The sequence below is a fragment of the Macrobrachium nipponense genome, chromosome 1 (assembly GCF_015104395.2).
Source record: "Macrobrachium nipponense isolate FS-2020 chromosome 1, ASM1510439v2, whole genome shotgun sequence".
Taxonomy (NCBI): domain Eukaryota; kingdom Metazoa; phylum Arthropoda; class Malacostraca; order Decapoda; family Palaemonidae; genus Macrobrachium; species Macrobrachium nipponense.
This window is the reverse complement of record NC_087200.1, coordinates 180,496,355-180,560,994: the sequence shown is the minus strand read 5'-3', so window position 1 is coordinate 180,560,994 and position 64,640 is coordinate 180,496,355. Positions and strand designations below refer to the sequence as shown.

The 64,640-nt window shown below is 35.0% G+C and overlaps 1 protein-coding gene across 1 annotated transcript; it reads right to left on the bottom strand.

Moving 5' to 3' along the window:
• Positions 1-5,900: 5,900 nt before the first annotated feature.
• LOC135219015 (polycystin-1-like protein 2) lies at positions 5,901-32,572 on the bottom strand. The gene is made up of 15 exons (XM_064255450.1): positions 32,399-32,572; positions 31,200-31,297; positions 30,494-30,578; positions 29,829-29,970; positions 28,009-28,111; positions 25,250-25,418; positions 24,659-24,829; positions 24,055-24,215; positions 23,049-23,201; positions 22,523-22,700; positions 21,750-21,885; positions 20,661-20,914; positions 18,984-19,116; positions 8,906-9,141; positions 5,901-6,209 (listed from the first exon to the last, which is right to left on the bottom strand). Exons 1-15 carry the CDS (start codon positions 32,570-32,572, stop codon positions 5,901-5,903), a joined length of 2,502 nt encoding a protein of 833 aa, XP_064111520.1.
• Positions 32,573-64,640: the final 32,068 nt, after the last annotated feature.

Sequence of the window (64,640 nt, the reverse complement as noted above, 5' to 3'; positions counted from 1 at the left end):
CATCTATCTATGTGTATATATTATATCTATCTATGTGTATATTTTATATATATATTATATATATATATATATATATATATATATATATATATATATATATATGTATATATACAGTGGTCCCCCATATTCGCGTTCTCAAGATTCGCGAACTCACGGATTCATAGATTTCTCTCTGCACCATATCTACCCATTATTTGCGGGAAATTCACCTATTCGCAGTATTTTTCTTTGAGAAATATCCAGAAATTCCTGTTTTTTTATCAATCTCATCATAAAATGCACTTTTTTTTATAAAACTATTATATATAAATGCAGGATGCAGCACCCTGGTTCGGGAAAGTGGTCAACTTGACCTGCGTTCTGCACCAGTCGTGACCTCAATCCCTGAACTAAACGAGAGAAAGGAATGGTGCAATACAAAATCGAATTTAGACGTATTTGTTTCTTATATATTTTTTCTAAAAGATTTCGATAAATCAAAGCTGTACTGCTTTGGCTTGAAAACCTAACAGAACGCTGTAGCTCTGTGAGTATACTTAGAAACAGTACAAGTGGCTACTTGATTTGATTTACATAGATTTATATAGATTTTTGGCATTATGCCAAGCACTGGGGCAACTAAGGCCATTCAACACTGAAACGGAAATTTGACAGTAAAAGGCCTGAAAGATGTAACAGGAGGAAAACCTCAAAGCAGTTACACTATGAAACAATTGTTAGGAGAGGGTGGACAGTAAGATGGAAGAAAGAGAATATGATCGGAGGCACAGTAAAAGGAATGAAAGTGGTTGCAGCGAGGGACCGAAGGGACGCCGCAAAGAACCTTAAGTAATGCCTGCATTGCACCAAATGAGGTGCACTGACAGCACTACCCCCCTACGGGGTTATAATGGGCTACAAGCATTGGCAAATGGTTAAGAGGAACAGCTGTTACTACTACTACTACTACTACTGCAACTACAACTACTACTACTAATAATAATAATGATAATAATATTAATAATAATATGAAGAGATTTGTGAAAATATCTATTTTTTTTCTATTTACCTTCTTTCTCAAGATGATCCATAATCCTCGTAATTCGAGTGAGTGGTCCAGACATATCGACGACAAACCCTCCTCCGTTGTAGGTCGTTAAGACCCCTACATGAGGCGTTCCCTTCAAATAAACGTGAAAATATATATATATATATATATATCATAATATATATATATATATATATAATATATATAATGAGAGACAGAAAGAGAGAGGCTTCATTTTCTAGCGATCAAATGTTTCGTCAAAATTCAAGAGTATGAGAAACGAGTAATTATTCCATCAAAAATCATGAATTGCTTCTGGAGAGAATAACCAAATTGTGAATAATCATGAAAGTAATTTAGAGTTGTCTATACGTATGTTGCTACAGCATCTTTCTAATTACTCATCTCTTCTCTCTGCGAGTCCTTTAACCTTCTGTTACTTCTTCCAATAATATGAACATAATATTCTTTGGAAGCATTATTTTAGAGTTAAATTACTGGCTTCTGTGGGGTTGTTCCATATGAACAGAGGTCAACTTATGAATAATAGTAATAAAAATAATAATCTAAAATTAAATTGACTGTTTCTTCTCACAGCTGAAATTTCTCAGATCATTACTTATATAAATAAGAGTTTGTGCGAACAAAGGGAGCCAGATTTTAACAAAGGATCGGACGCTGGACCCTGCACATTAGTCTTCCAACCAGAGAGAGAGAGAGAGAGAGAGAGAGAGAGAGAGAGAGAGAGAAGGCTCACAGCATTCATTAACCATAGAAAAGCCGACTGATAGAGCAGGTGGGGGAGAAATTGAAAATCGTTTCTCAGAACTCGGTAACTATCTTTTATAAGCCCCCCACCAATTAGCAGTGATATCGGGATTGGTAGAATGTATTTCAACATACATTCATACATACACACATACATACATACATATACGTAAAGTAAATACATACATATACTTATAAACCAACCTACACCTATCTAACTCTCCTTCCCTCTACATAAACTCATACATCTCATTATACTCATCTGATTCTCTCTCTCTCTCTCTCTCTCTCTCTCTCTCTCTCTCTCTTTCTCTCTCTCTCTCTCTCTTCGTCTCACCTTCAGAGTGCCCATCGATCGATAAACCCAGGGAGAATTGGGCGACTGGGTCTCGTTCCCTGCCGGAACCCACCCTGGAAAGTAGGACCCTTCGTCCTCCTTCGACATACTGTAAGGGACGTTGCAGTGGCCGTGGATTTCGGCCATCTTCTTCTGGATGCGGCACTCGTCTGCAAAGAAGGAATCGTAGAGGAGGGTTATCACGGAGGCGGAGGTGGAAGCTTGGATTTCGAGTCAGTGGGTTTGTTCCATATGAATAAGGTTCATCCTCCGAATAATAATAATAATAAAATAATAATAATAATAATAAAAAAAATTTTTTAATTTTTTTAATAATAATAATAATAATAATAATATATGCAGAGACTCAAGGCGATACTCAAGTCAAAACTCAACGCCGGAAATATGATAAAAGCCATAAACACATGGGCAGTGCCAGTAATCAGATACAGCGCAGGAATAGTGGAATGGACGAAGGCAGAACTCCGCAGCATAGATCAGAAAACCAGGAAACATATGACAATACACAAAGCACTACACCCAAGAGCAAATACGGACAGACTATACATAACACGAAAGGAAGGAGGGAGAGGACTACTAAGTATAGAGGACTGCGTCAACATCGAAACAGAGCACTGGGGCAATAATCTGTGAAAACCAGTGAAGACCGGAGTGGCTAAAGAGGTGCATGGGAAGAAGGACTAATAAAAGCAGACGAAGACCCAGAAATATACAGAGACAGGAGAAAGACAGAAAGAACAGAGGACTGGCACAACAAACCAATGCATGGACAATACATGAGACAGACTAAAGAACTAGCCAGCGATGACAATTGGCATGGCTACAGAGGGGAGAGCTAAAGAAGGAAACTGAAGGAATGATAACAGCGGCACAAGATCAGGCCCTAAGAACCAGATATGTTCAAAGTACGATAGACGGAAATAACATCTCTCCCATATGTAGGAAGTGCAATACGAAAAGTGAAACCATAAACCACATAGCAAGTGAATGCCCGGCACTTGCACAGAACCAGTACAAAAAGAGGCATGATTCAGTAGCAAAAGCCCTCCACTGGAGCCTGTGCAAGAAACATCAGCTACCTTGCAGTAATAAGTGGTACGAGCACCAACCTGAAGGAGTGATAGAAAACGATCAGGCAAAGATCCTCTGGGACTATGGTATCAGAACGGATAGGGTGATACGTGCAAACAGACCAGACGTGACGTTGATTGACAAGGTCAAGAAGAAAGTATCACTCATTGATGTCGCAATACCATGGGACACCAGAGTTGAAGAGAAAGAGATAGGAAAAAATTGGATAAGTATCAAGATCTGAAAATAGAAATAGAAGGATATGGGATATGCCAGTGGAAATCGTACCCATAATCATAGGAGCACTAGGCACGATCCAAAATCCCTGAAAAGGAATCTAGAAAAAACTAGAGGCTGAAGTAGCTCCAGGACTCATGCAGAAGGAGTGTGATCCTAGAAAAACGGCACATAGTAAGAAGAGTGATGGACTCCTAAGGAGGCAGGATGCAAACCCGGAACCCCACACTATAAATACCACCCGTCGAATTGGAGGACTGTGATAGAGCAAAAAAAAAAAATAAATAATAATAATAATAATAATAATAAAAGTGGATAAGTATCAAGATCTGAAAATAGTATAAGAAGGATATGGATTATGCCAGTAGAAATCGTACCCATAATCATAGGAAGCACTAGGCACGATTCCCAAGATCCTTGAAAAGGAATCTAGAAAAAACTAGAGGCTTGAAGTAGCTCCAGGACTCATTGCATTAAGAGTGTGATCCTATAAGAAAACGGCACACATAGTAAGAAAAGTGATGGACTCCTAAGAGGCAGGATGCAACCCGGAAAACACCACACTGTAAATATCACCCAGTCGAATTGGAGGACTGTGATAGAGCAAAAAAAAAAAAAAATTATAATAATAATTATCCCACACTTCTGAAAACACACAAATCACCTTTCGAGTCAGTGGCCCCTTTGGTGGGTTTGTTCCATATGAATAGGGTCCATCTTCCAGATAATAATATAATAATAATTAATAATAATAATAATAATAATAATAATAATAATAGTTATTAATAATAATAAAATAATAATAATAATAATAATAATAATCCCGCACTTCTGAAAATACACAAATCACTTTTCCTCGCTCCTTATTCGGGCAAACTACACAAGTGCACCATGAATTACGAGAGGAGATTCTCACCAACGAGTTTCATCTCTCTCTCTCTCTCTCTCTCTCTCTCTCTCTCTCTCTCTCTCCTCCCGAAGAGCCAGGTCAAAAAAGTGAGGGGGGAGAAATTAATCTTAATGATAAATTGTTTGAAGAGGCAGGCTGCCAATGCAGACGTTCCCTAGAGAGGGCTGCCTGTGCTGAAAGATATACTTATCTCTGCCACTTTCCTTTCCAGGCGTGCTGGAATGAATCACCTTTCTCCAGATTTCCAGGATTCTTTTTATGTCTTTCTTTTTCGTTTCCGTTTTGTGAAGACCGTCTTACGTGTAGAAAATATCCTGTGTTTTTATTTGATTATTCTTTAAATTAATTAGTAAGAGAAATATACTATTTGTTATCCTACATTGAGAAAAACAAGAGCTATGAAGGTCATGAGTCTTTAAAATCTCACTAGTTATTAAAATAAAGATAAAGTCCAGGTTCCTATTTTAGCGCAGAGAGAGAGAGAGAGAGAGAGAGAGAGAGAGAGAGAGAGAGAGAGATTTGATACAAAAATTCAAGAATAACTTTATTGGACAAAATTCTGTATTAGGCATTTCCTCAACCTTGTAAATGCCTATGTCCAATCCGTGTTCCTAAAGTAACATGATCTAATCTCATGGGATGTTTCCCTTGCAATTAGGATACTATTCCCTTAACAACTATAATCTAAAATCTACTTGGACTATCTGACGACTATTTTTGGTTACTACTTGACGTTCCATAATATAATTAGAGGAATATAATTACGACATTTTATGCGTCTTTAAATAATTACCTAAATCACATCAATTCAGTATACCCATTATTACAATATTCCTCTTTCACTATTCTCTACCTTTATTACACTATTCCTCTTTCACTATTCTCTACCTTTATCACACTATTCCTCTTTCACTATTCTCTACCGTTATTACAATATTCCTCTTTCACTATTCCCTGTCTTTGTCCCACTGTTACTCTCTCACTATTCTTTATCTTTATCCCACTGCTCCTCTTTCACTATTCTCTAACTTTATTCCACTGTTCCCCTTTCACTAACCTCCATCTCTATCCCACTGTTACTCTCTCACTATTCCCTACCTTTATTACACTGTTCCCCTTTCACTATTCTCTACCATTATCCCACTGTCCCTCTTTCACTTTCTTTACATTTATATATCCCACTGTTACTCTCTCACTATTCTTTATCTTTATCCCAATGACCCTCTTTTACTATTCTCTACCTTTATCCCACTGTCCCTCTCTCACTATTCTCCATCTTTATCCCACTGTTACTCTTTCACTATTCTCTACCATTATCCCACTTACTCTTTCACTATCCTCTATCTTTATCCCACTGTTCCCCTTTCACTATTCTTTATCTTTATCCCACTGACCCTCTTTTACTATTCTCTACCTTTATCCTACTGTCCCTCTCTCACTATTCTCTATCTTTATCCACACTATTCCCCTTTCACTATCCTCTATCTTTATCCACACCATTCCCCTTTCACTATTCTTTGCCACTACCATCATTCCAACCCTTCACAATATTCCAAACAGACCTCCTCACTCGACCCTTCCAACTTAATGCCGGCTCCATTTCCCATCCAAGCCCCCAAATCAGGCTGAAAACCTCTTTCATCATTTTGTTCCTGGAACCGACCTGGTTTAATCCGAACCTGCCGGAGGCGGACGGCGCCGATGCGGAAGGAGACCCCGTCCGCCATGAAGGGCTTGTCCCTCAGGTTGATCTCCTCGCCGTTGTACAGCTCGGTCCAGAACACCGACGGCAGGAAGGTGTCGCGCATGTAGCCGAAGACGTCGGCGGGCGTTTGGAACTGGGGAATATAAGATAGTATAGAAGTCGTTGAAACGGTTCCAACTTAAGTTATAAGATATAGAAAACATTGAAAGGGTTTCAACATAAGATAAGAGGTATAGAAAACGTTGTTATAAGGTGTAGAACTCGTTGAAAGGGTTTCAACATAAGTTATATTATAAGGCATTGAACTCGTTGAAAGGGTTTCAACATAAGATATAAGATATAGAAAACGTTGTTATAAGGTATAGAACTCGTTGAAAGCGTTTCAACATAAATTATAAGATATATAACTGATGTTGAAAGGGTTTCAACATCAGTTATAAGGTATAGAACGCGTTGAAAGGGTTTCAACGTAAGTATCAGGATTAGTTAATGAATTGACAAGTGGTAAACAACGGTGAAAGGGTTTCAACATATGTTATGAGATATATAACGCGTTGAAGGGGTTTCAACATAAGTGTCAGGATTAGTTAATGAATTGATGAGTGGTAAACAACGGTGAAAGGGTTTCAACATAAGTTATAAGATATATAAAGCGTTGAAAGGGTCTCAACATTAGTTAATGAACTGGCAAATGGTAAACAACGGTGAAAGGATTTCTAAAAAGGTGAAAGGATGTCTAAAAAAAGAATTTTACATTGTATTTCGTCAAGGATTTGAGAGTAACTATTATAATGCAAAATTGAATTTCGGAAAATGAACGCAATGAAAGATTGAGAGCTGCTATAAATACAGAATTCTAAAAGGGTTAATTAGGGCATATAAATTCTATTATAAATCAAAATTAACTCATAGAGAAACGAACTCAATAAAAGATTGAGAACTGATAAACAAATACAGAATTCAAAAAGGGTTGATTAGGTCATATAAATTCTATTAGTATAATGCAAAATTAAATCAAAGAAAATAAACGCAATGAAAGATTGAGAACTGATAAACATATACAGAATTCAAAAAGGGTTGATTAGGTCATGTAATTCCTATTAAAATTCATAATTAGGTGATATAAAATGACTCAACGAAAGACTGAGAAATGGTAATCAAATATATAGAACTCAAGGAATGAATGGTTACGTCATTTCTATTATAAAGCAAAAGTAGATGATAGAATTATCATCTACTACACTGTAAAATTATAGTAAAAAAAATTAGTAATGACATGAAAACTAACACTGAATATTAAATAAAACAACTGGAAGAAATCCTTTCAATTGTAATGATAACAAAAACGCTAAGATCCTTTGCTGTAAATTCGTTCCTAATAAATAATCTATTGTAAATATTGTAAGCACAGTAAGTTTACACAGAACTGACGTATTTTGCCCATATGTAAAAAAAAATCAGAGCAAGTGTGAAAGCCAGGAATAGAACTAAATGCGTAACCTTAATAAGCGAAAAATAGTTAAACAAATAAACGTTAAAGCATGTTTAAACAAAATGAAACAAAGCAGAGATGAGCAGTGGAAGGCAAGAAGACGCAAGGAAAGATTAAAAAGTAAATACACTTCAAATACGCCCTAGACCAGTGAACAAAGTAATGCAAATCAACAAATAAATTACTAATTAATAAGTAAATGAATGAATAAAAGTTCATACGAAAAGCAATAAAACCACGCACGAGCAAAGGTACCTAAGATGACACCATAAAATAACTAGCAATAATAATAATAATAAATAATTAATAATCTAAATAATAAATAATGTATAATAATAATAATTAATAATAATAATAATAATAGTAGTAGTAGTAATAATAATAATAATAATAATAATAATGTTTCTTTACATAGTAATATACTTTAACATAGAATTGTGGATCTTTTATAACAGATGGTTCTTCACGAGACTGTGAATTTCTTAGTAAGAAAAGTGATGGACTCCTAAGGAGGCAGGATGCAACCCGGAACCCCACACTATAAATACCACCCAGTCGAATTAGAGGACTATGATAGAGCAAAAAAAAATAAAAAATAAATAATAATAATAATAGATGGAAATAACATCTCTCACATATGTAGGAAGTGCAATACGAAAAATGAAACCATAAACCACATAGCAAGCGAATGTCCGGCACTTGCACAGAACCAGTACAAAAAGAGGCATGATTCAGAAGCAAAATCCCTCCACTGGAGCCTGTGCAAGAAACATCAGCTACCTTGCAGTAATAAGTGGTACGAACACCAACCTGAAGGAGTGATAGAAAACGATCAGGCAAAGATTCTCTGGGACTATGGTATCAGGACGGATAGGGTGATACGTGCAAACAGACCAGACGTGACGTTGATTGACAAAGTCAAGAAGAAAGTATCACTCATTGATGTCGCAATACCATGGGACACCAGAGTTGAAGAGAAAGAGAGGGAAAAAATGGATAAGTATCAAGATCTGAAAATAGAAAAAAGAAGGATATGGGATATGCCAGTGGAAATTTTACCCATAATCATAGGAGCACTAGGCACGATCCCAAGATCCTTGAAAAGGAATCTAGAAAAACTAGAGGCTGAAGTAGCTCCAGGACTCATGCAGAAGAGCGTGATCCTGGAAACGGCACACATAGTAAGAAAAGTGATGGACTCCTAAGGAGGCAGGATGCAACCCGGAACCCAACACTATAAATGCCACCCAGTCGAATTGGAGGACTGTGATAACAAAAAAAAAAAAAAAAAAATAATAATAATAATAATAATAATAATAATAACAACAACAAATCACCATCTCGTTGGACTCCACATCGTAGTCGATGAAGAGGTTCTTGAGGTTCTTGTTGACGAGGAAGGCGTTGGAGTTCCTGTTCTGCTGCGCCAGGAACAGCAGGAAGAACAGGTAGACGACGTAGATCAGCATCTCCTTGATGAGGGTCAGCATCTCCCGCTCGGCCAACCTCTTCCGCCGGATCCTCTCCAGCTTCTTCGGGTCGATGGGCTGGATGGCGATCTTCTCCCGGGACCCTGGAATCCCAAGTGTCGTCAGTAAAATAGTCAAGGTCTGTAGACGAATTCATAAGTGATTTGAATTTTATCGTTTCACTTATATTTCTTATCTATCTATGTAGGTCTATGGACAAATTCATAAATGATTTGTATTTTGTTGTTTTACTTATATTTCTTATCTATTTATGTAAGTTTTACTAATATTTTTTTATATCTATTTAGTAGGTCTGTAGACAAATTCGAAAATGATTTGTATTTTAATATTTTACTTATATTTCTTATCTATTTATAGAAGTTTATGGAAAAATTCATAAACGTTTCGTATTTTACTATTTTACTTATATTTTGTATCTATTTATGTAGGTCAGTAGACAAATTCATAAATAATTTGTATCTTATTGTTTTACTTATATTTTTATCTATTTATGTAGGTTTGTAGACAAGTTCATAAATGATTTGTATTTTAACATTTTACTTGTATTTTTTATCTATTTATGTAGGTCTGTAGCCAACTCATAAATATTTGTATTTTATTGTTTTACTTACATTTATCTATCTATGTAGGTCTGTAGACAAATTCATAAATAATTTGTATTTTAATGTTTTACTTTAATCTTTTTATCTATTTATGTAGGTCTATAGACAAATTCATAAATGATTTGTGTTTTAATATTTTACTTACATTTGTATCTATTTATGCAGGTCTATAGACAAGTTCATAAATGATTTGTGTTTTAATATTTTACTTACATTTTTACCTATTTATGTATTCATTTGTTAATTTATCTGCTTTTCTAAGAATTGATGTCGTCTTTCGGTATTTCCCTTCAAATTCTGCTACTTCCTTCGAAGGAGCACCATAAAATTCTTTGGAAGCTTGAATTTCAAGTCAGTGACCCCTTAGGTGGGCTTGTGCCGTATCAAAAGGGGTTCAACCTCTGAATAATGATAATTAATTTATCCCTTTGACATAATTTTAGCCACTTATTTATCGCTGCGCAATGTTCGATCATAAAATAATATAAATAAACCCCAAATAATAATGAATCATTGAGCGCAGTCAAAGTGGTGAGGGGTAACGTGACGTCATGCAATGCAGCAACAGATCCCCGCTCTATTTGCGCATGCGCCGACCCATTATTCTTAGACCCTGATGATACTGTTGTTTATAGTTGGTATCCGGATCCTGGCTCTTATATTTGTAGGGGCAGGTGGAATAGTAATGACGTTGTATACTGATGTCTTATGGAATTGCCATTTTTCTATTGTTTTATTATTTGTAGTAGCAGAAGTAATTATTACAGCATCAACGCTGTTATTGCTTATCAGGATCCTGACTGCTATATTAGTTGAGGCTGATGGAGCCGTGATGACGATGTTGTAGTTCTTTTAGTAGCTGATTTTAGCACTTATGGAATTACCATTAATCTCATCATTATCATTTTGCTCTTATTTGTTGCAGCAAAAGTAATAGTTACGTTATCATCATCACTGTTATTATTGCGAATAACCAATCAAAATATACAACTAGGAATACATTTTCCTTCAAGTATTTTATCACGTTTCACAAATGACAGGGTCGTCTATTTTAAGGCTTTAACCAATTCTGTTGATTACAGTGGTCAGGCATAATTAAGCTAAGCTCGAAAAACAATTAAATTAAAAGGTCCTACGTGTACAGCAATGCATTACAATAAGCCACACTATCACGAGAGAGAGAGAGAGAGAGAGAGAGAGAGAGAGAGAGAGAGAGAGAGAGAGAAATTCATTTCCATCACCAGAAAGCAAGATGGAAGGGAGAAAGAGAGAAAAAAGATAAATTAATTTTCATCTCTATAATGCCGGAAGAGAGAGAGGGAGAGAGAAGAGAGATTAATTTTCATCACCAGAAAGCCGAGAGGAAGGGAGAGAAAAAACATAAATGAAGACAATTTGACTTTATAAGTCTCTCTTCAGTCTCTCTAGCTCAAAAAACCAAAAAAAAAAGGTCTAAGGACTACAAAAAACCCTCGAGCACCGGAAGTGAGAGAGAAGAGAGGAGATAGAAGAGAGTAGAACCTTACCTTACAGACCTTACAATTCGTTCGGGTTGTTGCCCCAGGTCCCTCAGTGTAGGCGCCTCTAATGTCTACCAGAGAGTTGCTAGTTACATCTTCCCGGTATATTTTGCATCTTCCAATCTTGGATGGTCTGGATGCAGTTTAGATATTTGTCGAGCTTATTCTTAAACACATCTACGCTCACTCCTGATATATTCCTCAGATGAGCTGGCAACGCATTGAATAGACGCTGCATTATCGATGCTGGTGGCGTAGTGGATTAATGTTCTGTGTTGCTTTCCTTATTTTTCCTGGTATAGTTTTGGGCACTATTAATCTACCTCTGCTTGCTCTTTCTGATATTTTAGTTCCATGATATTTTCTGTTATTCCTTCTATCGTTTCCATGCCTGAATTATCATGTAGCGTTCTCTTCTCCTTTCTAGACTATATAATTTTAACGGATTGTAGTCTTTCCCAGTAGTCTAGGTCCTTAACTTCTTCTAATTCTAGCTGTAAAGGGACCTTTGTACACTCTCTATTTTGGGTGCAATATCCTTTTGATAGTGTGGGTACCAAATCATATTGCAATATTCAAGGGTGGACTACGAACATATGTTTTATAAGCATAATCATGTGTTCAAGCTTTTCTTGTTTTGAAGTGCCGTAATAACATTCCCATTTTTGCTTTACATTTTGCCAACAGAATGGCTATTTGATCATTGCATAACATGTTCCTATTCATCATCACACCAAGGTCTTTAACTGCTTCCTTATTTGTGATTGTCTCATTATTAGGTCCCTTATATGCATATAGCTTTCCTTCTCTGTCTCCATAATTTATTGATTCAAATTTATCAGAGTTAAATACCATCCTATTTACCTCTGCCCAATCATATACTTTGTTAAGGTCTCTTTGTAGAGCGTTCCTATCTTCATCACAAGTAATTTTCTCTACTTATTCTTGTGTCATCAGCGAAACTACTCACTACCGAATCCTTAACATTACTGTCTATGTCTTCAATCATAATAACAAACAATATTGCAGCTAGCACCGTACCTTGTGGCACACCGGATATTACCTTGGTTTCATCCGATTTCTCATTCGTTTGCAATAACTATCTGTTTTCTGTTGTGTAAAAATTCTTTTAACCATCTTCCTACTTTATCTACGATATTGTGTTTTCTAATTTTCTTTGCTAATATTATGGTCTACTTTGTCAAAAGCTTTTGCAAAGTCTAGATAAACCACATCTGTTTCATTTCCGCTTTTCATATTTTGAATATGTTCTCACGGTGGACTAACAGTTGGGTTTGTGTACTTTTTCCGGGTACGAAACCGTGTTGTCCTATATTCAAATTATTATTTTATTAAATGTTTCATAATATTTTTCTTCACATTACCCTTTCATACACTTTCATAATATGTGATGTTAGACTCACAGGCCTATAATTACTTGCCTCTAGTCTTGATCCACTTTTGAAAGTAGGGGTGATATATGCTAATTTGTGCTCATCATAAATCTTGCGTATCTACACTTTGTCTTAATAATATTGCAAGTGGCTTTGCGATAGAATGAACTACTTTCTTTAACAAAATAGCAGGGACTCCATCCGGCCCCTGCTTGCAGCAGCTCCATTTTTGTTAATTTCTTATTAATTGCCTGCACAATATCAGCTTCATTAATTTCTATGTCAGCTAAATATTCACTATTTTCGTCCCTTACTTCTATATCATTATCTTCATTATCTTTCTAGGGGTGAATTCTCTCTTATTATCGTTCTGCCAGTATGTTTGTCAAATTTCCTTTTTTTCATTCGTTAATCTCCCTTCAATTCTCAGAGGGCCTATTTCTATTCTTCTTTTATTCATCTTCTTCGCACAGAGTATAATAGTTTGGGGTTTTGCTTGATATTTAATAGGGTTTTTTTCTTCCAAGTCCCGTTTTTCATTTTCTTTTGATTGTATAATCTTTTGTTCTGCATTTTTCTATCTTACTTTTTAGTTCTATAACTTTCCATGCATTTTTTTCTTTTGCAGACCTTTTCCACTTTCTGATTTTCTGGAACAAGATCCTTCTGTCTCTTGGTATGCATGAATGATGTTTACTTTTCTTCTTCGGTATATATTTATCCACTATTTTCTCCAATATTTTATATAATATCTCCGTATTTACCCTTATGTCATCCACTTACGAAAATGTTATCCCAATCTTTGTTTAATTTCTTCATTAATTTCTGACCATTTTATATTTTTACTGTAGAAGTTGTATTTTCCATATCCTTCCCACTTTTTCATTTCTTGCTTATCTCTATTTCACTTGCTTTGGAATGAACTGTTAATTCTATGACATTATGATCTGAAATACTCGCATTATAAACTATTTATTTCTTACATAATTCATCTCGTTCACAAATACTTAGGTCTAAAGTATTTTCCTTTCTTGTTGGCAGGTGATTTATTTGTTGAATGTTGTATTCTAGTAGCATATCTAATAGCTTTTCAAATTGCCTCTTATCTTCTGCCACTACTATTACTTTCTTTTTTATATGGTATAAGTACAACAGTCTCCTATTCGTTCTTTCCATTCTACGAAAGGAAAGTTGAAGTCACCAGATAGGAGATAGTCCAGTCCTTTGTGATTTCTACATATATTCATCCAATTTTTCAATTATTAAGTCAAACTCTTTAGTATTAGGAGGTCTATATATTACTATGTTCATCAATTTTTCAGATTCAAATTCTACCGCTATTAGTTCACATTCTGAGTTACTATATTTCTCATATATTTTTCCTTGTTTTTTTTTGTCTTTCCCATATATTGCGGTTCCCCTTGATTCCTATTTTTTCTATCTGATCTATAAGTTTGGAACCCTTTTATTTGATCATCATTCCCAGTCTCTTGGAATACCAGGTTTCACTTATATTCATTATATCTATTTTCTTTTCATTTTGGGTTAGTTCTTCTAAGTACTCTATTTTTCTTTTTGAGTTACTCGTAACTAAACCCTGCGCATTCATCACTATGATGGTTTGCATGTTTTCTCCTTCATTTAATATTGGTGGTAATAAGGATTTCCCATGTCTCTTTCCTGTTCTGGTATGTTGTTCTTTTTTTCATTTCCAGAAATTCTGACATTAAAAAATCCAACTTTTCCATAAATATTTTGATCTTCCTTCATCATAATTATTCATTTTGTGTCTGAATCTGCAATTTTCTCCGTTTCTGCAATATCCTCTTGCATAATAAATACAGTTATTATCTCTTGAGTAGAATTTCGGAGCTGATGCTTTGAAATTTTTTGCTGACACTCTGAGAGAGAGAGAGAGAGAGAGAGAGAGAAATTAATTTTCATCACCAGAAAGCTGGAAGGAAAGGAGAGAGAGAGAAATAAAAGATAAAGGAATTTCCATCATTAGAATGCTGGAAGGGAGAGAGAGAGCCGGAAGGAAGGGAGAGAGAGAGAGAGAGAGAGAGAGAGAGAGAGAGAGAGAGAGAGAGAGAGAGAGAATGAAATAAATTTCATCGCCAGAAAGCCGGAAGGAAGAAAGAGATGGATTATCATCACCAACATAACAAGAGAGAGAGAGAGAGAGATTGATTTTCATCAACAGCATAACGAGAGAGAGAGAGAGACCTTACCTTACAGACCTACTTACATCTGTTCGGGTTGCCCCAGGTCCCTCAGTGTGAGCACCTCTAATGTCCTACCAGAGAGTTGCTAGTACATCTTCCGGTATATTTTGCATCTTCCAATCTTGGATGGTCTGGGATGCAGTTTAGATATTTGTCGAGCTTATTCTTAAACACATCTACGCTCACTCCTGATATATTCCTCAGATGAGCTGGCAACGCATTGAATAGACGCTGCATTATCGATGCTGGTGCGTAGTGGATTAATGTCCTGTGTGCTTTCCTTATTTTTCCTGGTATAGTTTTGGGCACTATTAATCTACCTCTGCTTGCTCTTTCTGATATTTTTAGTTCCATGATATTTTCTGCTATTCCTTCTATCTGTTTCCATGCCTGAATTATCATGTAGCGTTCTCTCTCCTTTCTAGACTATATAATTTTAAGAATTGTAGTCTTTCCCAGTAGTCTAGGTCCTTAACTTCTTCTATTCTAGCTGTAAAAGGACCCTTTGTACACTCTCTATTTGTGGCAATAATCCTTTTTGATAGTGTGGGTACCATATCATATTGCAATATTCAAGTGGACTACGAACATATGTTTTATAAAGCATAATCAGTGTTCAGCTTTTCTTGTTTTGAAGTGCCGTAACAACATTCCCATTTTTGCTTTACATTTTGCCAACAGAGTTGCTATTTGATCATTGCATAACATGTTCCTATTCATCATCACACCAAGGTCTTTAACTGCTTCCTTATTTGTGATGTCTCATTATTAGGTCCCTTATATGCATATAGCTTTCTTTCTCTGTCTCCATAATTTATTGATTCAAATTTATCAGAGTTAAATACCATCCTATTTACCTCTGCCCAATCATATACTTTGTTAAGGTCTCTTTGTAGAGCGTTCCTATCTTCATCACAAGTAATTTCTCTACTTATTCTTGTGTCATCAATGCGAAACTACTCACTACCGATCCTTAACATTATTGTATGTCTCAATCAGTCTTTCAATCACAATATGTCTAATGTCTCAATAATAATAACAAACAGTATTGCAGCTAACACCGTACCTTGCGGCACACCAGATATTACCTTGGCTTCATCCGATTTCTCGTCGTTTGCAATAACTATCTGTTTTCTGTTGTGTAAAAATTCTTTTAACCATCTTCCTACTTTATCCACGATATTGTGTTTTCTAATTTTCTTCGCTAATATATTATGGTCTACTTTATCAAAAGGCTTTTGCAAAGTCTAAATAAACCACATCTGTTTCATTTCCGCTTTTCATATTTTTGAATATGTTTTCACGGTGGACTAACAGTTGGGTTTGTGTACTTTTTCCGGGTACGAAACCATGTTGTCCTTTATTAAACAAATTATTTTTTATTAAATGTTTCATAATATTTTTCTTCATTACCCTTTCATACACTTTCATAATATGTGATGTTAGCCACTCACAGGCCTATAATTACTTGCCTCTGTCTTGATCCACTTTTGAAAGTAGGGGTAATATATGCTAATTTGTGCTCATCATATATCTTGCCTGTATCTACACTTTGTCTTAATAATATTGCAAGTGGCTTTGCGATAGAATGAACTACTTTCTTTAACAAATAGCAGGTATTCCATCAGGCCCTGCAGCAGCTCCATTTTTAATTTCATTAATAGCCTGCACAATATCAGCTTCATTAATACTATTGTCAGCTAAATATTCACTATTTTCATCCCTTACTTCTATATCATTATCTTTCATTATATCTTTCTAGGGGTGAATTCTCTCTTATATCGTTCTGCCAGTATGTTGCAAATTTCCTTTTTTTTCATTCGTTATCTCCCTTCAATTCTCAGAGGGCCTATTTCTATTCTTCTTTTATTCATCTTCGTTCGCATATGAGTAATAATAGTTGGGGTTTTGCTTGATATTTAATACCGGGTTTTTTCTTCCAAGTCCCGTTTTTCATTTTCTTTTGATTGTATAATCTTTTGTTCTGCATTTTCTATCTTACTTTTTAGTTCTATAACTTTCCATGCATTTTTTCTTTTGCAAGACCTTTTTTCCACTTTCTGATTTTCTGGAACAAGATCCTTCTGTCTCTTGGTATGCATGAATGATGTTTACTTTTCTTCTTCGGTATATATTTTTCCACTATTATCTCCATATTTTTATATAATATCTCCGTATTTACCCCTTATGTCATCACTTACGAATGTTATCCCAATCTTTGTTTAATTCTTCATAATTTCTGACCATTTTATATTTTTACTGTAGAAGTTGTATTTTCATATCCTTCCCACTTTTTCATTTCTTGCTTATCTCTATTTTCACTTGCTTTGGAATGAACTGTTAATTCTATGACATTATGGTCTGAAATACTCGCATTATAAACTATTATTTCTTTAACATAATTCATCTCATTCATACTAGGTCTAAGTCCTTTCTTTTTGTTGGCAGGTGATTTATTTGTTGAATGTTGTATTCTAGTAGGCATATCTAATAGCTTTTCAAACTGCCTCTTATCTTCTGCACTACTATTACTCTCTTTTTTATATGTATAAGTACAACCACAATCTCCTATTCGTTCGTTCCATTCTACGAAAGGAAAGTTGAAGTCACCAGATAGGAGAATCGTCCAGTCCTTGTGATTTCTACATATATCATCCAATTTTCGCAATTATTAAGTCAAACTCTTTAGTATTAGGAGGTCTATATATTACTATGTTCATCAATTTTTCAGATTCAAATTCTACCGCTATTAGTTCACATTCTGAGTTACTATATTTCTCATATATTTTTCCTTGTTTTTTGTCTTTCCCATATATTGCGGTTCCCCCTTGATTCCTATTTTTTCTATCTGATCTATAAGTTTGGAACCCTTTTATTTGATCATCATTCCCAGTCTCTTGGGAATACCAGGTTTCACTTATATTCATTATATCTATTTTCTTTTCATTTGGGTTAGTTCTTCTAAGTACTCTATTTTTCTTTTTGAGTTACTCGTAACTAAACCCTGCGCATTCATCACTATGATGGTTTGCGTGTTTTTCTCCTTCCATTTCAATTTAATCTGGATAGTAATAAGATTTTCCCATGTTCTTTCCTTTCCTGTTTCTGGTATGGTTGTTCTTTTTCATTTCCAAAAAAAAAAAAAGGAAATTCTGGACATTAAAAAATCCAACTTTTCCATAATATTTGATCTTCCTTCATCATAATTATTAATTTTGTGGTCTGAATCTGCAATTTTTCTCCTTTCCGTTCTGCAATATCCTCTTGCATAATAAATACAGTTATTATCTCTTGAGTAGAATTTCGGAGCTGATGCTTTGAAATTTTTTGCTGACACCTCTGCATATCTCATTGGTGGTTTGCTTTTCTCTTTTACCTGATATTCTTGATTTCTCTCTTTATTTGTTTCTTTCTTATTTTGTATTTTATTACTTGGTTGGTTATTTATTTGATTATGATTCATGGCTACAGGGTGCATATATTTGCATTTTTTGTCGAACTTACATCCTTTTCCTTCTTTTAGGTTTTTACATATTTTTGGATGCAGATCTCTGCAATCATCCCATATCCATCTAAGTATGCACATTTACCATATATTTCATAGTTTTGACATATCTTAGGATGTTTGTAGTAACATCTTTCTCCAAATCTGCAATTCCCTCTTTTCAAAATGGTTGCAGATTTTGTCTTCTTGTCTATTTTTTCCTCCTCTTTCCCGTTCATTGATAGATCTGGGGTAGAGGCCTCTTCGGGATTTGCTTTTCTGTTGTCATATCGTAATTTTTATTTCTTCGTAGTATGCTGCTTTATTGCCCTCATATGTAGTATCAATGAGTATCTCTGCATCCATACTTTTATCTTGTTCTTTGTTTTCCTTATTTTTTTCTGTCATTTCATTTTTGTTTACTTCTCTTCCGTTTTCCTTCTTCTTTCTTTTTCTTCTTCTTCCTCTTCCTCTTCTTCTTCATCCTCAACTATTTGTACATTCAATCTTGATTTAATAACATTGTCTATCCATGATAGACATGTTGAACAAAAAATTCGTTTTGTATCTTTTCTCAAATCTTGTATTACCTCAGGATGAATGTATTTTCATCGCCAGAAAGGCGGAGGGAAAGAAAAGAGAGAGAGAGAGAGAGAGAGAGAGAGAGAGAGAGGAGAGACGCTAAGTGAATTTCCATCACCTGACTGAGGCTTATCAACGTCCAGCTCTTCGTCGTTAGCGGAGCTTCCGTTGACCTTCCTCTCCTCGTCGTCCAGGTCTTCCACGTCGGGTTTCTTCAGCACGATAGCCAAGATGGCGGCTAGTACGAAGACCTGGAAGAGAATGAGAGGAGGAAATGATAAATAAGTTTTTATAAACGAATTAGTAAATAGTTGAGTGGAGTGAGTGAGCGAAGAGGAAAGACGAAGGTAATTGTGATAATAATGTTTTGAAAAATGCATTTATTCAGTACGAGAGCTTTCACTTGACGATTATGAAAGAACTTTTAGACAATTATAAATTATCATATATTGTTAGTGATGCAGTGACCGAGAGAAAATGGAAGGAAAATAGAAAATAACTAAACAGAAAATAACTATGTATTTATCCATTATGAGCACTTTTACTTAAAAACATATTAGAATAAATGAAAATACATTATTAGTCAGTAATTCAATTAGCAAGAGAAAATGGTGAAAAGAAAGAGATAACTTCAATTGAAAGAATAGCTATTGTATCTTGATATTCCTTTATGTAAAATATACCAAAAATTAACAAACAACGTGTGGTATTGCAAAGAGAGTTAAAATTAGCGTTAAATTATGCATTCTAACATGAAGCAACCTTTTACTTTAAATATTCCAACAGCTTCTTTGGCAGATATCAAAAAGTACCGAGTTAAAAATAAAATAAGACAACATAGAGTACCTTTCGCCTTGCAACTCATTCAAGACGAATACAGAAGACTATATTATATAGCAGATATGAGGTCAATTACAAAAATAATTATAGAAGGTTCATGGTTCTACTCACGGTCACATTTTATAGTTTGATTAAAGTGAAGTCATTCTGAGTCGAAAAATAAGTCAGAAGTCGTTGATTAATGACAAGAGCCTCCTTTAACGACGACAGAGAGAGAGAGAGAGAGAGAGAGAGAGAGAGAGAGAGAGAGAGAGCCAATCTGACTCACCGCCGAGCCACCGTGCACTGGCATTTATAAGCAATAAAGGGTATGTCACACGGATTAGAGCTCTATTCATAACTCCCGTGTTTGCATGAACTGCTCTGAACTAGCTCCGCTGGGTTTATTGATAAGGATATCAGCGAGTGAAGGTTACATCCGAAGGGCCTTCCCTTATCAAGGTTATATGATGGGTCGAATACATTATAAAGGGCAAGTGATAACGGGTTTTTCAAACGAGTACAAATTATTACCTAATTTCCAAATCGTACATTTTTGTCTGATTTGGATTTCTCTTGCGCCATTTATTCAAGCTTCTTCGCTACGAAACTTGAAGGATAACCCAACGAAAACAAGAGATAAATAGATATAATGAATCAAGCGATTACGTATTAATACATAATTTCACGAACATTTGCATTTTTGCCAAATTCGGGGAACAGTCCCTTTTTACCAAACTTTCTAATCCTTTTAAGCCATTTATTCGATCTTCTCCACAGGGAAACTTGAAGGACACGCCAGCGAAAATCTTACATGAAATGCTATTTCTCTAATCAAGCCTTGCACCCGACCCTCTTCGTTACAAAACTTGAAGGAAACCCCAAGCGAGAAAATCTACATTTCTCTTGAGCGTTGCATCCGATCATCACCAATGCAAAACTTGAAGGAAAGAAATTCCTTCATACAGTGATTCACCTTGGCAGGCTGAACGATCACGACGCTCTGGAAGATGGAGAGCAGCATGGCCGTCAGCCAGGAGTTAGCCTTCTCCTTGCCCCACTGTATGCTGTAGGAGAACACCATGAAAGCAGACACTCCGATCGCGCCAGCAACCAGCAACCAGGCGAAGAAGACGCACCACCACGGCAACGAGATCGGCTTCTTCTTCTTTTTCTTGTCAGCAGAATCCTGGTCACTTGGGTCACCCTCGTCCGAATCTAGCCTGTTGACTAGAATGAAGTTTCAAGTGACACTAAGTCCAGAGTAAAACTCGTTTGCTGATTTATTTATTTATTGTCAAACTAAGAAAGTTATAAGGTTTACTTTTTGTTTCGTATCAGAAGGAGATAAAAGTGAAAATAATACATCATTTCGCGTCCAGTATTGAGATTATATTTACTTTTGGTGTTATTAGTTTTGTTATGATACATACAATGGACAAGAGAGATTCTACTACAGACAACTCAGTCCCACCTACCTTTCTGTATTTATAATATATATAAATAAATAATTATATATAAATAATATTAAATTAAATATATATATATAAATATATAATTGATATATAATAATAGTTTATTTTATATATTATTATATAAAAATATAGTTATATATATAACCTATATATATATAGTATATATATTATATATAATATATATATATATATATTCATATTATTCTTATTATAATTTTTTTAAACTCAATAATCGTTCTCGTCAATGTGCCCAATGGCTAGCTTTCTATATAGCTTTTTTTTTTATTGGCATAAATCAATTCCTATTTTTCCCATATTCCAGTTACTAGCACTTTACTTATTCCCCCACATTTCCCAGTCACTCCTTAAGCCCCTTCCACACGAAGGGCAAATGCACGGCGGGCAGACACTGTTACCAATTTTGTGAGTGGATGGCGATCACGAGTGTGGTCCAAGTCAAAGGCTTGCCTGCCTGTAACTACTGCCTCCCTTGGATTGTTTGGTCTGGTAACACTGTTGAAAAGCGAGAGAATTACGGGCAAATCAGAGTGCCCGTCGTGTCTTGGCCCCTCGTGTGGAAGGGGCTTTACCTATCTTCCCATCCTCAGCCTGCGCCACCTTCTGGAGCAACGCGTCCGTCTTGCTGGGCCTGGGACGACACTTCCTAAATATCTGGTCCATGGCTACGCTCGGTGGAATGACAATCAAGGTACCCATGATGCTCACCTGTGACAAAAGGTAATAAAAAATAAAAAATAAAAAATAAAAATATTAACCAATTATTTTACTAAAGTAGATTCACATCAAACGTGCATCTGATTTCTAAGCCAGTCCCTTAAGACGCCCCTGATTGACTGTTGATAAGCCAGTCACAGGGCTGGAAACTCTCAGTCTCTCTCGAGAGAGAGCTCACATAGGCAGGATGTATGTTCCAACTAACCTGAGGGATTCGTCTTTCAAAAGCATCCCTCGTCGAGAGTGAACTTCTATCACTAGAAATACACATCTCTAACCCCTCAGTGGAATGCCCGAGAATCGAACTCGCGGCCACCGAGGTGGTACGCCAACACCATACCGACCAAGCCACTGAGGGGCTTTATATAAACATTTTATATAAACATTTTACAACTTCTTCCGTCAGTATATTATTGTGGACCTTAAAGAACATTATTATTATTATTATTATTATTAATTATTATTATTTATTATTGAATTCCCATTAATTTAATATTAATCTTTTCATTTTATTATATTATTTAATTATTCAATTATCATTAATTATTATTATTATCATTATTATTATTATTATTATTATTATATTATTATTATTATTATATTATTATTATTCTCCTTTTCAACCCACCCAAAGCTGAAAGGTCGTAACCGTCATGAATCCAAGCTCCAGCTTAGTAGTCCTGACGGGTTCCGACTTGTAGAACATGGCGTTCACCACCATCGTCAGGAAGGTCACGGACACGACCACGGATAGGCGCTGCACCCTCGTGTAGGTGCTCTTGTAGGGCCTGACGAAGATGGACACCCTGGGTGGGAGAGAAGGAATGGGGGAAACTATTGAACGACTTCCTTTCAAATTTTGCCGAGACGTATATTCTCAGTTCATTGATTGATTGATCCGTGAATGTTTGGGTCTGATGACCTGGCGCTATTCTATTCGGAGTTGAGGTCTAGTGTACCTCGTTTGAGAGACTTTTATTATTATTATTATTATTATTATTATTATTATTATTATTATTATTATTATTATTATTATTATTATTATTTTACCATAATAAATAATATCTAATCATATCACCAAAGAATTTTTTTTTTTTTTTTTTTTTTTTAATATCACAACAATTTTTGTAAATGATCTAGGATCCTCTCCTCACCACAGGTGCCCATCGGTGAGGTTCTTCTTGGAGGTGTTGACGAAGAGGTTCCTGAAGGCGGTGATGTCCTCCGGTGTGGCCACAGGAACCAAGCGGTCTATTTGGCCGTCATCTTCGTCCACTGCCAGCCACCGGTTCACTATGAATGCGAATCTGAAGCAGTAAATATGGTCTGCTGTTATTTTCAAAGCGATCGGTTGGTGGAGATGGGTTGGAGTTAAAAGATGCTTCAAATGATTGGCTGGTTAGTTCAAGACTGATTGGTCTAATCCTATAAACTGGCGTGAATGATTGGCCTAACAACGTGAACTGAATTTACAAACATTCCTTCAGAAGTACGTCAGAGACCTGGAGTTAAAAGATGCTTCAAATGATTGGCTGGTTATTTCAAGACTGATTGGTCTAATCCTATAAATTGGCGTGAATGATTGGCCTAACGTCGTGAACTGAAGTTACAAACATTCCTTCAGAAGTATGTCAGACCTAGAGTTAAAAGATGCTTCAAATGATTGGCTGGTTATTTCAAGACTGATCGGTCTAACCTTATAAACTGGCGTGAACTGAAGTTGTAAACATTCCTCCAAAAGTATGTCTCTTATTCTTGACCTACAGTTAAATGATGCTTCAAATGATTGGCTCATTAAGATTGATTGGCCTAATCCCTAAAACTGGCGTTAAAAGTTAAAAAAAATACCTGATGACTGGCCTAACACCATAAAGAACTGTTCAATTGAGATTGATTGTTCAAATCCCATAAACTGGCGTTAGATGTATTCTTAAAGAACAGACTGGATGATTGACCTAACACCATCTGTTCTTCAAGACTACGATGCATATTCTTAAATAAAATGTTTCAAACAATTGGCTGATCCACTGAGATTGACTGGTCTAATCCTATAAACTGGCGTTAAAGATATTTCTATATGACCTTCGTGAGTGATTGACCAAACACGATTAACTAACTTTGAAGAAGTTTCCTAAAAAAAAACGTCTCCCAGCCGCTTACGTCTTTCCTGTCTGGAGATCCGAGACTGTGAATCTGTCAAGATACCATCCAGCCTTGTCGTTCTTCCCAGAATTGTCGTGCCAGATCCTGAGGTACGTGGGATGCCCCAGTGGGCCTTCCGTACTCATTACGTACTGCACGGATGAGCCCCTCGTGTGCTCCTTGGGAAGAAAACGTTGTTGAGGGAGAGTATTATTATTATTATTATTATTATTATTATTATTATTATTATTATTATTATTATTCTCAAAATACAAATTGACAGTTGTCTAGAGGAAGACTTGAGTGGAAGGAAAATTAGATAATAACAATGAAACAGATACAATTACAAGGAAGCATATTTCTTTCACTTCCTTTCCACAACAGAGAAGACCCACCACTTCCTTCCCACAAGAGAAACGACCCACAACTTCCTTCCCACAAGAGAAACGACCCACCACTTCCTTCCCACAAGAGAAACGACCCACCATTTCCTTCCCACAAGAGAAAAGACCCACAACTTCCTTCCCACAAAAGAAACGACCCACCACTGCCTTCCCACAAGAGAAAAGACCAATCACTTCCTTCCCACAAGAGAAAGACTATCTCAGCAACCTTTTCCTACCTTCCGTTTGTCATCGGAGAGCTTCCTGACGCCGGTATCGTCGTCTGTGCCCGACAGGACGAAGGAGATGTTGCTGGCCGTCCCTGACTTGCCCTTCATCCCCGTCACCACCGTCAGGAGGTAGAGGTACTTCTCCCCAGCCAGGTTGTCCGCAAGGGCTGTCACGCCCCACTGTGTGAGTCAGACAGCAATTAAGGAGTGTTATTCCAAAGGAAAGACCTTTTGTTTACATTTAACCAATATCATTATGTTTTTAGATATTTTAGACAGAGAAAAAAAAAGGGTTTCTTATTCCTGCCTGTGATATATACGGGTACATATCAGTATTATTTACTGTTATATGCTCGCTTGCTCTTTTGAATATTATTAATTATAGTCACTAATTACGTTTATTTCTTCTGATAGCCGAATTATACTTTAAATACATAGTTCTCTGAACAGAGCATTTAAAAACACTGCATTAATGATTGATATAATCAAATCATTTCTTCTCCATATTTTGGCGAAAGTTTCGACGTTCAAGTCTGAAACACTGAAGGAGAGAGAGAGAGAGAGAGAGAGAGAGAGAGAGAGAGAGAGAGTACAAATTACCTTCTTGACGTCCTGCTTATCCTTGTACCTGGCCCAGATTCCTACCAGGATGTACAGGGCCAGAAGCACGCAGATAGTGACCAACACGGCGAAGTTGTCCTTCAGCTTCGCCCCCAGGTTGTCGTAGATGGAGCCGAAGTCAATCGTGTTCGGGGGCACGAAGAAGTCGCTGCCGAAGGAGGTCAGGTGGTTGCAGGCGCAGCTCACCACGCGGGTGTTGGTGGCTGGGGTCACCTGGGCAAAGCAAGGTCGTCATTTTTTTAAAGATTTTTTTTATTTTTTCCTGTTCTTTAAAGTTTCTTAGATCTATTATTTTATTAATATATTTTAGACTTATCTCCTATCAATTAATTTATTGAATATCGTGAATTTGCTGTTATATATAAAATATATAATATATATATAATATATACACGATATATATATATATATATATATATATATATATTATATATATCTACATATATATGTGTATATATATTTGTAATTTATACACTTTCTAGTTTAAAAACATTATTCTCTTTCCCCCTCTCTCTCTCTCAATATAAATATGTAACATAAAGAGGGGGATTTGCTATAAGATATTTTAAATAATATAATGTGATGTGCTATGGTGTTTCTTAGAATGTACAGACTCATCATTTTTAACTTCCCTGGAGACAGAGAGTCCGAGTGACAGCCTAGAGAAGGCTGATAACTCTTTTTTGGGACGGTGTGACATTAAGCTCTTACCTAGCAAATCAGTGCCTTCGTCCTGTCTTCATGAGAGCTTGTCCAAGGTGCCTTTGAAAACTGGTTACAAGCAGTTACCTGGGGAGTGTACATTCTGAACTTTGAGTGTGAGTTCGTGCGTTCGTACGAGCTATGTCCGTTCATAATAGCATGTAATTAGCCAGAACCATAGAGAGACTTACGAAGAGTCAGGCAGAGCCGGGGTGGCTCTGCCAACATATTTCTATTTGGTACTTGGAGATTCTAGGCTGAAATGGTAAGATTCACTGTGATTTAGCCAAAGGTGTGGCTTGATTGTTTTATAGCATTCTTGTAAAAGATGTCCATTTTATTTAATCTTTTGACTCTCTGTTTTTGCAATTGTGTGTGCTTACCAGAGTGTTCTCCTGTTCTTCCTAACAGGCGGATCTGGACAAGGGGGAATGTCCTGGACAAGGGGGAATGTCCTGACAAACGGGAATGGGTTTTGGAGAGGAACCATATGTGTATTTTGGAGTTGGTGTTGACTGACTCCTAATGTCATGACTAAACTAATGATTAGTTATTGGGGATCAATTAAGCTATTTTGAACTTTGAGAACCTAACTATTTGATCAATACTTTGCTTTTAAATAAATGTATTTTTGTAGCCCGTTTCTGATTTGGTGACCTTAGATAATGAAGGGGAAGATGAATGGAGAGAGAGAGAGAGGGGTACTATTGCCAGTGTGTGAGAGAGAGAGAGAGAGAGAGAGAGAGAGCTTTTGGCTTAACGCTTACCAATATGAAATACGAGATTCTTATCTCGTATACATACGTATAAAATATATATATATATTATATATATATATATATATATAAAAACAGTTTATATATATAAATATATATATATATGTATATATATAATATATATATATATAATATATATATATATACAATACGTGTATATTATATACATAGAGAGAGAGAGAGAGAGAGAGAGAGGGGGGGGGAGAGAGAGAGAGAGTCGTGTAAATGAAAAATATATATACAAATAATAGTATATTATTATAATATATATATATATTATATATATATAATATATATATACTATATAAACAAAAAAACTCTAAGCCACAATAACAAACTGTAATAAGTACATAAAATGTCATTTACGTACCATCACTTAAAAGGATCGAAACCCTGGTCCCCACCAACCCCAGAGGGGATGAAATTGACCCGTGTTGCCTAATATACTCACCCTCCGCCAGCCATCTGTGTCCCAGCTCTCAGTCTCTGTGTTCCAGAAGCGACAGATTGGTGTGATGGTTTTGTAAGGTGTAGTTGGCCAGGTCGATGTATTCGTAAGGGTTTGGTGGTTCCTCGTACCAAGGGTAAACATAACTGGAAGTAAATAATATGTAAGACATATATATATATATATATATATATATATATATATATATATATCACATGTATATATACATGTATATATATCATGTATATATACATGTATATATATATATATATATATATATATATATATATGAAATATAAAAACACCGTAGTATTGTGCTTCTCAGTTGTCTACAGTAGGATCGACCCACATTAATAATCTTGATGATATAGGATAGATAAATGCTTTAAGCTCTCTATACATAAAAAGCACTGAGGAGAGACTGAATTAAATCATCCATTTAATCATAAATTCCAATGGCTGGCATTGCTACTGATAATACTACTTAGCATCAATAATACCACTGGTATTATTGCATCGCTGTATGCCGACTTTTTTCAAGCTAAAATGAGAGGACCCCATGAACTCGCAAGTAGGAAAATCTTGTATAATTTTAATGAATACAAAATATGAAGAATTTCTTTATATTTAGATTAAGACAGACTGATGGGCAGACTGAGAATAAGTTATCTAGAAAAACGTAGTGAATTTCAGGCAACCATTTCAAAAAAGAGAGTTGGCATACTTTCCAAAACTAATTAGGGAAGATACGCTTTGAGAGAAACAGAAGCCCTGACCAAATTTAATGAGAAACGAGTACTGGGGTAACTCACTCGTCCATACTGAAGATGTCGACTTCTTCGTCAGCTATTGGTGAAAGGGTCGTCGGAACGGAAGGCTCCTCATAGTAGTCGTCGGTTTCCAAACTGAAGTTAACTGTCATAAATAAGGTAAGTTACGAAAAATGCTTGATAAGTTGTTGTCCATCACACATACTTCTAAAATTATGTTTTATTCATCCTTCATTGTCTATACTGTATATATCAGGGGTTCCCAAATTGGGCGTCGGGACCCAATTGTGGTCGGAATGCTCATTATGTGGGGTCATAAACAAGCCACTGGGTGGGTAGGGTCGCTGAAGTACCGCCAGGGAATGGGTGTCACCCATAAATTATCAATAATGCCGTACAATGTGAAGTATTAAAATAGTATCACCATTTTGTAATAATTGCCAAATCTGAGGATTCTATTTATGATTAGCTACCTTTTTTTGTAAGTAAAATTTAAATGTTTCTGTTTCCCTTTTACTTAATTAAATATCATCATATGACCAAAAACCTCATTAATGCAGTAAATATGGAAATAAACATAACTACTTGGGATAATATATATATTGAAATAATATATATATATATAGAGAGCAGTTGAAAGTGCTGAATGGGGTCGTGCTGCTAGGATAAACCTTTGATATATATCCTTGATACAAAGGTACTCAATATCCTCGATGAACTACAGTCGGGGTTACAGCCCATACTGAATCCTGCACGGAGGACTGTGAATGATAAGAAAGGTTCTACGTATCCTCACTAGGGTTCCAGACATCCTATCCTTTTCTTTGAATCCAGATTGTCCACCTCCTTTAACTATGGCCTTTTCCTGTATTCATCCCCAATTCAGGGACGTGTCTTTCAGGGCATCTTCAGTCGTCTGTGATTCTGATTCAGAGGTCTGGCAATTAACACAAATTTAAAGGAAGCAACAAAGCCTTATGATACAGATGGCTGTTTCTTTCTGAAGACGACAAGGAATCACCACAATAACGACTGTTGCTTTATTCTGTGAATCGAAGGAATTCGTCGTGCTTCGAACAGAATTGAATTGAATATAGAAAGAATTTAGGCCAAAGAACAAACACTGGGACCTATAAGGTCATTCAGCGCTGAAATGGAAATTGACAGTAAAAACAGTAAAAGGTTTGAAGGGTGTAACATGAGGTAAACCTCAAAGCAGTTGCACTGTATATCAATTGTTAGGAGAGGGTGGAAAGTAAGATGGAAGAAAGAGAATATGAACAGTAAAAGTACAGTACAGTAGAAGGAACGAAAGGGGTTGCAGTTAGGGGCCGAAGCCACGCTGCAAAGAACCTTAAGTAATGCCTACAGTGCACCGCATGAGGTACATTGACGGAACTAACCCCCTAAAATATCGTCGCTTTAACGAAATTAGTAACATTCAAATTGATCCTGATTTAAGCACAGCCGGATATTAAGCAAATATGCACAAATTAAAATGAACTGTTCTCGTAGTATTATATCAACTACTTTTACATATGACTGAGTGACCTTCGATATTTACGAAGAGTGGGGACATTTTTTTCTAGAATTCCATTTTATCTGCAGTGCTGGTAAATTCCAAAGAAGCTTCTATGTATCTGAAAGTTTAAACAATCATCGGTATTAACACTTGTTCATACATAAAAAAAATCACTTTTAGGAATAGATATTAGTCTAAAATACTGATTAGTATTTTTGTGTATATATCTATATTATATATATATATATATATATAGATATATATATATATATATATATATATATATATATATAATATTCCATTCCATCTCTCTCTTTACCAACTGCTTTATCGTTCTCACCTTGCTGTTTCACCCGGACATAGTAATCCCCAGTGCCGTGATACTCGATGAAGTCAGGGGAGACGAAGATGGAGTAGGTCATCTCGTCCTCGTTTTCCGGTGACAAGTCGTCCAGGTCTTCCTCGGACAAGTTTCGTGGTATCTGGAAAATGGGAGTTTGATTCTGGTAGCTTTCTTTTTTTATTCACTAATAGCTTTAGGAAAGGAGAGAGAGAGAGAGAGAGAGAGAGAGAGAGAGAGAGAGATCTGAATCAGTAGTTTTTAAATTTGGTTAAGACACTTGAGTGAAGGGTATCACTTTTCATTTTACATGACAGGAGAGAGAGAGAGAGAGAGAGAGAGAGAGAGAGAGAGAGATAGAGGAGCAGACGCCCCTAAGCAAGAGGAATCCAGAATGAGTCATCTAATATCTTTTGTGGTTTAGGGTTACGATCCAATTTTTACTACATTTTGTATAATATATTCAATCTGGCAAATACCACGAATTTTACATGAATCCCCCATTTGGCGTCTTAATAGCCAACTTGACTACAGAAGAAAAGTCGGTAATGAGAAGAATAGAGAAACTTCTATACAAAATAAACGTTGTTAAAATAGCCATTATTTGCAGAAAAACCAATAATAATAGTAAGAACAGCACTCATGAAGGTGGCACATATTCTTACCTGGAATGCGAGGTCATAGTTCACGTCATCGGCTCTGTCGCCGTAACGGATCAGAACTTCGAAAGTAGCGTTGTCTGAATCTGGTCTGTTCGGGTAAAATGATCGCAAAGCAACATAGTAAAAGTTATAAGGATATTAACTTAGTGCTGACGCAGCTATTATAGTTTTGGTTATATCTTGTTTATGCGGATCGTGCTGGTTTAATCCAGATATGTTTAACATGTAGATGTATTCATTCTCATACATTAAAGATAATGATGTTATTCTACCATTAAGTACATATTATGCTAATATATTTTTAACATGTTAACATGCTGATAGAATACTAAAGAATCAAGTGTTCAATATACATAAACTTCCGAGTTTGGTAATGATGTTATTCTACCATTAAGTACATATTATGCTAATCTATTTTTATCATGCTGATAAAATACTAATGAATCATGTCAAGTGTTCAATATACATAAAATTCAGAGTTTGGTAATGTTGTTATTCTATCATTAAGTACTTAATCTAATATATTTTTAACATGCTGTTAGAATGCTACAGAATCATGTCAGTGTTCAGGATGAAAATTCTGAGTTAATTAAGAGGATATCACAAATAATTCCTACTACAAGCAGACAAACAAAGGTAATTCCCGAGTTATGAATGAACAACCTTTGACATAAGGTAAACAAAATGAAGATAAATCTATTCTTAATACCTCAAGACAAGATAAATAGCAGAGTTGTTGTTGGCAACATTTATGACATGCGTGTTGTCCCACGTGGCGTCTCTTCTCACGAAGGGTGAAAACTCCACCTGAAATTAAGGGATTTTAGACCTTATTGATCGGCTGATTTAGTAGTGGGAATCATATCCAAAAAGGAAGATTTAAAACTGATTTTGAGTCGATGGACCCTGTAGGCTTTTTCCATGTGAACAGAGGTTAATTTCTTTATCAATAATAATAATAATAATAATCAAGTAACTTTAGAAAATTTTTCCAAATGAACACAATATTCTTTGGAAGCCAGAATTTCAAGTCAATAATAGCCCTTTTGATGGGGTTGTTCCTTATGAATAGATTTTCATCTTCTGAATAATAATAATAATAATAATAATAATAATAATAATAATAATAATAATAATAATAATAATAATAATAATAATAATAATAAAATAAAATACAGTTAAATAATTTATATAAAAAATCGACAGTATATAAATAAATTGTATTATTTCAATTTTGCATATTAACGCAATTTATTTATATAACTGGATTTTTTATCATAATAATAATAATAAGAATAATAATAATAATAATAATAATAATAATAATAATAATCGTGGATTTCTTATGATTAATAATAATACTTCCGATCTTTAATAATATAATAAAAAAAAATAAAATTTTTGATCCTTTATACATAATAATAATAATAATAATAATAATAATAAAAATAATTGTGGATTCCTATTCACAATTTATTTATACTGGAATTTTTTATTTTTATCATAATAATAATAATAATAATAATAATAATAATAATAACTAATAATAATAATAATAATAAAATCGTGGATTTCTTATGATTAATAATAATACTTGTCGATCTTTTAATAATATTAATTAATAAAAATAATGTGGATTCCTATTACATAATAATAATAAAATAATAATAATTGTGGATTTTAATACATAATAATAATAATAATAATAATAATAATAATAATAATAATAATAATAATAATATTATTATTATTATTATTATTATTATTATTATTATTATTATTATTAGTATTATTATTCAGAAGATGAAAATCTAATAATAATAATAATAATAATAATATTATTATTATTATTATTATTATTATTATTATTATTATTATTATTATTATATATATTATTATAATACGCACCGGCTCGGGCACGTTGGCCGGGTCAATGTCGACCTCGATGATGATGTCCTCTTCCGTGTCTTTGATCTCGAGGTCATTCCCTTTGCCGTCTCCCAAGGTCAAGGAGACCACGGCTGACCTGAGGTTGGAGGCGCCGCTGCCCCACACGGGAAGGGGGTTCTCGCTCATCGACATGGCCTGCGAAAGAGAGAGAGAGAGAGAGAGAGAGAGAGAGAGAGAGAATTTTATTTAGTTATTATTTCAAACACTTTAGTACTGATAACGATGACAGATATAAATGGTGACCAAAAATAATGAGAGAGAGAGAGAGAGAGAGAGTAATAATACTTTATTTTCCAATATATATACATTGGGTATTATCATTATATACGAAACAACATATAGTGATTATCTGATATTTCTATTTCCTTATGATTACATTAAAATTTAACATTTACATGAATAGTGCTTTTGTTATAGAAATTATTTGACTAGCAACTAAAATACATTTTGGCTACACTACTTGCATTAATATGACTTTAAAATAGAAAAAATAATTTAATAATAGTAAAACTCATTAAAATTCTATACTGGGTGCAAAATTATAGTAGACACCATAAAGCATTGAAAACAGATATACATATATACATAAAACCAATCCACAAGTTTCTAACTAAAATCTTGTAGAAAACATATATTTCCTAAGATTTGCTTTAAAAGTGTCGAGATTCGCCGTTGTTTTCAATGACTCAGTAGGGTATTCCCACATCGTTGGTCCTCGTACCGTAAAGCATCTACTTCCCAGTCTTGGTGGTTCTCGGTATATACAGGTCATTGTTTTGTCTCGTTCGTCTGTCCCTACCAGCTCCAACTGTTATAAACTTAAAAAGCCAAATTGATATTAAAACTTCGCATAACTTTAAAAACTCCTACACAAATGTCGATTTAATCCTTCGTTCAACATTTAGCCATTCTAATTTATCTAAAATTGGTGATGCATGGTCATATTTTTGGCCTTACCATCAACTACTTTTGCCGCAAAGTTTTGTAGTTTTTGAACCCCCCGTTGTAATTGTTGTTTAGTAGTAGTTCCCCAAATCTTTAAGCAATAATTATTATGCTCAGTGCAAGCGACTGAACTACCATCGCCCTCATGTCAATATCGAATCTGTCTTAATTCTCTTTAAATATATTAAGGTTCCATTTACTTTTCTACATATTTCAGATACGTGTACATCAAAAAGCATATATTGGTCAAAATAAATACCTAGATTTTTTACGTGTACACTTCTTTCAATTTGATGGCCATTAAAGTTTAGAACGGTATCTAATGGATCTGTGATACATATTGCCTTGTACCAATGAAATTATTTTAGTTTTTGATTCATTTACATTTAAACCATTTAGTTGAAAATATCGCAGTCCTGCTTCTAATATAGCTTCTGCCTTTGTGATGAGAGTGGGTATATCATTTATACTACCTCCAATTAAAAATTGACTGTCGTCTGCAATATTGTACGAGAAGATAGTCTTCTAAAAATTTGCCATATTTTTGAAGTAGTCCTGTTATAAAAACTGCCATATCATTGATATGAATAAGAAAGAGCACAGGGCCTAAAATAGAGCCCTGACTCCAAAATGTACTTGTTTACGAGAAGAGATGGTATTATCTAGTCTGGACTATTTGAAAAACGATTTTGTAAGTAGTTACTAAACCAAAAAGAATCTATTTTCATTTTCCTACACTTATTTAACAAAATTTCGTGGCTAACGCTATCAAATGCCTTTGAAAGATCTAACAATATGAGTAAGTTTATCTTTTGATTGTCAATATTTTTATAAATCCTTTCCGATAGCTTAAGTAATGCCATTTCGGTAGACAGGTGAGGCCTAAATCCATATTGTGTAGAGGACAATAATTTATTTTGTTTCAAGATATTCAAGTAATTGATTTGTTACTATTTTCTCTAATATTTTTGACAAAATGGGAAGAAGAGATATAGGTCGGTAGTTTTCAACGTTTTCTGGGTCGCCACTCTTGTAAAATGGTACAACATGAGGCAGCTTCCATCCATCTGGGTAAATACCAGTTACTATTGAGGTATTGACTATTATTGTTAAATAAAAGGCTATTACAGGTAACGCATCTCGAATGAAACGAAGGGCTATTCCATCTGATCCTACTGAATTTGTGTCATTTAAATTCTTAACTGTGAGAATAACTGTATTAACATCAACTGGCTGAGGTCTAAAAAAGCTAATCACATCTTCAGTTGATTCGTTATTTACGGGTATCTGGTCTCTATGATTATCATGAATATTCTCTTGTGATTTCTCATAAGCCGTCTTTCCAACGTTCGAAAAATATTCATTAAATTCCTCAGCCTTTTCTATTTTATTGTCACAATTTAATATATGGGTATTGACATTCGGGTTTGGAATCATTTCATGAACAATATTCCATTTATTACGTATATTTCCTTGACAATTACTGAATTTGTCTTTAAAGTGTTTCGTTTTATTTGTCTTAACTAGTACCTGGGTACGTTTCTTTTCGTCTTTATACTGACGTCGTAATGTTTCGTTCATTCTATCCAACTTGTACCTATTTTGAAGGGCATCTCTAACTCGCATCGCTTCTTTAACATCGCTACTTATCCAGGGAGCTGGGGTCGGGTAATTTCTCTAGTTTAAGATATGGGGAGGCACAATTCATTTAGACACATCAATGAATGTTCTGCTAAAAGTATCCACTTGTATTTACACAGTCTGTTTCCATTATGAGGTTAAAGACTGGATTCCTATTCAGGCAAGTTTGTTCCACGGAAAAATTATTTAGATCATAATTTACCAGATTACGGTATGTTTTTACTATTGGGAGTCTTTTTGGCTTGGAAATGTTTATTCTAAGTGTAGTCATCTCATGGTCGGCAATTGAACTAGAAATCACACCGGCATCTGAAACCATTTGTAGTTTGTTTGTAATTACAACGTCTAGTAATGTAGCAGAAGTTGTCTGTTATCCCCTTTGTCGGTTCTTTATTAATTGGTTAAGGTTTAACTGATACAAAATTTTATTTAATCTATTATGGGAATAAAAAGGTCGTCATTTAAATCCCCAAGAATAAAAACAGGCTTTCCTACGTAAACATATTTCTCTAAAGGTATCCTTAATATACTCAAATGAAGAGGCAAGTGCTTTCGGATACAATAAATGACGGTAGCTTTTTTTGTTGTACTGCAATCCATATATCTTCTACTCCTTCTACTTTATCATTACTATTTTTAATTTTGGTTACTTTTAAATCATTTCGTACATAAATGCAGGATCCCCCCCCCCACCTCTTCCAAGATCACAACGATAAATAGTAAAGTCAGATATGTGAACAAATTTGTCCTGTAAAGTAGGCTCCAACCAGGTTTCACTTACACATAAAATGTCAATATTTTATCTTTCTTGTATTAATAAGTTCCACTTCGTCGATGTGTGATAACAGAGACTGAGCGTTTATATGCTCGATAGTTAAGAGATTCCATGGAGCCATTTCTGGTGTTCGTAGTATCCACGGAGATTTTTGCGGCGCTGTCTTCTTGGCCGTTATCCTATAGAGCTGGGCGGCGACAAAGACGCTGCTTGTGACCAAATCCGTGGCAGAGGTTACATCGGATTCTGTGGTCGTAGCGACAAGACGATTGATGGTGATTAAATTCGCCACAATTATAGCATCCTGGGACGTATGTTGCCTTGATTTTGGTTAGGTCTGTCTCTTTCCATTATTATCATATCTTCGATTCTTCGGTAGTTATTATGGTACTGTTGTCTTCCAGATGGATTTTGTCTTCCAGATGGATTTTGTCTTCCAGATGGATTTTGTCTTCCATCAAAGTGATATGCATGTACTGACTTCCAAGCATTATCTAAAGGCTGATAAGTTTTTCTAGTTCTTTGATGATTTTCCGGATTTTTAAGCAGCCATTCACTTGATCTTTTAGTATTTTTCCAGTCGTTACATAAATGAATTGATTACACTGTCGATGTATAGTTTCGAGTAGTCGAATAGCGCCATATCTATTTAGGAAGACTCCCGAGTTCTCGTTTCCTTGGTGATAAACATAGCTCGTCCACTTCTCCTGTTCCCAATTTAAAAGAGAGATTCGCATTTTATGACTGATACGCCATTATTGGAACTCCACTCAAGAAGCTCATTATTATGATAGTTTAGGTGTCTTCTAATTCATTTGCTCGTAGGGTGGGCAAGATCTGACATATTTTTATCTCCATATTTTCATTGATACGTTTTAATTGTTATGAGAGTCCCTATATTATCCAATATATTGATGAAGTTTCACTTTCTAATATCATCATGCCACATACTAGGATGCATCTCGATGGTGTCCAGTCTAATTTTTTCTGTTACCCAGCTTGTAATGAGATCAATGTTAGCTCCATAGACTGTTCTTATGAAGGTATTTTCTCCTAAATCCGTCTTACGTATTTCTCGTAGATTCGTGTCACCCAGAAGAAGCGTTCCATTTTCTATGTTTCTAGGTTCTGACAAATTATTTTCCAGGGTAGTTTGTCTGTTTGTTCCAATATAATCTGGCCTTTTTTCCCCGCAAAAAAAGTAGGTTAGGCGGTCACTCAAATCTAAATTTATTGTTTACAATTTGCTTGCTTTAGCATCTCGTTCAGTTCCTCAATTTCGGAGGTCTTTTGATTCAGATTTTCTTTAACTTGGTGTAATTCTTCCCTTAATTTCCGTAAATCTTCGTTATCCGTCGTCAATGTTTGTGAAACTGATGTTTGTAGCTCCTCTGGTGTTCGATCATTCTCTTTATGGTAATTCAAAATTAGAGTAATTAACCTGTCTTTAGAAACCCAAATATTATTAATGCCCAGCTTTTTGCAATGTTTCTGCAGATCGGGCTTTGTAAAGTTATTGTTCAAGAAATCCCCGTAGGGTTTTCAAGGCTAGGAGTCTGAAGGGTAGGAGTTTCACTGGCCATCGTCTTTTTCTTCTTTTTTTCAAATCTGTTTTGTGCAGTGGTAGTGACGTCACAGACGCTTAGTGCGCATGCGCAACTTTGGAAAAATTTGAACGGGAGACCTGTAGGAAATTTTCCCAACTTTTAAAGCCTACAAAAACTAAGTTCGGGGTAAAAAGAGGTCGTAAATCACGTCACTATCACGTCACTACACTTTCATAAGCACAATCCATACACATATGCAGGTTGAGGGCATCTCCGTATCAGAAAAAACAGAGGACATTAAGGAGCGATGTCAAAACAACCGTCCCCGTGTGCGTGTGCGTGTGTGTGTGAGAGAGAGAGAGAGAGAGAGAGAGAGAGAGAGAGAGAGAGAATTTTATTTAGTTATTATTTTCAAACACTTTAGTACTGATAACGATGACAGATATAAATGGTGACCAAAATAATGAGAGAGAGAGAGAGAGAGAGAGGAGAGGAGAGAGAGAGAGAGAGAGAGAGAGACCTTACCTTACAGACCTTACAGTTCGTTCGGGTTGCCCCAGGTCCTCAGTGTGAGGCGCCTCTAATGTCTACCAGAGAGTTGCTAGTACATCTTCCGGTATATTTTGCATCTTCCAATCTTGGATGGTCTGGGATGCAGTTTAGATATTTGTCGAGCTTATTCTTAAACATCTACGCTCACTCCTGATATATTCCTCAGATGAGCTGGCAACGCATTGAAATAGACGCTGCATTATCGATGCTGGTGCGTAGTGGATTAATGTTCTGTGTGCTTTCCTTATTTTTCCTGGTATAGTTTTGGGCACTATTAATCTACCTCTGCTTGCTCTTTCTGATATTTTTAGTTCCATGATATTTTCTGTTATTCCGCCTTCTATCTGTTTCCATGCCTGAATTATCATGTCGCGTTCTCTTCTCCTTTCTAGACTATATAATTTTTAAGGATTGTAGTCTTTCCCAGTAGTCTAGGTCCTTAACTTCTTCTATTCTAGCTGTAAAGGACCTTTGTACACTCTCTATTTGTGCAATATCCTTTTGATAGTGTGGGTACCATATCATATTGCAATATTCAAGTGGACTACGAACATATGTTTTATAAAGCATAATCATGGTGGTTCAGCTTTTCTTGTTTTGAAGTGCCGTAACAACATTCCCATTTTTGCTTTACATTTTGCCAACAGAATGGCTATTTGATCATTGCATAACATGTTCCTATTCATCATCACACCAAGGTCTTTAACTGCTTCCTTATTTGTGATTGTCTTTCCCTTATTAGGTCCCCTATATGCATATAGCTTTCCTTCTCTGTCTCCATAAATTTATTGATTCAAATTTATCAGAGTTAAATACCAATCCTATTTGTACCTCTGCCCAATCATATACTTTGTTAAGGTCTCTTTGTAGAGCGTTCCTATCTTCATCACAAGTAATTTCTCTACTTATTCTTGTGTCATCAGCGAAACTACTCACTAAACCGAATCCTTAACATTACTGTCTATGTCTTCAATCATAATAACAAACAATATTGCAGCTAGCACCGTACCTTGTGGCACACCGGATATTACCTTGGTTTCATCCGATTTCTCATCGTTTGCAATAACTATCTGTTTTCTGTTGTGTAAAAATTCTTTTCAATCATCTTCCTACTTTATCTACGATATTGTGTTTTCTAATTTTCTTTGCTAATATATTATGGTCTACTTTGTCAAAAGCTTTTGCAAAGTCTAGATAAACCACATCTGTTTCATTTCCGCTTTTCATATTTTTGAATATGTTCTCACGGTGGTACTACACAAGTTGGGTTTGGGTTTTTGTACTTTTTCCGGGTACGAAACCGTGTTGTCCATATTAAAACAAATTATTTTTTATTAAATGTTTCATAATATTTTTCTTCATTACCCTTTCATACACTTTCATAATATGTGATGTTAGACTCACAGGCCTATAATTACTTGCCTCTAGTTTCTTGATCCACTTTTGAAAGTAGGGAGTGATATATGCTAATTTGTGCTCATCTACTCTTGCCTGTATCTACACTTTGTCTTAATAATATTGCAAGTGGCTTTGCGATAGATGAACTACTTTCTTTAACAAAATAGCAGGGACTCCCATCCGGCCCTGCAGCAGCTCCCATTTTTAATTTCATTAATTGCCTGCACATATCAGCTTCATAATTTCTATGTCAGCTAAATATTCACTATTTTCGTCCCTTACTTCTATATCATTATCTTCATTATCTATTCTAGGGGTGAATTCTCTCTATATCGTTCTGCCAGTATGTTGCAAATTTCCTTTTTTTCATTCGTTAATCTCCCTTCAATTCTCAGAGGGCCTATTTCTATTCTTTTCTTTTATTCATCTTCTTCGCATATGAGTATAATAGTTTGGGGTTTTGCTTGATATTTAATAGGGTTTTTTCTTCCAAGTCCCGTTTTTCATTTTCTTTTGATTGTATAATCTTTTGTTCTGCATTTTCTATCTTACTTTTCAGTTCTCTAACTTTCCATGCATTTTTTTCTTTTGCAAGACCTTTTTTCCACTTTCTGATTTTCTGGAACAAGATCCTTCTGTCTCTTGGGTATGCATGTATGATGTTTACTTTTCTTCTTCGGTATATATTTATCCACTATTTTCTCTAATATTTTATATAATATCTCCGTATTTACCCTTATGTCATCACTTACGAAAATGTTATCCCAGTCTTTGTTTAATTCTTCATTAATTTCTGATTCCATTTTATATTTTTACTGTAGAAGTTGTATTTTCCATATCCTTCCCACTTTTTCATTTCTTGCTTATCTCTATTTTCACTTGCCTTTGGAATGAACTGTTAATTCTATGACATTATGATCTGAAATACTCGCATTATAAACTATTATTTCTTTAACATAATTCATCTCGTTCACAAACTACTAGGTCTAAAGTAGTTTTCCTTTCTTGTTTGGCAGGTGATTTATTTGTTGAATGTTGTATTCTAGTAGCATATCTAATAGCTTTTCAAATTGCCTCTTATCTTCTGCACTACATTACTCTCTTTTTTATATGTATAAGTACAACCACAGTCTCCTATTCGTTCTTTCCATTCTACGAAAGGAAAGTTGAAGTCCACCAGATAGGAGAATCGTCCAGTCCTTGTGATTTCTACATATATCATCCAAATTTTTCAATTATTAAGTCAAACTCTTTAGTATTAGGAGGTCTATATATTACTATGTTCATCAATTTTTCAGATTCAAATTCTACCGCTATTAGTTCACATTCTGAGTTACTATATTTCTCTATATTTTTCCTTGTTTTTTGTCTTTCCCATATATTGCGGTTCCCCCTTGATTCCTATTTTTTCTATCTGATCTATAAGTTTGGAACCCTTTTATTTGATCATCATTCCCAGTCTCTTGGGGAATACCAGGTTTCACTTATATTCATTATATCTATTTTCTTTTCATTTTGGGTTAGTTCTTCCAAGTACTCTATTTTTCTTTTTGAGTTACTCGTAACTAAATCCTGCGCATTCATCACTATGATGGTTTGCGTGTTTTCTCCTTCATTTAAATATTGGTAGTAATAAGGATTTTCCCATGTCTCTTTCCTGTTCTGGTATGTTGTTCTTTTTTTCATTTCCAGAAATTCTGACATTAAAAAATCCAACTTTTCCATAATATTGATCTTCCTTCATCATAATTATTCATTTTGTGTCTGAATCTGCAATTTTCTCCGTTTCTGCAATATCCTCATTGGTGGTTTTGCTTTTCTCTTTTACCTGATATTCTTGATTTCTCTCTTTATTTGTTTCTTTCTTATTTTGGATTTTATTACTTGGTTGGTTATTTATTTGATTATGATTCATGGCTACAGGGTGCATATATTTGCATTTTTTGTCGAACTACATCCTTTTCCTTCTTTTAGGTTTTTACATATTTTTGGATGCAGATCTCTGCAATCATCCCCATAGCCATCTAAGTATGCACATTTACCATATATTTCATAGTTTTGTTGACATACCTTAGGATGTTTTGTAGTAACATCTTTCTCCAAATCTGCAATTCCCTCTTTTCAAAAGGTTGCAGATTTTGTCTTCTTGTCTATTTTTTCCTCTTTCCCGTCATTGTGTAGATCTGGGTAGAGCCTCTTCGGGATTTGCTTTTCTGTTGTCATATCGTAATTTATTTCTTCGTAGGTATGCTGCTTTATTGCCTCATATGTAGTAATCAATGAGTATCTCTGCATCCGCATACTTTTATCATTGTTCGTTTGTTTTTCCTTATTTTTTTTTGTTTCTTGTCACTTTTCATTTTGTTTCCTTTACTGTCTCTTCCGTTTTCCTCTTCTTGTCTTTTTCTTCTTCTTCCTTCCTTCTTCTTCTTCATCCTCAACTATTTTGTAACAAATTCAATCTTGATTTAATAACATTGTCTATCCATGATAGACATGTTGAACAAAAATTCTTGTATCTTTTCTCTAAATCTTGCATTACCTCAGCACACTGTGGATGGGTCGGAATGTTGCATCGCAGCACATTTTCTGATTAGGTTTTGGTGGATTGACTATGCTATACCAAACCTTACACAGTTTGCATGCTTTTGGCATTCTTTTTCCTAATGCATCAATTAGGATATTCACAAGATTCACCTTATTCATTTTCTTTGTCGGAATATGTTGGTTTATGTATATTTTCTTTATGAGTCTCTTGACCACTTGGATTTTATTTGGAACTTCTTCAATTATTTTCAAGATGTTTTCATTAGATTTGTTCCAGTTTGAAGGAGAGAGAGAGAATTTAAGTTATTGAGTTATTATTCCAACCACTCCAGTATCAAAACAGAGAACAGAAATCAATTTTGATTATATTAATGAGAGAGAGAGAGGAGAGAGAGAGAGAGAGAGAGAGAGAGAGAGAGAGAAATTAAGTTATTATTCCAACCGCTTGAGTACTGTTAACGTTAAATGTCATAAATGGTGATCATTATTATGATAATAATGGAGAGGATATATTATGATAATAAAAATATGAATAGTAATGATTATAGTAACGGTGATGATCACAGTAAGGACAAGGCAGTAATAGTAATGAAACAATAACGAATTTTCATGTTAATGATAATGACAGATAAAGCAATGATAAGAATAGAATGATGATGATGATAATGAATACAGTAATGTTAAATAAAAAATAAAAAGACTCCACTTATTATACTGATAGTGAACAGATTCATAAAAGGCTAATTCAGTTCCTGAATTAAAGTCTTCTACGAATTATTTAGCTGAAAAATTAATCAATATTTATTACCTCACACAGATACCTCAGTATATTTATGCAACATAAAATGTACGGATCAATAGAGGCAGAGAGGTACAAGGCCAGAAAGAGAGTATGTATGTATGTATGTATGTATGTGCTTATGTGTACATGGCTATGCATACACACACACGCACACACCTACACCAATTAACAACAGGCACTTTCTCCTACACAGCTCCTCTGAATCTACTTACGTTTTGAAAAAAAAGTATGTATGTATGTATGTATGTATGTATGTATGTGTGTGTGTGTAAATTGGGTGTGTGTTTGGCTATTCATACACACCACACACACACATACCCCTACCCCACTTAATAACAGGAACCTTCTCCTACACAGCTCCTCTGAATCCACTTACTTTTTGGTCCAAGAAATCGGGCTTTTTACTCGTGCCAAGAGCTCCTACAGAAGGGAGCTTGAAGCCCCCAGATCCCGCCCTTGTGCTGGTGTTGCCCAAGGACTCTGCCAGCGTCCGCCCCGCTATGAGGTCAAATACCTCGGACTGGATCGTCACGGGAGCCTGACCTAAAAGAGAGAGAGAGAGAGAGAGACTGACAACGTTTTTAATTTTTATGCGTCAAAAGGGGTCTTTTTAATACTAAAGGAAAATGTAGATTAAATTTTTTTTCACTATAAATAAACTTTAACTCATTCTAATTTCACATTCTCAGAAAAAGGAGATATTGAAAAACACACCTTTTCACTATAAAAAACTCAACTCATTTTCAAACTTCATACTCTCAGAAAAAGGGGACATTAAAAACAATCTTTTTTCACTATAAATAAAACTTATTTTAAAACTTCACACTCTCACCAAAAGGGGACATTAAAAACAATTTTTTCACTGTAAATAAAACTCATTTTAAAACATCACACTCCCTGAAAAAGGGACATAAACACACCTTTTCTTTATAAATAAAACTCATTTTAAAACTTCACACTCTCAGAAAAAAGGGATATTAAAAACACTTTTTCACTATAAATAAAACTTAACTTATTCTAAAACTTCATACTCTCAGAAAAAGGGGACATAAAACACAATCTTTTTCACTACAAATAAAACTTATTTTAAAACCCCGCACTCTCAGAAAAGGGGTACATTAAAGCCACTCAGAAAAAGGGGACGTTAATTAAAAAAAAGACAGACATTAAAAACATTTTTTTCGCCATAAATAACCTATGAACCTACGACTCACCTGGAACTTGGTTCGTCAACACAGCACCGGCCACAGTGGCGCTGACACTCATCATTCCAGTCGTTACGTCACGAACCTGGAGGAGGCGTTTCAGTTAATTAAAAAGGTTAGATGAACTGAAAGGAAATTATAAGATTAAAGAAGAGATTTTATCATTTGTAAGACCATCACAATTATGCAGCTGGGAAGAAGAAACTCGTTTCAATAAATCGCTTTACGTCAGTCGTGCTTGACCAGAAACACGCAAGATAATTGCAGGCAGATAATTGTGAATAATCAGTGCTACAAAATATAATGGAACTTATCCCAGCAATATGTTCATTCTTCATTTTCTTACAAATAATAATCTTTCTTAATTTTCTTGCAAATAATTGTAAATATGAAAAACAAAGTTTAAAAACATAATTAAATTTAATACAACATTATGTTTTTTCTGCCTTTATTTTCTTTCAATTAACTGTAAATGAACAAAAAATAATCATTCTTTATTTTCTTGCAAATAATTGTAAAAATAAAAACAAAGTTAAATAAAAACAAAGTTAAAAAACATAATTAAATTTAATCCAACATTATGTTTATTCTGCCTTTTTTTCTTTCAAACAACTGTAAATATACAAAAAATAATCATTCTTCATTTTCCTGCAAATAATTGTAAACATGAAAACAGTTAAAAAACATAATTAAATTTAATCCAACATTACGTTTATTCTGCATTTCCTTTCAAATAAATGTAAATATACAAAAAATAATAATTCTTATTTTTCTTGCAAATAATTGCAAATATGAAAACAAAGTTTAAAAACATAATTAAAGTTAACCCAACATTATGTTTATTCTGCCTTTTCTTGCAAAAAAATTTTAAATATACAAAAAATAATAAAATTTACCAAAATATTATGTTCAGTCACTTCTTTTTCAAATAAACGTAAATAGGAATTGTGAGAAAATACTAAAAATATAAAAAATAAGTAAATAATTTGACAAATTCACCAAATTCGTAGCGCCCTCCACGGCCGCCGCAGTGGTGGCAATGAGCGTGGTCGTAGCGATCGAGTCGGTGGTCGTCGGAATCATGGTCGTTGTGGTCGTCTCGAGGAGGAAGTCGTCCGTCGAGTTCCAGTCGGTGAGATTGGAGAGGAGGTCGTTCGCCTTGGCAACAGTGTTCCGGTAGCTAAGGGCTGCTGCTTTCCCCGCGTTGGCAACACTGGCTATCAGACCTTGTAAACAGTAAAAAAAAAAATCGTAAGTCATAATTTATCAGTAAATGATTTACGTTTGCCAAATCACCATTGTTTCTTACGTATTTACATCTGGATCTAATCAACCTTAAGTAAAAATCCAGTGACGCATATGAACAAGAGTGTATTCGTCAAAATACAAAAATCTTTAAAATGGCTGTTCTCCTGTATTAATCAAAATACAAAAACTATTAAAATGTCTGTTCTCTTTTTGTATTTTGATAAATACAGACTTGTCTATACACATAACTGTTTATTTGTACTTATTTCCGTCATAGTTAATATGGATAATGATGAGCAACAGTTAAGTAACTAACATATTCGTAGTGAAGTGCCGGGAATAATAATTACATTAGCAGCTGGTATATTCCGTTTTCATATAGCAATGTATCATTTACATTTAGCCAGGAAAGGCTGACAGGTATAAGAAAGGTAGCTAATCAGGAATGTTCCTAAAATGCCGTTAAATATCAGTAGAAATTCTCCACACTTGTACAATATTTTGACAAGGCACTTCAAGGAAATTTGACTTTCGGCCCCAATAATATAGAATAAATATAACAACCAACCCCGCCCCCCTTTCCAAATAAGCGGTTTGAATACCAGCAGAAATTCTCAACAACTGTACAATATTTTGGCAAGACATCCCAAGAACATCTGTGAATTCAGGCCGCAGAAATATAAAATAAAAATATCTCCGGGAGAGAGAGAGAGAGAGAGAGAGAGAGAGAGAGAGAGAGAGAGAGAGAGAGAGAGTTACAAGGAATTACCAGGACTAGAATGTCTCAAAGACTTATTAGTCCATCCGAGGAGACATCGTGTGCTCAATTATCTCTGAGAGCAGGTTTTACTGTTCATTCACAGTGTCCTAATGATTCTGTCTAGCTTTCTTTTAGACTCTTCCACACTGTTGCTGTTTACAGCTTCTGGTGGCAGTTTATTCCATGTGTCACATATCTTGTATGCAAAGAAGTTCCCACAATAGGATGTATTGTATCTCTTCAGTTCTAGTTTCCATCCATTATTTCGTGTCTGGTTTTCGTTTAACGTAAATAGGTTACTGTCTACTTTTGTTATGCCTTTCAGTATTTTGAATGGTTTTATTAGTTGTCCTTGCAATCGTAGTGTTTCTAAGCTATACATGTTCAGAGAGAGAGAGAGAGAGAGAGAGAGAGAGAGAGAGAGAGAGAGAGAGAGACTCCTATCCTACCTGTAGCAGCATCCACGGTGGTCTTCATGGAAGGAGGCTCCCCTTTGTTCCCTTCGGTAAACCTCGTGAGGCTCCCTGCCATGTCGGACATGTACTTTATCGTGTTCCTCTGAGAGTCTTCAGACACCTCCGTGGCTACCTTCGTGACGGTCGAAATCGCCCTGTGGGTCAGAGGTCATGTACCTTTTCTTTATCATTGTTATGGAATATGAAATTTAGGCCTAATACCAAGTACTGGGACCTACGAAGAAATTGACGGTAAAATAGTTTTGAAGGTTTAACGGGAGGAAAACCTCAAAGCAGTTACAATATGAAACAATTGTTAGGAGAGGTTAGAAAGTCAGATGGAAGAAAGAATATGAACGTAGGTCAAGTAAATGAAATGAAAAGGGGTTGCAGCTAGGGGCCGAAGGTACGTTGCGAAAAAAACCCAAGTAATGCCTACTGTGCACCGTGATAGGTGCACTGACTCCGCTACCCACCTCCGGGGCTTTGTTTATTACTGAAGTGGTGAGTAACTGAACAATAAATAGCCATTATTACCTCTGCTGATAAATCTGCCATCCATATTTAGCATAACTGCAACATTTTCCTGTGGGATATTGCGTTCTTGGTCGTAATATTCAAACATTGCGATTTATGATACAATAACATTCAAAAGTTGTAGATTCAGTTATGTCTAAATTATAATTGAAAATGGGCGTATATCAAGTTGAATACATACAGTGAAAATTCGATTCTACCTAGGCCCTTAAAGATGTACAATGTAACCACCAACTAATAATTTTCTTTTATGCAACAAATTACGAAATCATTTTGATTTTCACGTCCATTCTGCCAACAAGATTTAGAACGTCAAATCGAAACATACCTCCAAAACATTCAGGTATCAGTAAGTTTAATTTTTCGTGCTAAAATTATTATTATTATTATCATTATTATTTGAAGGTAGGAGACCCTCTCTTAAACATGTTTTGTTAAAGAGGATGGCAGCATCAGTGGAATTGATTTTTTATATGGTCTTTTCAATTCTTCTTATTATTCTCTTCTCATCAGGGCTGATATTTGCTAATAGCTGGCCGATGTTCATATCTTGGTTAAAGAAATATTTTCTAAAAATACTAATTTATTGATATGATAACAAAAGTGGTTAACAAATCTTAGTCTAAGGGCGTAACGGAACTGAGTCAAGAATTGAAAAGACCATATATAAAATCAATTCCACTGATGCTGCCATCATCTTTAACAAAACATATCATTATTATTATTATTATTATTATTATTATTATTATTATTATTATTATATTATTATTATTATTATTATTATTATTATTATTATTATTATTCAGAAGATGAACCCTATTCACAAGGAACAAGCCCACATGGGCCACTGACTTGAAATTCAAATTTCCAAAGAATATGAAGAGAGAGAAGGTAAATGGAAACAGACAAAAGAGATCTCACTTATTAAAAGGAAAGAATAAATTAATAAATTAATGAATAGAGAAGGATGTATTAAAATGCAAGCTGAGAGCATTCGGGTAGTAATGAATTGTATCTTCGCTTGAATTTTTTTTAAAGTTCCAATCGCACGATATCCTCGGGGAGACAGTTCCACAGTCCAACTGTGTGGGGAATAAAGGACCTCTGGAACTGTGAAATCCGACAGCATATTGGTGCTGCTGCCGTTCAGCGAATCCGGTTGCTCTCTTCAGGAAAAGGGGATCAGGGATCGATTGTGAATGTGAAAGAAAGAAAATGACGTATATTTCAAACTATACTCTGTTTTTTTCCATCTGTCCATCCACCTGTGGTGTGTGCGCATGGTAACACTTCGTCCCGGGCTTTGAATAATATCCTATTTCGAATACTAACGGTGTAATTTGCATACAGTAAATTATTAAAACACTTTTCAGTTGCAAATGTACACCCAGATATCCTTTTATTTACCTAAAACTTACACATAGCGGAACTATTTAAAGCCCGGGACGCAGTGTTACCATGCGAAGACACCACAGGCGGATGGACAGATGGAAAAAAACAGAGTATAGTCACATCTCACCCCGAGCACTGCTGAATGGCATCCAGAGTGTAGACTTTGGAGGAACCGACAGCGTCGATGAGAGTGGCCCTCATGTTCTTGCGTTCTTCTTCTTGCTGCCGAGTGGCTGCTGCAAGCTCCTCCTCCGTCATGTTGCTCGTGTCAGCCTTGATGCAAAGAAAAAAATTTGTTTGTGTAATAACGTATCACTTGAGATTAGCCAAGTCATTTGTGATTTAAATAGCTAATTTGCATTCCCTTGTATTGATGCATCATTTGAGATAAAAAAAAAAAAAGTTGCCTATACAAAGAAAAAACGTATCATTTGAGCTTTTTCTGTTTCTTAATGATTTAAACAGTTAGTTAGCATGACCTTGTATTGATGTATCATTTGAAATACTGAAAACGTTTCCGATAAAACAAACGTATAATTTGAGCTTTTTCTGATTCTTAAACAGTTAGGTAGCATTCTCTTGTGCTGATGCATCATTTGAGAAACTAAAAACGTTGCCGATACAAAAAAAAGTATCATTTGTGCATTTTCTGATTACTAAAGATTTAAACAGTTAGTTAGCATGTCCATGTACTCATGTATCATTCGAGATATAGAAAAACGTTGGCGATACGAAATAAAAGTTAGCGATGTTAAAAAAAAAAAAAAGTTCTCGAAATATCGCATCATTTGAGCTTTATCTGATTATTAATGAACTAAACAGCAAGTTAGAATGCCCACGTAATGATATATCATTTTGAGATACAAAAAACGTTGGCGATACAAAAAAAATTTGGAATAACGTATCATTTTAGCCTTTTGCGATTATAATATTGGAAAAAGCTAGTCATTTTCGTACTGAGTGACATAGCATTCGTTTGAGTATTTATGGCTCAGAAACCATCAGTATGAGTTATACAACGCCCAAATTTAGTTCGTGTCGTATAATACCTTGACAGCCGAGTTCAAGAGGGAGCCCATCGCCGACGCCTTCTGGAATCCTTTCTGACTGTCGCCCGAACTCATCAGACCTTTGAGGTCTTCGCTGGCCGAGTGCATGAAGTTGTTCATCTCGTCTGCGTTCATTCGAAGAGGTTCGACCTGAGAGGAAAATGAAACCGTGTCGTAATGAACCGTTATTTAGTCAAGACAATTACGCTAAGTTCAAATATAAGTGCGTTTCCTTGAATACTGGATAGCGAAAGGACATTGCATTGGATACGGGAAAGCAATTCGTATATTTTTGTTTACTAAAATAAGGAATGATAATATTTTATCTAAATTGCATCGGAATTAACCGTTATTTAGTCAAGACAATTATGCTAAGTTCAAATAAAAGTGCGCTTCTTTGAATACTGGATAATAAAAGGATATTGCATTATATTTTGACATTTATTAAGCAACGACAATTACGCTAAGTTTCGACAGAAAAGCGTATTTTTGGATACGGGAAAGCATTCGTAAATTTTTGTGTACTAAAATAAGGAATGATAATATTTTATCGTTAGTTTGTGACATTAATTACGCAACGTTCAAAGAAAAGTCGCGTTCTTGAATATGGGAAACCAATCGATAAAGGGTATTCTTTTGCGTACAACAATAAGAAATTATCATGAATAATCCCTTTTTTATATTATCTGTAACCCAGTCAAGTATCAGTACCAACAACTTATTTAATGAATACCACGTAACACTTTCTTAACCATAACGTCGACAACAAATATCACTTGCTAAACCACACCGTCCAGTTTGGCAAGTTTTATCCAAATTGTTTAGGTTTCTATAGACCCCAAACATCCATAACCTTCTGAGGACTGACCCTGAGAGACCTGTGGACGACGGTATACGCTCCCATTTCATGAGAGATGTAGACGGACACGAGGTGGGTGTAGTTGTAAGCCTCTTCTCCTGGACCGAAGACAAGTTTGTGGACCTCTGGGTGGGGCGATTCTGACAATAACACAGGCGGATCCAGTCTTCCCTGGACTTGGGACCATACCTTGAGCAGAACGACAGGGGAGTAATGACTCCAATCTTTCTGAATGAATCTTTTTGAATAGGATATAAAAATGTATGCGGCGAGAAGGTAGTTCTTGAACACCAGTCATGGCTGTTCAACCAGAAGCACGGACTCATCTATTAGAATGGCTGTATATGATTTTTTTTTTTAGATAAATACGAAGAATTATTTTGCTGTTTATTCAGTTTATCAATCAGAAACGCTGACGAATTACTGACGTATGAGTTTTAGTCTAACAAATATTCCCTGCTAATTAAGTAAAGATGCAACTGGTAGAGTAAGAAAGTTAGCAGCATTAATACCTACGTACACGCACATTTACACGTGTGTGTATTTGTATGCGAGTGTTAATCCTTCTTAACTTTCGTATTCTATAAAGATTAAGGAAAAAGTGTCCATTGTCAACGGCCGTGCTGTCGCAAGCCCAGCTTAATCAACTGCAGAAGTGTTCATACTGAAATGTTACCACAATTGACCGTAGATTTTATCGCAGTTTGTCATGATGCTGCATTTTGCTATTCGCCTTAACGACCCACTTGTATACAGGGCGTCCATAAAGTCCCAGTACCATTCTGGGCAACAAATACTTGTAATGGTACTGGGACTTTATGGACACACTGTATAATAATCCCAGTAATTAACCTGATTCATTGAGTGTATTTACATTTTATAAACTGCAGAATCGCTTTCAGCCTCAGACATAAAATGACACTTTTATGAAGAGTTTCCAAAGCTGATTTATATCAAAGGGAAAAAACTGTTAGCAATGAAAAATAAGTACTTTTGGATGCATCGTACGTATAAAAAGTATTTTGCGTGCATGAATTTAAAACGAACACACCTGTCCATGCATCGTTTCCGTAAAATTATATTTGCGTGTTGTGAGTGGATAATAACAGAAGAAATATATTTATATACATATATTTTTAGATATTTTTATATGAAATTTATTTTAAACTTATTTTCTTTTTCTATTTAAATTCATTTCTGTGTCAATAACCTAGATGTTGTGACGCCAGTTTTAATACACAATTAATCAATCAATTACCTGAAGAGTACTCGTAGCAGCATGAGTCATCAAATGGAGAAAGAAATCCGCATTTATGTATGGGTACATAAATACACAAATTTAAACATAAATCTCTACAGAGAGCTCCGTCCCAAAAGCTCTCTGTAGAGATTTGATTTTTAAAATATGTGTACCTAAACACAACTGTGGATTTGCTTCTCCAGTGACCTACTTGTATGTATTTACATCTACTTAAGAAACAAATAGACATAAGTACCTGATACTTCAGTCCTGCAGACGTCTCCGTCTCAGAATTAATCCACCTTTCACACGTGACGGAAAATCCCGTCTCGAGGACAATACCTGAAGGAGGAACCAGATTCTCGGTGAGTTCTCATAAAAGGAATAAGGTTCTACTACTGAATGACTAAATATTTGAATCAAACGATTCGAATTCCAAATGAATTCATGAAATGAATTTAAAGCTTATATATCATTTACCTGAGATAGGATTTTTTAAGGAGTTTTAAAATTTCATCTTCAAAGCATTCTGATGATAGCATTAATAAAAATGTAAAGAATACCAATAACCTGTTGTAGAAGAATGACATCATTTTAATTTTACGTCTTCATGAAACCATTTCAATTATATATGAGTTTTCGATAAAAAAAAATAAATAAATAGATAAACCGTTGATGCAAACAAAATAATTTTCTTAGATAAATTCAAAATTACATCTGTGAAACTATTTCCAGTTCCGTATTATTTTTTGTATAATTTTCAAAACAAATATCTGCGAAAATATTTTGCATTATTTCCTCATTAAATTTCGATTATATCTCTGGGAGACTATTTTAAAATTCGCATTTTCTCTTCAATAAATTTCAAAACATATGTCAGCGAAAATATTTTGCATTATTTCTGCATTAAATTTCGATTATATCTCCGTGGAACTATTTTCAATTCCGCATTATTTCTTCAATAAATTTCAAATTACATCAAAGTGAAACTATTTTCAATTCCGCATTATTTCTTCCATAAATTTCAAATTACATCAAAGTGAAACTATTTGGAATTTTAGTTTATTTCTTTAGTAAGTTGTTTTGATAAAGAACTGTGCATTCTGAGCAACTACTAACAACATTGCATTCGCATAAGAAATTTGAATGTTGTACGTACAAGCCGTCAGAAAGTATTATCAAATACAAGAACGAACGAGATACGATACAAAAAGCATTACTTCCCAATCTTCTGGCCCTCACAAACTACCAATCACCGCCTGGACCCCTGACTGACCTACTTCAGGAGAGACGGAGCAGTTACCCCCGAAGGGCGGTCGAGTCGTGCAAAAGTCGAGCTGGGTGTAGGCGGTCGACGTGTAATGGCTCGACCCAGCCAGCTGGATTCGGTAGCACTTGCCGGGGGCTAATTCCCCCTCTTTGATGTTAATGCTTCGGCCTCCGACACCTGGGGAGAGAGGGAGAGAGAGAGAGGGAGAGAGGATTTACAGCGTTACACTGACAACCATTTAATCTTGGGTTCAGCGCCTCTTTCTGCTACAAAGAGAGAGAGAGAGAGAGAGAGAGAGAGAGAGAGAGAGAGAGAGAGAGAGATTGTTAAAGGGAATCTCTCGTCTTGACAATTGCGGGCAGGATTTTTCATTTGGGTTTTACCCGAATTACTCTCTGAAGTGTTATTGAAATTTCACCTTTTTATTTAAATTTTACTTAAATTTGATTGGTATTTTACGTATTCAAATCCAATATAACTTTTGCTTGAAATTTATTTAAATCTTTCTTGTTAATTTTTTTTTAAATTTACTTATTCAAATTTTATGTATATTTTACTTATTTTTCAAATTTTTATCTAAATTTTACTAAATAAAATTTTGTCTATTTTTTCATTTATTTAAATCTTACTTAAATTTACTTATTAAAATTTTACCTAAATTTTACTTATTTATTCAAATTTCATTTAAACTCTATCTCAATTCTACTTAAATCTAATTTAAATTTTTAATGCATTTAAACAACGCAAGCTTAATCAAAGGTATAGATAATAATGTATGCGCCGATTACCAGTAACAAAAAGAAAAAGAAAAAAAAACAATCACTCAGGACCTAGCGACCCTCGTGGGGTATTCCTCTCCAGCCATATAAATATATAATATAGAAAATCGTTTAACAGAAACATTTTTAATACAAACAGACCTTTTATTTTCATTCCATCAATAACAGCTAATTAGGACAGTAAGACCATTGTAGGTCCCTCGTTGGCCGAGGAGTGGATTTCGCGCTCGGCTACCAGTCCGATGGTCCGAAGTTCGATTCTCGGCTCGGCCAACGTATAACCAGAGGAATTTATTTCTGGTGATAGAAATTCATTTCTCGATATAATGTGGTTCGGACCCCACAATAAGCTGTAGGTCCCATTGCTAGGTAACTAATTGGTTCCTAGCTACGTAAAACCATCTAATCCTTAGGGCCAGCCCTAGGGGAGCTGTTAATCAGCTCAGTGGTCTGGTAAAACTAAGATATACTTAACTTAAGACCACTGTAAGCTAAGAAAACCTATACCTGTGCCCGGGGCCATTCTATGCAAATCGGTGACCAGTTGGAAGCGTTCGGTCGTGCCGTTGAACTCGTACAAAGTCCAATTGTAGGTCAGCGTGATCCCTTGAGCGTCACAGCTCAGGCAGCGACCCAAGATGGCGTAGGTGTCGTTCGGGTTGACCTTCACCTGGCAATTACTCATGCACCTAGAATGGAACAGCGTCATTCGCTAATGGTATAATACGCATATTAAACAACAAACTACTTTGTTGCTCTTGTTCTTGTTTTCGTTGTTGTTCTTGTTGGGGGTTAGGAAAGCCTTTATGGAAAAGCCTGGAAAGGTCTGGAAAAGGCGTTTCGCGTTGAGTTAAAGATACAGGAATTTTAGGATAGGATATTTATGATTTATTTATTAGAATGAAAATGTAAAAAAATAAATAATATGCATGTTACACAGTACGGAACAATTATTTATGATAAAACATAGCGTATCTATTTTAATTTTCTTGGTGAAACAACGCGCTATTTGATCGTACATTTTAGCACGCGCCCCAAGTGAGCTGGAGGTCAGATCGCGTCTTGTTCCCTGTACAACAATTTATTCCTCTAAACTCTGATACTTTCCAAAAATCAGACGTATTCCTTCAAATTCGGATACTTTCTTTCAAGAAGCACGAAACCCAAGACGTACCTGATGACAGACAATTTCGGGAGGATCCCCCTTCAAGATCTCGACCCTCTGGTAGGCCTTCTTCGTCTTGGTGGGCGTCGTGACCTGCACTACGAAGGTCAAGGTGCTGTTCAGAGGGGAGTTGCGGCTGTTGAAATTCAACACGCCTGCGGGAAAGGTTAAGGTTACAGAGAGAGAGAGAGAGAAAAACAGTAAGTGGTTCGAGGGTGATGGAGAATTCTGGCGATAACAATATGAGAAGAGTTAGGTCAGCGTTATGATTCACTCATTGAACACTCACTACTTTCTGTTGGGTATTGACTATGTTATATATATACATATATAATCTATATATATATATATATATATATATATATATATATATGTATATATATATAATATATACATATATATATACATATACATATATATAATATATATATATATATATATATATATAATGTGTGTGTGTGTGTGTGTGTGTGTGTGTGTGTAACTAAATTCTTTTGTCAAAACAGGATACGTCTCAAGTATAAAGGCCCATTAAAACACTTTCGTTTAAAACTAAGGACTATATTTCGGGGATAAGGGTGGTAGTCAGACCATCGAAATATGGACCTTAATTTTAAAACCAAAGTGTTTAATGGACCTTTTATATTATATTATATATATATATATATATATATATATATATATATATATATATATATATATATATATATATATATATATATATATATATATAATTGAATTCCAGTCACCCACTTTTGGTATCAGAAACATTCAGCCTCCCTGGTCCGGTTCCGAAACAGCCTCCCCGGTCGTTGTAGACAGTGATGTTAACCGGCTGGACCGGTAAGTCGACGAGGGCCGCATAGTCCGGATGCGGTTCCGGTTCGCCCTTCCGGTAACACAGCCAGACGAAGCGCCAGGTCGAGAAGTCCCTCTGCAAGGCGAGAGGAGCGTCCGGATCCTGAGAAGACGCGGAAGAAGTCAATTAATTAGATCCTCTTTTGTTTTTTTTTAATGGAGTTCATTTCTTTATTTTGAATCAAGGAAATGATCATACTAAGTAATATGGACTCTACAGACCTTGATCGATTTTTGTTTGTGTTTTTCTGTGTATGTTTGTACGCACGTATGAGTGAAAGTGTTTTTTAATACGTGATCTCGATTTTCGGGACCAGGTCGATCGTGTATTTTCAAGCCAATTATTATACTTATGCTCTACTTTTAATGATTGATTGATGTATGTATGCAGTATGTATATTTGTACGTATGTATGTATAGACGTGTATGTATTTGTTTTTAATACGTTAACTCGTTCTCGAGACGACGTCAATTATGTATGTACGTATGTATTTTAAAAACTTATCGAGACGTTTATCGTGTATTTCTAAAGAAATTATTATAGGTACCAAGTACCTTGTGCTCCATTTTCTACGATGTATGTATGTATGTATGTAGTATGTATGTATGTATGTATGTATGTATGTATGTATGAGCTTTCTAAATACGTACCCTCTACCTCGAAACGACGTCGATGGCGTATTTTTACGGCAATTATTATACCAAGTAACATGTTTCATTTAATATGATCGGTTTGTGTGTGGTAGCGTGCGTACGTATGTATATGTGTATCTATGTAAGTATGTGTTTTTTCATACGTACCCTCGACCTCGAGACGACGTCGATTGTGTATTTTTTGTTATAGCCGATGGCGCGAGCGTTCCCGTTGAGGAAGTTGATCTCCAGAGGTCGCGACTTGACGTAGATGTAGAACGATTCGGTCGTAGCGATCTGTGGATGCGACGAAATATAGCAAAGAATGATTACCGTAGATTTTTAAGCAATGATAGACAGATAGACAGTCTTCATGTACAAGAAATATGTACCGTAGGTTTTGAGTAATATATTATTCGTGCACAGTTTGCAAGAATATAAACTATATAATTATGATTGTGTGTTTATATGTGTATATATATATATATATATATATATATATATATATATATATATATATATATATATATATACTTATATATATATATATATATATATATATATATATATATATATATATATATATTAGCTTGTGCCTTGTATGATAAGGCGCCCTATGAGGTAATGTTAGACTAGCGATAATCTTACGCTAAGTCGGTTGGTATTGCACTTCCATCTTCAATGGAGTGTCTGGGGGTTTGTTTAGATCATTTACGAAGTCGGTATTATCTTGTTTGTTATGACGACGATGTGTTAAACTCATGGTGAGGAGGTTCTTGTAGAAAACACAAAATATAAAACTATATGTATTCTTCTGCAGTTTTACATGGTGAAGATCAGATATGATTGTACAAGTCTTCTAGTAACGATAGCTTGATCGCTTCTGCCAATGATGATGGCTAATCCTATTCTTCTACATGATAAAGCTTAGGTAAAGAGGTACAGGTCTTCTAATGACGATAGCTAACTCTGTTCTCTTGTCTACCATCTCTGTTACAAGTTATGAAGGAGCAGACAGTAGTTCGAACATATGAAACATACATACAAATGACATAGTTTCATACGAACACACAATCAAATGAGACACGCTAACAGATCACGTAGGCCGTTTGAATTATAGGTCGGGGTAGTTGTCTCAAGCAGGGAGCTTGGACTAATGTTTATAAACAATTGAATGACTACAGGTGACGGCATGTTATCTTAGCCTACATACTTATTGATACGTCATCTTTAGCGTCTCTAGTCTGATCACATTCCTGCAAGCAATCTTTTATATATATGGACTAACATTCCATATTTTTATTATGTAAACACTTGCATTAGCTCGGTCAGCTACCAAAACCAGCTACTGAATATTACTCAAACTTGACTTGCATTTGACTTATAGGAGTGTGATACAGACACTATGTGAATATATATATATATATATTATATATATATATATATATATATATTATATATGTAAATAAAAATTCATGGTGTACATGAATTGATTCAAGTAATAAAATATAAAACAATGATATTGGTAAATAATAGTGATCACGGATATATAATGATACAGTTTTTCACTTCATCTCATTAAGATACATATGCTACAGAAAATACTAATGTACTCTGATAATTGCATAGAACGAAGATTAACATGATAAAAATCATATTTTAACTGATAAAAAATTTCATATATGAATTGATAAAATTATTAATGTTTATGCTGATTGATTCGTTGATTTTTATGCTAAATGTTATATATCTGATACATTAATCAATATACTAACTCATATAACTGCAGATATTGGTAAGATAAAAGGTAACAGATTGATTATAGGCTACCTGATTTGTTTATACATATGTATATGGATTCATATAATTATGATTAATATATGTGCACTTTAAATAGATTCCTATTGCGTACACGCAAAGATATATTTAGATTCTGTTATTTATGATCATTTATATAAGGATACATGATACTTTATATTTATAGGATACATGACCGAGGTTATACTACTTCACATTTAACTAGCTTTCGAACCACTTTTCGTCCATTACACAGTTCCAGACAACCACCTATGGCCCAATGAAACGGCCTATTTTCACAGGGTTAAAACAAGGGCAAAATTTGCCTGGGCGGGTCCAACGTTCTATTTTTGTTTTTGCGCTCATACTTATTCTCTGCATCCTAAGCTACGCATTACGTTCGCGATGAATAAAAAAACATCCCAGCACGAGTCCTTCGCCAGCAAACGTAGAGTTGAATATCCTTCGGGTCGTAATTGTCGGAAGTATGTCCCTTTCGTAGTCGATTTCCGACAGCCGCCGGAGCATTCCGCATTAAAACGAGATTAACGACGAGATACGGTGTCGGTCGAAGAAGTCCATGAAATTCCTTTCACATTGTAGGCGGTTGTTACTTGACTGTAGTCGTCCGCTGCGACGAACGATTTTCTTGAAGTTTCGATGTGAAATTCTCGTACTGCAGGATACTGTAACCAGGTTCCATTAATCATCCTGCAAGTGAAATTATACTTGTCACAAGGGCAAAGTAAATTCAGGACGCACATCCAAATACAGGGGAGGGGAGAGAGCCATTTAGACCAGACTTAACCCACATGAATTCGCTGATATTTTGGAATTCAAAAGAATCCGCTGTACAAACTTTTTTTATCCATGGCATTAACAATGAGTGAACCTATCCAGGTCTATGAGGACTGTAAATATCCATAATTATAAAAATAAACAGATATTCAATACGAATCCCAAAGAAAATTCGATATTACTGGTAGTAAGTTACTAGACAAAGAAGTGTGAAACGGAGCTATTTGTAAGATTGCCAGCAACATAAGAGTCAAAGAGAAGATTAATCATGATTCTGTATTTCTCTATGCTAACTGAAATTAAGTTGTGATAAATCTGATCCTATGTGCCCTAACAAAAAGTTTCAATATTCAATTTTCTCGTGCGCATCCTCTGAGGTTAACTTTTAAAACATTATTAGGTAGGAGATGCAATGAAAAAAAACCACTATGTAACTAATTTCTAAATAAACTTTGGGTTTTTCAAGAAAAATGTGACATTTTCCCATGAATGTTTTACTTGAATTGTAATAGGCTAATGTTGCAAGTAAATATTTCACATATATACTCTTGAATACTTTCTAAATGTCTATGAGGTTCAGAAAAATTAATTCATTTTGTTGTTATAGAAATTCTATTTCGCTTATTTTGTTATTAATTTTAAAATGATTGCAACTCCTTAGCTAAAGTTGCATTGCGCACACCGATAGACACTTGTAACTTAACGTCTGCCTTGCCCATGAGAAGTTCGGGCTAAGCATTCCTTTCTCCAGTCAATCTGTTTTGCAAGCAGAGACGACACACAGATGAAGCTTGTGTAAGCAGATTATTGAGGTTTAAAGGAACAAATGCTGATACGGCAATGATGACGTCGTCACTTGGCAGGAGATTGCTCTCAGCCAGCTAAGAGTTACGTTACTTGCTGCAATAAATACGACTTTAGGATAAATTTATTATCTTTTAATACTCGACCCACATGAGAAGAATGTCTGAAAAAAAACAGTACCAAAATTGAACAATATATTAGTTTCATGTTGGAAAACTGCATGATTATGTTAAATTAAATATTCCTTATTGAAACTAATGAAAAAGGTTTCCATACAAATTCAATATATTATTATTAGCCCTGTATAAGATTCATATAGGATTATTTCATAGATAACATTTTCACTTCTAGACTTCCTGACTTTAAAATCTCTTTTATTTTATTTTATTTATTTATTTTATTATTATTTATTTATTTATTTATTTAATTTTTTTTTTTTTCATTGACTACGAATATAAATCACCGGGACAGACAATATGTCAGTAGATTTTGGATATGTGTTTGAACTTTTAGCTTATTTTTCATTACTAAAGGCGTTAAGTTAGAGTTCAAATCTTTACGCATATATATTTGGATTTTAATTATCTATGGTTACGTTTTGCTTATTGATTTTATCGTGATTCCTTTTTTATTATAATTTGTAACCCTTCCGACTTCTTACGGAGTGTATTATATTGACTCCACTTGTATCCATATTTATTTTATTTTTTATATTTATTTATTTATATATTTCTTTTTTTTATATATATATATATTTGATAAATTAATGGTTGGCTTGAATATGTGGAAGTGTTCTAGCGGCGTACCGTATAAGGCTACTTGCGGCATCAATTCTATAGATACAAGATATAACTGATAAAGGTATTTAAAACCGCGAGAACCGCTATAATCCAGTTCGGATCCAATATCACGAGTTGTAACTCGTAAGACATTGACACTTCCTATTTAATTATCCGGTATTCTACCAAACCGATTGACTCTGGGCGATAAAATATACTATTGGTTTTCTTAATGGATAGGAATTCACACAACGTGTTAAGGAGATTATTATTGATTTACACCACCCGAGTCACAGATTATTATGTGTTGAATTCCATGTTTACTGATTTAGCACTCATAAATATTCCTAACGCACTCCATTGCGGTGTTTGTTTTTAGTGCTATTAATTCTATATAACGTGTCAAGGAACTATTAACACTAAGAAGTGTTTATTCCCTCTGTCAGACTCGTAATTCTGTTAATAATTCTACGTATATTCTTTCAAGGATTGATTTGGCACAGGATAGGCCCTTAAACTGACAGGTGTCTTAGTGTATCCCTTGTTTTCATGACACGTGTTACAATCAGTTATGTGCTTTTTATAGCTGTAAGCATTGTAGGCCAATAAAACAGTGATTTGGCTTTCTGTGACATAGGAGGGAACCCTGGATGACGGAATGCAACCAGTTTATGACGATTGGTATGAGAGAGATTATTACTACTACCTGGTCGTTAGTCCTCTGCTGTGTTCTTCGGGTTTTCCTCGTCACGGTCCTACATATAATATTACATTTGATTACATTATTCTGATACACATACTATAAATATACTTTTGCTTTAGGGTTTCTGCTCGAAGTGTTTATTGTTTTTTGCCTAGCCACTGACCCTGTTTCCGTTTCGAAGTGTTTATTGTTTGGTGTTTATTGTTTTGCTTATCGCTGTTGACACTTGCTTTGTTCAGTTTGTAACAGTTCTGCGCTCCGACCCAGATATTCAATGCTCGCGATCTCTTGGGTTAAGGAATTTTCTTGTTTAGATACGGTTTTAACATAGGCACGGATGTTTCTATATCTTTTAGTCCAATTAAGGGTTCTTTGCTGTATGGTGCGGGAGATTGCGGATAATGCGTCGGCTATGATATTTGCTTTCCCAGGTAGATATCTTATCTTGGCTCCAATAACCTGAATGATCATTTGTCACCGAGTTCCTTTTGGACTGTGATTAAAGCCTTTGAAAAACTCGGTAAAGGACTCATGTTCAGTAAGGACTTTATCAGGATAGCCATAGATTATGAACTTAAAATGTACTAGTGTTAAAAGATACCTAGCCCTTCCTTGCCTATTACTGCATATTTACTTTCAGAGGGCTTTAGTTTACGTGAATAAAAAGCTATAGGGAAGAACTGTTTATCATATTACTGAAGTAGTATCCCTCTTACCCCTTGGTCTGAGGCGTCTGTTGCAATAAAGAAAAATTCCTTATTTAAATCAGGGATTTTTAAGTTAGGTAAGCTGCATTTTCCGCTTTTAAGATATCGAACGCCTGTTGATGCTTTTTAGACCATAATAAATCTACGCTCTTCTTCGTAAGATCTGTTAAAGGAGCTGTCATGATGAAGAGTTAAATTATTTACATACGATTGTAATACCCACTACAGCGCAAAAGTGCTGTATCCCCCTTCTACGTTAATAAGTACCGGAAAGTTATGAATAGCCGACACCTTACCATAGACTACTTTAAGACCTTGACTAGACACATAAAACCTAGATCAACATGTTCGGTTTTAAAAAACTCACATTTAGATATTTTACTCTGAGATTATTTGTCTTTGTCTCTGTAGCACTAGCTCTACTTTATGTGAATGTACTTCTAAGGTATTAGAAAAGATTACAAGACCAACCATATAAGCATGTAGGGTATCCCTTAAAAGTCTCCAAACACTATATTATAATTGGGGCGCAACGTAAGCCGGAGGCATACGTAAAAATTGATAATGTCCCCTAAGTGTGCTGAAAACGGTGTATGAGGTACAATCACTTAGGTAATGGTATCTGGTAAAAGCATTTAAGTAAGTCCAAGTTGGTGAAAAAAATTTATTCTAACCCAACAGAGATAAGATGTCGTCGCTACGTGGCACTGGAAACTATCGGGAGTCGTTTCCTTGTTTAAGCGACAGAAATCTACGCAGATACGCCAAGTCCGATCTTTTATGGCATGACTTTTGAGGGAAAAATTATATGGGCTTATTTGAATTCCTAATGACTCCTATTACTAACATTTTTCAACTTCGTCATTTATCTTTATTTGAAATTTCATGAGAATCTATACGAAGGTACGTAAATATCTTTATGTTGTCCTTAGACCGTGTTTTGTGTTAAATTACATCCGTTTTTCCCAGAGATCACTCGCTAGTGGAGAAACTTCCTGGTATTCAGGTAAAAGATAAAAAAAAAATTCTGCTGAATCACCTCTGCTTGAATGACTTTACGGATATTACTTTAGATAGATTATCAGAGAGATTCATCTACGACTGGTTGGGCGGGATTAAAAATTAGCAACAAAAAAAAATGCGATATTTATAACTTCCGTATCCACGATATGTATACTTTTAGGGCTTTGTTCGCGGAAATCGTTATATTTCAGAGTGTCGGGAAGGATTAAAATTTCATTTCCCTCAGCAAAGTCTTTTTACACGCATTAAGACATTCGAGGGTTGCATGCTTCTCGAAATTTTGCGTGCAAAGTGCGACTGCGGTTGTGGGAGAATTCTGTTGGGTCATTTGAACAATGTTACGATTTATGAGACAAATGTATAGTTCCTTTATATAAGTTATTATTTGATTAACTGTCTCATTTTTGTTCAAACGGATTTTAATATGTTTAAAGGTTTATAGGATTTCCCTTGGATAAACACGCCTTATTTTGCAGGATGTAAGATAATATTTTGTATACCCCTAGATGAATCTTACAATTACGCTAGATAAACAGATCAATGTTTTTTATAACTATAGAGGTATCTGTAAGCGCTCGCTTATCCCCGGACTTCTCATTAGGGAAGTTCGAACAACAGACAGTGAGTCCGTAAATACAGGATATTACGTTTACTAAAGAAATAAAACAAGATATTCTAATTTTTACGGCGCGTACAGTTGGGCTTTATCCACCACTACTTATAATAACTTACGTATTAAAAAAAAAACGAAAACCTGCTCTGATTACTTTATACGGTCGTGTGTTTCATAGGAAAAATCCTTTTTAATTCAAAAAGATATCGGTATGTATGAACCAACATCGCTTTTCCCCACTCTGCTAGAGTCGCTTATTGTATGGAATTTGCTATGCTTTGAACACTTCGGCAGTTTTTGACTGACCTTGACCGCTTGACTAGGTGACACAGTCACCGAGTTTGCTTGTTTGATTCTGAACGGGCTACTGTTTCTATTTTTTTTTTTTTTTTTGTAATAATTAAGATCCTTCTCTTTATTACCATCGGCAACGTATTGTGTGTTTTTAGCATTATGTTGCTGGTTACGTATAAAGCAATGAATGACGAACTATTAGGAACTGAGCGATTACTAATAAGACAAGTTATCACTACTGCATTCAATATTAACTGTTTGTACTTCATTCTTTGCTAAAATTTGAAATAGTGAGGGATCCTGGTCAGCGCATTTAGCCTGATGAAAGTTTTTTTTTACAGACATGTTATTCCTTGCAATCCAGCCATATTTTTAAAGTTAAGTTGAGTCATTGAGGTTCGATATTTTATATAACTCAAAAAACTCAAGGCTAAAACTGCGATCGGGACTTGCAAAGGAGCATTATTGTCATGACCCGAAATAGTGTTACCTCTAATTTATGATCGATTTTGTACGGGTGTTCCACTTGTTTTTTTGTGTGTTTTCTAATCACTACGGTGCTTAACGACCCTATCCATGCATCTGTATAAATACAGACGTCCACTGCGTAAACGCATATTCACTGTTTAATTTGATTTGTTACGTAAGGGATTAATAATCACCCAAAATGATAAAATTAACATAGTATATGATTATGATATTTCAGTAGAACTTCTGGAAACAGACACTCAAAGATAAAAACTCGCAGTAGCAATATCTCAATGATGTAGATAATTTCTGAAAAAAAAAATAATAAGATTAAGAATGTCTCGTAACTTCAGCCACAGGAATAACGAAATTCGACCTGCAAAGGAAACACTCAAAGTTACTCCAAATGAATAAAAAATTGTACTTAGCTTGCTTTTGTGGGAAGTCACGGTGTTCCGATAACGACACACGGCCTTGGTCCTCCTTCTCTATTTAGCGGACGACCTGGTTTGGCTTCAGTTTCCCCCGTGCGCGTTGTTTCGATGATTCGAGCCCTT

Excerpts from the sequence above, each read along its gene's own strand:
- LOC135219015 (XM_064255450.1), bottom strand. The coding sequence starts at position 32,572 with ATGTCGATGAGCGAGAACCCCCTTCCCGTGTGGGGCAGCGGCGCCTCC. Across the intron at positions 30,579-31,199 it reads GCTATTTATCTTGTCTTGAG|ACCAGATTCAGACAACGCTA; the intron begins GTATTAAGAATA and ends TTACCCGAACAG. Across the intron at positions 24,216-24,658 it reads TCTCCGATGACAAACGGAAG|GAGCACACGAGGGGCTCATC; the intron begins GTAGGAAAAGGT and ends TTTCTTCCCAAG.